Source organism: Ruditapes philippinarum, unplaced genomic scaffold, assembly GCF_026571515.1.
Source record: "Ruditapes philippinarum isolate M1 unplaced genomic scaffold, ASM2657151v2 ctg5129_1_1_1_1, whole genome shotgun sequence".
NCBI lineage: Eukaryota > Metazoa > Mollusca > Bivalvia > Venerida > Veneridae > Ruditapes > Ruditapes philippinarum.
Genome location: NW_026859179.1, coordinates 1 through 61,790, shown reverse-complemented (window position 1 = coordinate 61,790; position 61,790 = coordinate 1). Strand labels below are relative to the sequence as shown.

General features: G+C 33.2%; 4 protein-coding genes across 5 annotated transcripts; 1 reads left to right on the top strand and 3 right to left on the bottom strand.

Moving 5' to 3' along the window:
* Positions 1–18,730: 18,730 nt before the first annotated feature.
* On the bottom strand, positions 18,731–25,668 carry LOC132755538 (zinc finger protein 28-like). Its single transcript, XM_060746413.1, has one exon. It carries the CDS (start codon positions 21,626–21,628, stop codon positions 20,771–20,773), a length of 858 nt encoding a protein of 285 aa, XP_060602396.1. The 5' UTR covers positions 21,629–25,668; the 3' UTR covers positions 18,731–20,770.
* A 12-nt stretch (positions 25,669–25,680) lies between these two features.
* On the bottom strand, positions 25,681–33,263 carry LOC132755537 (zinc finger protein 678-like). 2 transcript variants are annotated; one of them, XM_060746410.1, is made up of 2 exons: positions 33,121–33,263; positions 25,681–27,381 (listed from the first exon to the last, which is right to left on the bottom strand). In XM_060746410.1, exon 2 carries the CDS (start codon positions 27,067–27,069, stop codon positions 25,981–25,983), a length of 1,089 nt encoding a protein of 362 aa, XP_060602393.1. In that variant the 5' UTR covers positions 27,070–27,381; positions 33,121–33,263; the 3' UTR covers positions 25,681–25,980. The 2 variants fall into 2 exon arrangements, with proteins under 2 accessions (XP_060602393.1, XP_060602394.1); XM_060746411.1 differs by having other exon boundaries at positions 33,207–33,263.
* Positions 33,264–36,378: 3,115 nt separating this feature from the next.
* On the top strand, positions 36,379–37,668 carry LOC132755540 (secreted protein C-like). Its single transcript, XM_060746415.1, has 2 exons — positions 36,379–36,485; positions 36,806–37,668. Exons 1-2 carry the CDS (start codon positions 36,425–36,427, stop codon positions 37,417–37,419), a joined length of 675 nt encoding a protein of 224 aa, XP_060602398.1. The 5' UTR covers positions 36,379–36,424; the 3' UTR covers positions 37,420–37,668.
* Positions 37,669–43,220: 5,552 nt separating this feature from the next.
* Positions 43,221–60,821, bottom strand: LOC132755539 (E3 ubiquitin-protein ligase UBR2-like; the record flags this gene model as incomplete). Its single annotated transcript, XM_060746414.1, is given in 21 exon segments — positions 43,221–43,912; positions 44,590–44,691; positions 45,315–45,485; positions 45,791–45,928; positions 46,767–46,887; positions 48,888–49,021; positions 51,271–51,343; positions 51,727–51,966; positions 52,496–52,648; positions 53,469–53,556; positions 54,287–54,450; positions 55,008–55,111; positions 56,033–56,197; positions 56,838–56,978; positions 57,261–57,416; positions 57,929–58,179; positions 58,617–58,711; positions 58,946–59,018; positions 59,324–59,381; positions 59,687–59,802; positions 60,704–60,821. Coding segments are annotated over 21 exon segments (2,803 nt in total), but the record flags the coding sequence as incomplete, so codon positions are not given.
* Positions 60,822–61,790: the final 969 nt, after the last annotated feature.

Sequence of the window (61,790 nt, the reverse complement as noted above, 5' to 3'; positions counted from 1 at the left end):
AAAGCAAGATGTAAAAGTCAGAATGCAAGATGTACAAGTCAGAATGCAAGATGTACAAGTTAGAAAGCACGATGTAACGTAAGAAAGCAAGATGTAATTTTTGCGTTAATACCCTTCCATAAGCTTGTAATATTATACCTTTCTTTCTTAAACGGACTTCGTAAACGGACTTCGTAATACGAAATAAATTGGGGATTTTCTCAAAACATAAATGATAAATAGATCAATAAAACTTTAATACATCGGGTTTACATGTATATGCTAGTTATAGCATTTCTATCAACCATCAACACATTAAAGATGGATACAATGTAACCATACTTTATATGAAGACCCAATAAATAAAATCAAACAAATAAACGAAAAAACAACAAGTTTTTTCATTTATATACTTTACTGTAGTGTTAATTTTTCAACCAATGACTAAGAAGCGATGTTTTCAAGATATACTTGTAATTGTTGGTACATGGTGTGGAAGCAGGACTAAACGTAAATGTCATCATACATTTGATATGTTGTAATTCACGCTTCAGTGGAAATTGCACGAAATATCGAGTGTTAGAATTAAACAAAGGTCGCCATCTGAATTCACACTTGTGTGTTGATAGCGTGGAAGTGACTGTATCAAGAATAGAATTGTTCTTGTGGCTCATCCGTTGGTTGTAATAATTCGTGTGATGTTCAATCTATTGCACCAACTGCGGGATACAATTTATCCCAGTCACCACGTTTACTAAACGATTGATCTATGGTAGGCTAAGTAATGTTATTCACAAATGCTGTGTAGAATGTAGGTATTGTAATATCCCAGGGTCACATCTCTTATACTTACCTTGATCTGTACTGTTGTAATGTAATATCCACACTTTGTTTAATTTCTTGTATTCAATGTTAATTCACAGTAATATGTTTTATGAGGATGATGAGAGTTTCTCATCATACATAATTCAACATACAGAGGCTGTCATAAATGCATAATGAATGTTTGTCTATTTAGATATCTGCTGTCTGTTTATTTTCATACTATAACTGATTTCTTGATATGGAACTTTAAATGTCAGCCTCGAATGTATACAGTTTTCGCGAAATATGTAAACATCTCTGTTTATCTTTCTCAGACAAGCTAGCGTTAAATTGTTGATTGTATTTGATAAAGAAATCCTAGAATTGTCTTACCACAGAGCGAAACCACTTTATTAATCATTTAATTCCTTTATTTTGTCATTGTTTTTAACAGCACTGTGAGTACACCTGTCCTCTTGCAGGCGGCCATTTTGTTACTATTTTTATATATTGTAAACACGACGAGCACTCGCATAGCAACCGTGGATGCTGTACTTTATATGATAAAGTTTAATCTCAACTTTTTACGATGTATCAACTTATTCCTAGCAGAAAACGTAAATTTGAGGTGTGTTATATTGTTTTATGTATTCTTAAATTATTTTTTTCTTTCTTCCACAAGGAAATCTGTGGAACCCACAAAAAAAGACTGTGGGATGACTTTCCCACGTAAAATACTGTGGAGCGTTCCTTCCACAAGAAATTCTGTGGGCCCCACAAGAAAGTCTGTGGAGCGTTCTTTCCACAAGCTTGTGGAATTTGTGGGGACTGTGGCATATAAATAGCCCGTCTGCCTTCAGTCGGGGTCTTCCAACTTCGAAATTTTCATGTACACCGTATTTTGATCGTTCACTGAAATTTAATAGCTTAAAATACTTGACTGAATTTTAAAAGGTGTGCATTATTTTTTTAACGTAAAATAAGTAAATTTCTTCTTTGAATTAAAGGAAATATAAATTTTTCTCTTTATTACATCTTCATATACTTAATATTTTTGCATTTTTATTTTATCTTGGGAATTGACAGATACGCGTCATTTTAGTGGTTACGCCGCGGCTGTCCACCGTGTTTTACGACCTATTTCTATTCTTAGAATATTTTTATTTAACGAAATTTTTCTTTCTTCTTGTTTTACGTACATGTTCATAAATTGTGAAATAATATTTATCTTGCAATAAATTTGTTGATTCTAGAAATATTGTTTTCCTTTTTGCTTAGTTAAGGTGTTTCCCAAGATTGTTTTTAAAATAATAATTAAATAGTTGGAAGTCCAAACGTCAAGAAGCGACCAACCGAGCAAGCATTCAAGTCGGCCCTAGTATTTACAGTCACGGTGAGCAGCTGAAACTGTGATCAGCCTACGTTAGAAAAAGTCAACTCACAGCTCACATTGATAGGTTGCTAAAAGTCTGCAGTCATATTGAAACAGATCCTGACAGCTCATTTAAAGAGAGATCCTACTAGATCACTGCTTAGGCTCACACCACCAAGCGCGGGGCGTAACAGTATTAATGTGCGAATTTCAACATTTACATACGCGGTGCACACATTGACTTTGTTGACAAGTGTTACAATTATTAAGGATTGGGTAACCACATATCCATATCACAAACAATAAAATTATATTTACTGAAGACAGTTTGTGGCGACTGTAATTTCTTAGTTTATGATATGTAACATATCTGTTAATGTTTCTGATGCTTGACAAGTTAGATTATAGATATTGTACATATTTGTTTTAGAAAATTTGGAAAAACACGTTTTTTTTTCGAAATATATAATCATAAACGGTTGCGAATATCTAGTACAGAGTCTAGAGTTGGCATCATACGGCAAATAAACATGACCATGCACGGCTGATATATTCTGAATCATATTGCGGGGATTGAACTAAATCAGGAAGTGATACTAAAAGTAGGCTTCGCCTGCTAGCGTTCATTCTGAAAATCTAAAAACAATGCAAACATTGATACCCCCACATCCCTAACATTGAGTCAGCAGTGACAGCAGTGATGACACATACCTATAGCCCTCCTTTCACAACACTCAAAACTTAATGGCATGTTGGTCTTTGGTTGAAAAAATCTATGATTTTTTTTATTTTTTTATCGTCTTTATATAAATTATGGTTAAATTGTCTCCATCTTTTATATGTTGATATGTTGAAATCGCTGTATCACAGGTTTAGCGTACTGCTCATTCTATCTTATTTTCGCGCATTTATGTTTTGAGAAAACCCCCAAATTATTCCGTATAAGGAAGTACGTTTACGAAGTCCGTTTAAGATAGAAAGGTCTAATTGGCGAATTACAAGGTGAACTACAATGTTCAATGTACAAGCCAACTTCACATACCTACGAAAATGTGATATAATTATGGAACGTCAGCGTGATGTTTATGATATGAATCTGTGATATATGGCAGGTAAAAGGTAGTCTTAAATTTCTTCTTGTTTTTATTTCGAAGATAATAATGTTTGATACTAACAGATTTAACTCTTTAAATTAAAACATATATAAAACATGTACGGTGAAATAGTCTGTTAATCATACAAAGTCAATCACAAGGTAAGATTTCAAAAAAATTAAAGCCCTCAAAATGATATCAGTTCCATTTTTTTAATGTTTTAAACAGGAGTTTAACGGGACACCAATTTAGATATATTTTTAATATCTTCTTTTTTTCAGGTCAAACACTTCATTGCTTGCTTGCCTCAGTAAATTTCGTTCTAAGCATTTACTTAAAAACGTCATGTAAGGGAACCCCTGTCTTATTTACATTTACATTCATGTACTTCGGAGTTTTTAAGAGATAATTACTAGTATATACCAAGGACCCTGTTTAAATGTATTTCTTCCATATTTACATATTACTCACCTAATAAACCTTGTGTAACAAAAGAATGCACGTTTTGACACTCTGTATAACATTAATGAACAGTTGTTCACATGTAATATATTTCATTCTTTTATTCTTAACCAATTCAAATTTAGGTGACGTCACATCTAGCTTGTGATCATTGACATATTTTATTGTTTTTGTCTTAAAGTTAACATAATTTTTCGAAAATATACTGGGATTGAAACTTTTTAAATCTATTTTCGAATGTTATAATTGTATACATGTATGTATATATGTTATACAACATTGTTGTACGTCTGCTTCTCTTGTGTATTGTATTTTACATATACCAATAAGGCCAACATATTTTTATTAGATGTTTTACGAGACATTTTTTTTAAAAATGGGGTCGGGGGTATAAATAAAAATAAAATTCAATTTTTTAATCAGTCGACCACAAAAAAAAATAAAATGACAAAAGAGGTTAAAAAAATTTATTTTCAAACTACAAAAACAGATTTTTTGTCCATAAAATCAATGATTTTATAGTTTTGAAGTATTTTGACATGATTTTAAACAAAATAATTGAAAAAAAAATGTTTTAAGTCACTTTTGCTTTTGTTTTTAGTAAATATTTAATGCTGATCTAGTTTTTATTAGTTTTGTCTTTTCGCATTTAGGGCAAACATGCCAAACAACTCCAAATTCATTCATTTAGTCCCTTCATTTCAAGAGTATCCAAACAAGGTCATATTGCCACTTTCAAGCTTTACTGACACAAGCTTGCAACCAGGTAGAACCACCAACCTATTATAAGGTTACTGATAGTTTCCACACGGGAATCCAAATTAAGTTCCAGACAGGATTCTAATCCACAACACCACACAGGGAGAGTAATTTGAGGTCAGAAACCTAAACCATTCACAGAGGTACAAACATATTAAATAGTGTATAATGTCAGTTTCACAAGGTAAATTGGATCAACAACTTAAAATTATCTTTAAGGGAGTGTGTTCTGTATGAGCAATAAAATGAAATTTCTGAAAATTATTCATATTTCAAATGATTAAGTTAAATGAATGCCACTGATAGCACATGTACTCGAAACAAACTATTTTTAATGTTCTATATATAGGCTATATACTATAATAAGATTAGTCTTACCAATATAGAACATTATAAATAGTTTGTTTCAAGTAACTGTGACTGATAGTTTATCAAACGACATACATTGTTACAAAATCAGGGTTTTCTGCAGAGAATTTATTAAAGGCATTTTTTTAAAGATGTCAAAGAGGACTTATGCTCATAATCTTATATTGAAAAGGCAAATTTTCATCAATATTGATCTAGTAAAAAACTTCTAAAAATACACATTACTACCTGTCATGATATAATATAAACTTAATAAATGTTATAGATGACTGTGTTCAATTATAAACAAGCCTTGTATTTCAACAAGAAACAACAACAACAAAAATCTGTCCACCAAAAAACTTTCAGGAATTTATTATTTTCGTATTATAAATTTATCAATTGTTTTCAAAGATTCATAATAAAAAATTTCACTATCAATTAACTAATAATAAATCTACAATGTAAGTAGAACACATATGAGTCGAATTTCGATTACTCAATTTTCTCGATATGTCGAAGTAAAATGTAAGTCCAGACGTTCCCCTTATATTTTTTATAAAAACCTATACATGAATGTTAATTTTAATGTGTCGAAGTTTTCTCGTGGTCCCTGGTAAATCGAGTACTAATATTTCATTTTGAGACCTTAGTCGATCAACGGCTTTGATCCCGTGCCCATTTAACTTTTTACAACTGTTCTGACAGCGAAGATAATTCAAATCAACTTATGCAATGGATGTTAATTACCAGTCGTGCTTTCTAACAGCTTTGCAGGCTATCATATGTGATAAAATGCTCTAATATTTATTGCTCAAAGTTTCATGAGTATTGAAGCATTTTTCATAGTTTCATAGCAGTTTGAACTTGTTACAGGAGGCTTTTCAATGAAAACGGCCATTTTTCGCTAAATGCTCATGGGGTAAAAGGTTAAAGAAAGTGCTTGCTTGACTCACAATCTATTGGATGTTGCATGTTGTCTCAACCAGCTGTTGTCTTTCTTGAATTTACTTAAATAAAACATATTCTTGTAATCACATTTAAACCAACGTTGAGGTTATTTTTTTAAATAAAACCACACATTGTGTTGAACTGGAACTGACTTACTTCAATGTCTTTTTTTAGTCAAGACTAGTTGACCTCAGGAAGACTGTTAATTATTACCAACCAAACTTAACATTGAATTTAACGTTTAATTAAACATTGAAATTAACATTGAATTTAAATGCTACTGTTGTTGTGGTGATGAAAAAATATATTCATAAGTGTTTCTAAAAATAGAAGTAGGCCTCTGTCCCACTTTGCACCATTGTTGTGGTGTTAAAAATTAAAAGCTTTTTTATTTTCTATAAAGAGAATTTAGTTATACTTATTACCTAATATTTACTTTTTGATGTTCTTAGTTTGTTCAGGAGTATTCTTTATTGGGATAAATCTAATGATACCATCCTTTGAATGCAAAGGGAAATAAAACACAAATGTTGAATAAATTTAAATCAACCAAATTTTTAATGAACGAAGTTTTTTATTTACACTTAACTTAAAGTTACTTATAGCTAAACTAGTTGACAATAATCACTTTAATATTAACTGTTCTTATTTAAACAAAAATATGAAAATTAGAATAAACTAGTTGAATAAAAGATTTTTGAAAACAAGTTGACAGTTGTTAAAAATGTAATAACTGAAAATATGAAAAAAATAACCTTAATGATTCTATGCTATTAAACTAATTAATCTAAAATAAATTAAATAATTAATTAAACTTAGAAAGCTTTTAGAGATGTTACTTCTTTAAAAATTGGCAGCAGAATGTCAACAAGGGCTGTCGGTAGGACAGCACGCTCGACTATTCTAAGTGCTTGATAGTAAAGGGGTCCTGATAATGTAAATTTCACAAAATGGCTATTATTTTACAAATCCATGTTACAGGCCTTGGAGAGAATCCAATCATGCTCACAAACAAGTGTATAAATGTCAACTTGTTTTAAAGCAAGATGTCAATGAAATATGAAAATATCTGAGGTGGTACGCGAACTTAAACGTAAATTATAAGTCGAAAAAGGGGAATAATTCTGTCAAAATGTTTGATAGAGTTACCTCCTTCTGTCTACAAGTTGGGAGCATGATGGTGAACAAGTATGCAAAGAGTTTCAAAGCGAAATGTCAATGGACTTTGATAATATTCAGGTATTACAAAACTTTAACACAGAGCCGGTTGAACCGGGTGATGCTGCCCGAATAGGTTTTGGACATAGGAAGGTATACCTCTTGTAGTGTCAGAGTTATGTCACAGACAAAGTTCAAAGTGTAAAAACAACCCAAATGTTGCGCGACACATTTTCTCAATATGGTGATCATTTCTGTGAAATAGTTGTAAAATTTGACTTCAAATAACAAAGTTATGGCCCGGAAACGATTTTCCTGCAAGGTCATGCTGTGACCTTGACCTTCAAGGTAGCCCCCCCAAATATTGCACGCGAAACGTCGTCTCAATATAATGATCATTTCTGTGAAATAGTTTTAAAATACGACTTCAAATAATGAAGTTATGGACCGGACACGATTTTGCTGCAAGGTCATGCCGTTACCTTGACCTTCAAGGTAGCGACCCAAATGTTACGCCCGACCATTCGTCTCAATATGGTGATCATTTCTGTCAAATAGTTTTAAAATCCGACTTCAAATAATGAAGTTATGGACCGGACACGATTTTGCTGCAAGGTCATGCTGTGACCTTGGCCTTCAAGGTAGCGACCCAAATGTTGTGCATGACACGTCGTCTCAATATGGTGATCATTTCTGTATAATTGTTTTAAAATCCGACATCAAATTACAAAGTTATGGACCGGACACAATTTTGATGCAAGGTCATGCTGTGACCTTGAACTTCAAGGTAGCGACCCAAATGTTGCGCGCGACACGTCGACTCAATACGGTGATTATTTTTGTGAAATAATTTTAAAATCCGACTCCAAATAAAAAAGATAGGGGCCGGACACAAATTCTGGACGTACGGACGGACGGACGGACGGACTGACGGATGGACGGACAACCCGACGACTATATGCTCCACCGAAATTTTTCGGGGAGCCTCAATATGGTGATCATTTCTGTGAAATAGTTGTAAAATTCGACTTCAAATAACAAAGTAATGGCCCGGACACGATTTTCCTATCAGGTCATGTTGTGACCTTGACCTTCAATGTAGCCCACCAAATATTGCACGCGAAACATCATCTCAATATAATGATAATTTCTGTGAAAAAGTTTTAAAATACGACTTCAAATAATGAAGTAATTGACCGGACACGATTTTGCTGCAAGGTCATGCTGTGACCTTGACCTTCAAGGTAGCGACCCAAATGTTGCGCGCGACACGTCGTCTCAATATGGTGATCATTTTTGTGAAATAGTTGTAAAATTCGACTTCAAATAACAAAGTTATGGCCCGGAAACGATTTTGCTGCAAGGTCATGCCGTGACCTTGACCTTCAAGGTAACCAAATGTTACGCCGGACAATTCGTCTCAATATGGTGATCATTTCTGTCAAATAGTTTTAAAATCCGACTTCAAATAATGAACTTATGGACCGGACATGATTTTGCTGCAAGGTCATGCTGTGACCTTGGCCTTCAAGGTAGCGACCCAAATGTTGTGCATGACACGTCGTCTCAATATGGTGATCATTTCTGTATAATAGTTTTAAAAAATCCGACTTCAAATAATGAAGGTATGGACCGGAAAAGATTTTGCTGCAAGGTCATGCTGTGACCTTGACCTTCAAGGTAGCGACCCAAATGTTGCGCGTGACACGTCGTCTCAATATGGTGATCATTTCTGTATAATAGTTTTAAAATCAAACTTCAAATAACAAAGTTATGGCCCGGACACGATTTTACTTCAAGGTCATGCTGTGACCTTGACCTTCAAGGTAGCGACCCAAATGTTGCACGCGACACGTCGTCTCAATATGTTGATCATTTCTGTGGAATAGTTTTAAAATCCGACTTCAAATATTGAAGTTATGGACCGGACACGATTTTGCTGCAAAGACATGCTGTCACCTTGACCTTCAAGGTAGCGACCCAAATGTTGCGCGCGACACGTCGTCTAAATATGGTGATCATTTCTGTGAAACAGTTTTAAAATCCGACTTCAAATATTGAAGTTATGGACCGGACACAATTTTGATGCAAGGTCATGCTGTGACATTGACCTTCAATGTAGCCCCCCAAATATTGCACGCGAAACATCATCTCAATATGGTGATCATTTCTGTGAAATAGTTTTAAAATACGACTTCAAATAATGAAGTTATGAACCGGACACGATTTTGCTGCAAGGTCATGCCGTGACGTTGACCTTCAAGGTAGCAACCCAAATGTTACGCCCGACAATTCGCCTCAATATGGTGATCATTTCTGTATAATAGTTTTAAAATCCGACTTCAAATAATGAAGTTATGGACCGGACACGATTTTGCTGCAAGGTCATGCTGTGACATTGACCTTCAAGGTAGCGACCCAAATGTTGCGCGTGACACGTCGTCGCAATATGGTGATCATTTCTATGAAATAGTTTTAAAATCCAACTTCAAATAACAAAGTTATAGACAGGACACGATTTTGCTGCAAGGTCATGCTGTGACCTTGAACTTCAAGGTAGCGACACCAATTTGCGCGCGACACGTCGTCTCAATATGGTGATTATTTCTGTGAAATAATTTTAAAATCCGACTCCAAATAAAAAAGTTAGGGGCCGGACACGAATTTGGGACGTACGTACGGACGGACGGACGGACAACCCGACGACTATATGCTCCCCCGAAATTTTTCGGAGAGCATAATAAGTGGTTACGCAGACTCGGGCGACTAGTATAGCTCTACTCCTTCTCGAAAAGTCGAGCTAAAATGTGTGAAGTGCCTGTATTTATGCACATTAAGTACTGGGCACCAGAATTTTAGCGGTAAAATGCAGAACCAAGGAATTTTAGCTAATCAGAGCTCATAAGGGCTTTACATAACTATCCTAAAATTAGATTATGATTCATGCTGGAAATTTTTTCAGCAGCATCTTTGACCATGATTTTAAACAAGGGTGCCATAGTCACAAAATACGCCCGTTTACGAAAGCTTTAGATGGAGATGGGGGCATTATAGATAAGTGTTATCTAGCAAGCAAGTTTTTATTCTTGGCACTGGGTTGTTAAATGAACCTTAAAACAAATCAGTAGGGAAGATATGCACAGGATGTGTGACCTTGACCTTGGTCGCAGGGACCTGAATTTTATGCACGGCACTCAGCCTCACAATGATGAACATTTGTGCCAAATTATATTGAAATCCCTCTATGCATGTAGAAGTTTTGCTCCAGACAAGCGTTTTTCTATGAGCTCTAACTGTGACCTTCACCTTTAACCTAGAGACTTGGTTCATGTGCAGGGCACTACGTCTCATGGTGGTGAACAATTCTATAAAGTAACATTAAAATTCCTCCATGCATGTAGAAAATATGCTCCGGACAACATCTAGATATTTAATCATCTCCAGTGACCTTGACCTTGCAAATATTAACCTAAATTAAATGTGTCACACCTGTAGTCATGATAGTTACCATTTGTGCTACAATCCATCAATAAATGATGACTAAATGGTCCCTATACACATCTTCAAATTTTTATCTGAACTTTGACCTCTATGTGTAACCTTGACTTTGGTCGCAGGGATCTGAATTTTGCGAGCGACACTCAGCCTCACAATAGTGAACATTTGTGCCAAGTTATATTGAAATCCCCCTATGAATGTAGAAGTTTTGCTCCGGACAAGCGTTTTTCAATGAGCTCTAAGTGTGACCTTGACATTTGACCTGGAGACCTGGATCATGCATGGAGCAATACATATCATGGTGGTGAACATTTCCATAAAGTATTATAAAAATTCTTCTATACATGTAGGAGATATGCTCCAGACAAAATCTGGATATTTCACCATCTTTAGTGACCTTGACCTTGCATATATTGACCTAAAGTACATGTGTCACAGCCGTAGTCATGATAATGACCATTTGTGTTACAATCCCTCAATAAATGATGATTAAATCGTCCGACTCCCTATACACATCTTCATATTTTTATCTAAACTTTGACCTCTATGTGTGACCTTGACCTTCGCTGCAGGGACCTGAATTTTGTGCGCGACACTCTGCCTCACAATGGTGAACATTTGTGCCAAGTTATATTGAAATCCCTCTATGCATGTGGAAGTTTTGCTCAAGACAAGCGTTTTTCAATGAGCTCTAAGTGTGACCTTGACCTTTGACCTAGAGACCTAGTTCATGTGCGTGACATGGCTTCTCATAATGGTGAACATTTATATGAAATTTCATTAAAATCCCTCCATGCGTGTAGGAGATATGCTCCGGACAAAATCTGGATATTTCATCATCTTTAGTGACCTTGACCTTGTATATATTGACCTAAATTATATGTATCACAGCCATATTCTTGATAATGACCATTTGTGTTACAACCCCTCAATAAATGATGACTAAATGGTCCATATACACATCTTCATATTTTTATCTGAACTTTGACCTCTATGTGTGACCTTGACCTTGGCCGCAAGGACCTGAATCTTGTGCGCGACACTCCGCCTCACAATGATGAACATTTGTGCCAAGTAATATTGAAATCCCTCTATACATGTGGAAGTTTTGCTCCGGACAAGCATTTTTCAATGAGCTCTAAGTGTGACCTTGACCTTTGACCTGGTTCATGTGCGCGACACTGCTCCTCATAGTGGTGAACATTTCTATGAAGTTTCATTAAAATCCCTCCATACATGTAGGAGATATGCTCCGGACAAAATTGGACGCCGCCCGCCTGCCCGCCAGGGGGGTTCCCATAATACGTCCCGTTTTTCAAATGGGCGTATAAAATAATAATGGTTCACAAAGTATTTGTCGCAATAAAACTAGTAACTAATATCAATTAACTAAACATATTACAGAGTAAGACTGGTAGACGAAATGGCTATCGAAAGTACAAGCTCATGTTTGGTATGTAGAGGTCAACACAGAAAGAAAATCTTCCTAAAAGCTTTTGTAAATGATCTTTTAATTTTCTTTTGATCTGAATCTTTTTCGAGACAATGACTACCTGGCTATCGTTTCGAAGATGACTGTTTCGCCATTATTTATTTATATAATAACGCATATTTTATGTTATTGCTTTGTTTATTTGATACGCCATTCAAATGATGTCATATGATACTAATGAGCAGATAAATGTGACTGGGACACTTTTCGAGAGGAAACGCCGATTTCATGAATGAAGCTGGCTACCTCATATTAAGTGTCTGTATCAGCTTACTTCCTTTAAGTATTAATGTGACACTAGTGGTTTCAGTAAATATTTCAGGTTTACCGAAAATAAAAGACAATAAAATTATATATGTGATATAGAACTTAATATTTATAACGACGAACCACAGTTGTCTCCCATTTGGAAGTCACCTTGTCAGTCTCAAACACTCTTGTTAATTTAGACTCAGTTCAAGAGTTGATATACCGGTTAGTAAAGCTGGTTAAAATGTTGTGTCTGTATTGATCTATTTCCATTTTGGTCAATTACCTAACCGATACATATATATTTGGACAAATCTGGTGTAACTATTGCACATTACCTGCGTTATTTCAAAAATTCTTGTGTTACTTGATAAACACATTAAAGGCCTTCAAAGGGTACCACTAAAATACGCAACGGAGATTTTTTGGCGCAACGGACGCAACGGGCGCAACGGAGATATTTTTTTAGAAAAACTGGCACAATTCCTTTTTTTTAAGGTCAATATGCTTTATTTAATTGTCTAAAAAGATTTTTTACCACTATTAAGTAAGTATGATTTAATTTTTTTTTAAAAATTGTACATGTTTAATTGCACTGAATGGTTATATGCCTGGCGAAATGGAAATATCATGGCGCAACGGAGATTTTTTTTTATAAAAAACCGGCACAATTCCTTTTTTAAGGTCAATATGCTTTATTTAATTGTCTAAAACGTTTTGTACCACTATTAAGTAAGTGTGCTTTAATATTTTTTAAAAATTGTACATGTTTAATTGCACTGAATGGTTATATGCCTGGCGAAATGGAAATATCATGGCGCAACGGAGATTAGTTTTTATGAAAAACCGGCAAAACGCCTTATTTAAAGTCAATATGCTATATTTTAGCATCAAAAATGATGGTTTAAGACTATTAAGTAAGTATGTTTTAAGATGTTTCATGAATTGTATATGTTTAATTGCACTGAAGAGTTAAACATGCCTTGCGAAATGGAAATTTCATGGCGCAACGGAGATAATTTTGGAAAATGGGCACAGCGTATGTACTAATATATGAAATTGATTAACACCAATGTTATTTGAATAAATAAATTTATAAAAAAATGATATAAAAACCTTAATCATATATCAAATAGCTGCAATTTTAATGTTGTAAAGGATTGTGTGCCGGCGAAATGGACATTTTGTCTGCGCAACGGAGATTTGTTTTTTGGCGCAACGGAATTTATAAAGAAAACAACATTTGTCATGAATAGTAGTTTGAAATAGTAAATCATTAAAGATATTAACTGAATTACTGAAGTGGTGTAATAAAAGTCTGTTATATGAATTAAAAAAGAATTTGAATTAAATATTGTTTTGAAAGATTATACGAGTGAAAATGAACTTATCCACGGCGCAACGGAGATATATTACAGCGCAATGTCGTTGCGCAACGGAGTTTTTTTCTTCATATAAATAACACAGTGGGCCTTATATAGCCAAGGTATATAAACGAAATCAGGTAGATCAAATAATGGATACGGTGCCACAATTGGGGGAAAACTATTAGTGACTTAGTGGTTTAGGTATTTTCCTCTCAACCAATGCTCACGGCCATTCTTCGACAGTACGTTATTATCAAGGATCGGACATGAGAGAGTGTGGTTCTAATAAGTCCATATGTAGAATAACTGGCCACTTTCATAACCATATAAGGTAGGGAAAAGGACTTTGTTATATTAAATAAAATCAAAGAAACAACATATTTCTCAATAAAATATATTTAACATTATTTGTGTCATAACATGAAATTATATTTCCAGTACACAAACCAATAAATAATTATTAACTTATTATGTCAGGGATTATGAAAAACTTACATAAATATATATAATCTGCTTGAATTCAAAACAAAAATTTATGGAGAAAATGGCAAATTTGATGGAAGAAAATGAATGCATATATAAAAAAATCTATTGCATTTATTTTGCACCTATTTAAGTTAATTTGAAGAGATTATTCTGCATGAATGTATAGATATCTTAAGAATTTGTACATTATATACAATATATATTTAAACCTTTAGAAATAAACATAACTATGAAAAGCTGAATTAAGTAATATATGATAATGAGAAAAATATTTTTTATTTGGATGAAAATAATTCATTTACATGAAAGAAAATATATAACTTATTTGAATAATTTAAGCAATGCAAACAAAATGAAGTATATACACAAACATTAAAATATCGTATGATAGCATAATAAGCACAAAGTATATTATTTCTTTAACAAATACATTAGTTGAAATTATATATACATATTATACATGACATGAAATATGTTGTTCGCTTTATATACAGTATTCACATAACTAATCACAAAGGACACGCCGTTTACAAGACGGTGTCCTCGACCTTTCAGCCCTTTTTCGTTTTTGTTGATTAGGCTTTTTGCCAGCTGATGGGGTTTTAATGACCGTTCGTTGTCCGTTTGAGGACCTGATTTCATTTACGTGAGATCGCCCTTTATCATTTCGAAATCGTTTTATGCGATTTTTCTGCTGGTCACCAGTCTTCATAGACCACGTTGAAACGTCGACTAAATGATGCTCGAATGGTCGAGCCACTTTAAAGTTTCCCATCCCTCTTATTGCCCTTAGTCTCTCTTTACTTTCATTGTCTACTATTTCCTGCCAACTCTCTATGAATTTTGGTAAGTCACAAATCTTCCAATTCACAGCTGCCTTAAGTACATGATTTGCGCTTTCCGAATTGTTACTTGTCCAATTAGACTCAATTTTCCCTTGTCTGAAAGGCGTAATGATATGTTCTTTCAACAAAGGTAGTAATCTATCTTCAAAATATCTCAAGAACCTTTGGTTTTCTGCCTTAACAAGTAAGGAACGCGCATTATCTACGCGAACATTTAATGTATCATCGTCCATCGATTCAGTTATTCCATTTTGTCATAAATCAAACCACAAATATTTTGTCTTTCTTTGAGTGTACACCCGGAATGTTCTTCCATGTATTTCAAAGTATTATTCTTTAAATGGAAATTTGTCATAAAAGATGCCGCCGTGACACTTGGTTCTCAAAACAGGTGCAAATTTCCAGGTAGTAATTATGACGGTCAAGTTTTCTATTACAAGTGTTATAAACATTAAACACCCGTGCCATACACGTGCACGATACTTGGCTAATTGCTAACAATTCCCGCGTAATTGATTACCTTAATATCATAATTGATTACCTTAATATCATAATTATGAAATATTTGGATTGCTTTTGATGAAATGTATACAATGTATACACAATAATTTAAAAAGTACACAATGATTAATGAAGAAATAACTTAATATATAATTAAATATAATAAAACTATTATGATAGTTGAAGAACTTGATAAAGATTTTACTGTAGATGAAATTATAAAAGCAATATCAGCACTTAAAGTAGGTAAAAGTGGAGGAGAAGATAATTTGATTGCAGAAATGTTTATAGAATGTAAATATATTCTTGCACCTTCTTTATGTAAGCTTTTCAATTTTATTTTCTCTTCCGGTGAATATCCGGAGACCTGGACTAAAGGTATTATTATCCTGTTCCCAAAAAAGGTAATTTGAATGATGTAAACAATTATCGGGCAATAACTCTGACAAGTATTTTTTTCTAAAGCTTTTTTCAAATTTTACTTGACTCACGTATACGTAAGTGGGCTGACTGCAATAATATATTTACTGATAATCAATTTGGATTTAGAACCGGTAAATCAACTGTAGATTGTGTCTTTGTATTGACATCCATCATTAATAAAATAATTAAACATGAAAAAAGAAAGGTTTATTCAGCATTTGTTGATTTTCAAAAGGCATTTGACCTTGTCTACAGAAAATGGTATTTGGTATAAAATGATAACTTATGGAATTTCTTGTAAGATTATCAAAATATTACAAAGTATGTATAATAGTGTTAAATTATGTGTTCGAGCTTCTGGGTCACTAACTGATTATTTTGATAGCTATATGGGCGTTAAACAGGGAGAACCCCTTTCTCCTCTTCTATTTATATTTTTCGTCAATGATATGAATGATTTTTATGGAGAATGAAGCAATTGATGTTTTTACTCTAGATGAATTGCAGATATTTTTGTTATTATTTGCCGATGATACTGTTTTATTTTCTTATACACAGGAAGGTTTACAATTACTTCTTAACAAATTAAACCAATACTGTACTGAATGGGGACTTACTGTTAATGTTGATAAGACTGCCACAATGGTTTTTAAAACCGGTAATAGGAATGATAATGTCGAGTTCTTTTATAATAATGAAAAAATTAAGGTTGTACAAAAATTTACATATTTAGGTGTCACATTATCAGCAAATGGAAGCTACTATCAAACTCAAAAGGTATTGTCCTATCAAGCGACAAAGGCATTGTATTCACTGAATTCTCTTTTTGATGTAGTTAATCTTGATGTTACTGAAAAAAATTAAACTTTTTGAATCAATGGTTTTACCAATATTGACATACGGATGTGAAATCTGGGGTTTTCATAATAGCCCAGACATAGAGCGCGTTTATCTTAAGTTCCTAAAACAGATTTTAGGAGTTCGTCAACAAACAACAAATATTGCCGTTTATGGAGAATTGGGTAAATTTCCATTATCAGTCATTCGTAATATCAGAATATGTATAAAATTATGTATTTAAAAGACCAGAATGATAATTTAGTCAATGCCTGGACATTAAATGTAAAACGTTTGTTAAATCCGCTTGGTTTACAATATTTGTGGGATCCAAACTTAGTATTAAATAATTCTCAATTAAATAGTATTATACAACGTATTAAAGATCAAAATATGCAAAATTGGTATGCTGAATTGCGTGTATCTAGAAAATTAGAAGTTTATAAAGAAATTAAAACTGATTTTGGTTATGAAAAATATCTTAGTATTATAACAAATGATAAACATAGAAAATCCCTTTCAAGATTTAGATGTTCGGCTCATAGATTAGCTATAGAGGAAGGTCGCTTCAGAAATATAGATAGAAACAATAGATTTATGTGTGAAATGTAATATGAAAGTGGTTGAAAATGAGTATCATCTGTTATTGATATGTCCATATTATTCTGATTTAAGAGCACTTTATTTTACCTAGGTACTATTATACTTGGCCAAATATTAACAATTTAAAAGTATAATGACTGCTTCTTCTAAAAACGTTATAATAAAATTAGCTAAATATATTCACTTATCATTTGAAAAAAGAAATACTGTCTAGTTTTCTGTTAATATTTTTTTCTTTATTTACAAACAATATTAATTTGAAAATCAATGTTGTTCTTTGTGTTTCACTGTTATTTGCCTGTAATTACTAGTATATAGCTATGTTAAATCCATCACCATACTTTTCTGTACTTAAATATTATGTATGTTTTGTACATGTATTTATTACAAAATTTGTAATTGTATATGCAATGTTTTATGTTAAATTATAAACCGCCATTCATATAACTTGGCGATGAACGTGTAAAATGTTTATGCCAATAAACTATTTGATAATCCCCGTTGCGCCGAAATGTGTCCATTTCGCCGTTAGATAAATATTTTTTATCTTATATCCTATTTTCAACATATAGGAAAGTATTCATTTTTAAAATTAATTATTATTATTCTAAAATTCTTTATGTTATAAGATTTACCAGTTATGCAAATCTTTATTTTCCGTTGCGCCGAAATTATATCCATTTCGCCGTCCATTTAGAATCTGATATAATCAATATTCATTAAATATTTTTATCTTATATCATATTTTCAACATATAGGAAAGTATTCATTTTTAAAATTAATTATTATTATTCTAAAATTCGTAAGTTATGTTCAAACATAAGATCTACCCGTTATGCAAATCTTCATTTTCCGTTGCGCCGAAATTATGTCCATTTCGACGTCCATTTAGAATCTGATATATTCAGTATGCTACCTAATAAAATCAAACTTATACAGTCTATGTTAAAAATATGTATAAAATATCTACAATACCAACTTATATGATTATTTTATGTTTTAGACATAAAAAACAGTACACAGTTTTGAAAATAAAATCTCCGTTTCGCAAAAATCCATCGGCGCAACGGAGTTTATGAAAGATATAACAACAATACAATGAATGTTTAAAATAAATAAAATACACAACATTGATTTTGTAATATCAATATATGACTTTATTTAGTATATACTAATGCAAATTCAATTAAAAGTACTTTGTTTGCTAGTTTTGAAAAAATTAAATCTCCGTTGCGCCAATGAATTTTTGCGCAACGGAGATATGATCGGTATTACAACAATACAATGCTTATAATATAGATAATTCAAAACATTATTTTATTCACCACATACTAATATAAATTTAAAAAATGCATTGCTAATCGTATTTTATTGCCACATTTTAAATTTTGCACCCCGTTGCGCCCGTTGCGTCCGTTGCGCCAAAAAATCTCCGTTGCATATTTTAGTGGTACCGGCCTTCAAAAGGGGCGTGAGTTGCAGCGAAATAACAACACATCCAAGACGGCAACATTTCTTTATTAGTGTAATATAATTTCAAGTGACAAACTTTCAAGATCAGCATACAATAAACAAATTAAGAAAGAGCTATACACTGTATCGACAAATATGATAAACAAGATCAACAAACAAGGAAAGGTGGCGTCCAATGAACGCAACCCCCACACGACCCAGCAACAAGAACCAGTGGCAATTCAGGAGCCCAGGTAGACCCCAAACAAAAACAGCTAGGACAGGGCATATGCCCATCGCGTGAGTCTAGGACTAAGGAGGTTAACATGTACACGGCTGCTGTTGTAAATACTACAATTTACTATGGAGAATTAAAGAAAACACACATCTTTACCACAATTATAACTAATAAGCTCAAGTATCTGATAAATGACAAGTATATTTCCAGGTTGTAATTATCCATTTATAATTTTCATTGTGTTAATTAATAATTTGTAAATTCAATTTTACTTCTGTTATTATTTACGATTTCAAGTGTTCATAGCACAAACAATGTGAATCAAAAATATTAAAGTTACAAAAAAGGGGTTATGATAAAGGCCTCAGCACTTGCTTGTAAATTTTAGGTGTGGAGCAAAGCATAAGAACATTACGGCTAAGACATGAATGGAATGTAGGAAAAATGAACCTAATCCAATTTTAGAAAAAAGAGTCAAAGTAAACCAAATCAAACATATAGGAAGTATTTTTCTTCCACAAAAGATCTATCATAATTCATTGTAAAAGGTAGAGTTTGTAAAGCTCTACCTTGCCAATATAAAATATTGCAAGGCATATAGTAGTATGTACAAAACATGTTAATTAAATGATAAATCCTTTTTGTGGTTATTTATTATAGGAGTAAATACATAATATTATTTGTCAGTAAAACACCATATATTTGTTGACTAGCAATATTTAAATGTTCATAAACGCTGGGCAGTGTGAATGTTTACCTCCTACAGGTTACAAGACTGCCTTTGTCGATACAGTGTATGAGAAGCAGAAAAGGAGGGAAAGCATACAATAAACAAATTGAGAAAGGGCTATATTGTAGTTACTACTTAGAAAGGATATTTCCCCCCTCAACACTTTACCAGAACACCTTTCCAGTTAGCTACACTTTATATCGTTGCTCATATTTGTCTATTACTTTTTCCTGTTTTACAAAATGTGATATCAACAAGGTTACTGATACAACTTTGCAAGAATGTCTTTTTTTAATCTCTATATATGTGTTTTTCTTCTATATTTTACTTAGAATTGATAGACAAATATACAATGCATATTCTACAATGTATTAACAAAAGATCCTCATGGTGGACAATACTAATATTTCAATTCTTAAATATGAAATTTAAAAAAAAATTAAGTCAATTAAAAGATTCCTGTACATTGATATGATTATCCTTCAAGTAATCGTTTGCAAACTATTTGTCTATGGACAGACGAACAGACATTCAAATGCAATACTATCATTACTATGTTAAGTCCTGAAGTACCATCAGGCCCTAAAAATCAGTATGTATTCTCAAATGTCAAGATTGAAAATTCCATCACTTAAATTACATATAATTTTTTTCTCCGGCTAATATATATTCCCATGTGTGCATTGATACAACATAACTTCATGTACCATCATTTTAACACCTTACATCTCAAGAATTTATTGTATATGTCATGAAATTACTCTGTCGAATTTATCACAAATCATATGCAAATGGGTTTTCTCCAGTATGTATTCTTATATGCTTCTTTAATGTACTCACTAACTTAAATGCATCTTCGCACAAGTCACATTTAAAGGGACAATTGGACTTTATGTATCTAAGACTGAATTTAATGTTTCATAGTTGTATCACATTACATGTCTTTCTCTATTATTATGTATACTCATGAATTGTGTAATTTTGCTCATTGGACAGAAAGACCCATTGCAAAGAATTTCTAAAAATGTTTTTTTCTGTTGTATGTATTCTCATGTCTTTTGTCAGATGACTTTTTTGACCAAATGTACTAACCTAACATTCATCACATTTAAATGGTTTTTGTCAGAAATGTTTCCTCATGTGTCGCTTCAGGTTACTCTTTGAAGTGAAAGAATAATTACATACATCACATTTATATGGTTTTTCTCCTGTATGTATTCTCATGTGTTCTGTCAGATGACTTTTTTGACCGAATGTACTAGAACATTCACAACATTTAAATGGTCTTTCTCCGGTACATACTCTAAGGTGTCGCCTAAGGTTATTATTATGGCTAAATTCTGAGTCACATACATCACACTTATATGGTTTTTCCCCAGTATGTATTCTCATGTGTTTCTTTTGATAACACTTAAAGCTGAATGTACTATCGCACACATCACATTTATATGGTTTTTCTCCAGTATGTATTTGCATGTGTACTTTAAGATTACTCTTTGAAATGGAACTATAATTACATACATCACATTTATATGCTTTTTCTCCTGTATGTATTCTCATGTGTTCTGTCAGTTGAATTTTTTGAATGAATGAACTATAACATTCATCACATTTAAATGGTTTTTCTCCTGTATGTATTTGCATGTGTACTTTAAGATTACTCCTTGAAATGGAACTATAATTACATACATCACATTTATACGTTTTTTCTCTAGTATGTATTCTCATGTGTCTCTTTAGAGAAAATTTCAGCCTGAATGTAATATCACAAACATCACATTTAAATGGTTTTTCTCCAATATGTATACACATGTGTCGCTTCAGACTACTCTTTGAAATGGAACTATAATTACATACATCACATTTATATGGTTTTTCTCCTGTATGTATTCTCATGTGTACTGTCAGATTACTTTTTTGACGGAATGTACTATAACATGCAACACACTTATATGGTTTTTCTCCAGTATGTATTCTCATGTGTTTTTTTTGATAACTCTTTAGGCTGAAAGTACTACTACACACATTACATTTAAAAGGTTTTTCTCCAGTATGTATTCTCAGGTGTCGCCTAAGTGCACAAGTTTGCCGAAATCAAGCAGTCAAGTTTATCTAAACAACGGGATCAAGAACGTATGACAACTTTTATCAGACGTAAGACAGCAGAAAACATGTTACCATTCTATAACGAAGACGATGCCTTCTTTAAGTATATTTTAACAAACAACTCTGTTAGTAACGTTTCTAAAGCAGAATTTCAGAAGATACAATCTTTAAATGATTCAATGAATAAAACAATTCACGGTTTAAAATCAGAAAATGTGGCTCTAATTTTGAAAAATCAAAGACTTAAAAACTTTAATAAAAACCTGCAGAATGAGATTTCCCTCAAGAAATCACAAATATGTAATTTTCAAGAAGCATTGTTGCAAGAAAACAACTTGCTAAAAGAAAAATTAAGTGCTGACTCGTCAAAACTAGAGAAAATGGACAAACTTATTTTAGAATATAAGAAATTGAGTGATGATTATGTAGAATTGAGACTCCAATACAAACAGAAAGCTTATGACGAAGCATTGATGACAGAATCATTGAATGACCAAATAGATGACCTCAAAAATAAAAACCAAACCTTGACAGATGAGATTACTCAGCTTAGAGACAGAACAAAATATCTTTGTCGTAAAAGAGGAAATAGTAATCAGGACCTTTCAACAGCATGTGAAACCGGGTTCCCACACGAGTATAGATCAGGAAGCAAATTTCATCATGGAAGACAGCAAGGACAGAGGGGGCAGTATAACAGAAGTAGACGTTATTGAAAGTTTATTGTTTACAATAAATCAGTGACATACATGTATGATATATTATAAGTGGATGGTATTTATGCTTTTCAGCAAAATCGGTGCTTTATGTTCACAATATATTTCTGTAACTGAATATCTTACGTAAACAGTATTCTAATTTAATGATATTTATTTTTGTTATATACATATTTATACTTCATTTCACAGGAGTGAAATAATCTTAAAGGAGGGAGAAGTGTTGTGCAGCAGAAAAATGATAAAATTCTTTTAAAAAAATAAATGAATAAATATGCATGATGATTTTCTTTTAAACAAAAATATTTATAAATAAAATGGGTCAAAGACAGAAAAGGCCGGGTTGCATTTGTACACCAAATATCATGAGGCTGTGATGTTACGAAAAAAAAATTCCATTGACCCATTAATGTCGAAAATTTAATTCAGTAGGGTATACAGGAAGTGGATGAGCTACACACACCTAAAATGGAATCCCACAGTATGGGACCATGTGTCAATGCTGTATGCCAAAATCAAGAGGCTGTGATTAGTAGTTTCTGAGAAAAATGTTACGAAAATTTCCTACCAGTGACCATAAATGTGAACAGGAAGTGGATGAGCTGCAGACTTGAAATCAAATCCCACAGTATGGGACCATGTGTCAATGCTGTATGCCAAATATCAAGAGGCTGTGATAAGTAGTTGCTGAGAAAACTGTTACGAAAATTTCCTACCATTGACCATTAATGTCGAAAAATCTAACTAATTTAACTAAGTGGATAAACAGGAAGTGGATGAGCGACAGACCTGAAATCAAATCCCACAGTATGGGACCATGTGTCAATGCTGTATGCCAAATATCAAGAGGCTGTGATAAGTAGTTGCTGAGAAAACTGTTACGAAAATTTCCTACCATTGACCATTAATGTCGAAAAATCTAACTAATTTAACTAAGTGGATAAACAGGAAGTGGATGAGCGACAGACCTGAAATCAAATCCCACGGTATGGGACCATGTGTCAATGCTGTATGCGAAATATCAAGAGGCTGTGATAAGTAGTTGCTGAGAAAACTGTTACGAAAATTTCCTACCCTTGACCATTTATGTCGAAAAATCTAACTAATTTAACTAAGTGGATAAACAGGAAGTGGATGAGCGACAGACCTGAAATCAAATCCCACGGTATGGGACTATGTGTCAATGCTGTATGCTAAATATCAAGAGGCTGTGATAAGTAGTTGCTGAGAAAACTGTTACGAAAATTTCCTACCATTGACCATTAATGTCGAAAAATCTAACTAATTCAACTAAGTGGATTAACAGGAAGTGGATGAGCGACAGACCTGAAATCCAATTCCACGGTATGGGACCATGTGTCAATGCTGTATGCCAAATATCAAGAGGCTGTGATTAGTAGTTGCTGAGAAAACTGTTACGAAAATTTCCTACCATTGACCATCAATGTCGAAAAATCTAACTAATTTAACTAAGTGGATAAACAGGAAGTGGATGAGCGACAGACCTGAAATCAAATCCCACAGTATGGGACCATGTGTCAATGCTGTATGCCAAATATCAAGAGGCTGTGATAAGTAGTTGCTGAGAAAACTGTTACGAAAATTTCCTACCATTGACCATTAATGTCGAAAAATCTAACTAATTTAACTAAGTGGATAAACAGGAAGTGGATGAGCGATAGACCTGAAATCAAATCCCACGGTATGGGACCATGTGTCAATGCTGTATGCTAAATATCAAGAGGCTGTGATAAGTAGTTGCTGAGAAAACTGTTACGAAAATTTCCTACCATTGACCATTAATGTCGAAAAATCTAACTAATTTAACTAAGTGGATAAACAGGAAGTGGATGAGCGACAGACCTGAAATCAAATCCCACGGTATGGGACCATGTGTCAATGCTGTATGCTAAATATCAAGAGGCTGTGATAAGTAGTTGCTGAGAAAACTGTTACGAAAATTTCCTACCATTGACCATTAATGCTGAAAATTTAAGTAGGTCAGCAAACAGGAAGTAGATGAGCGACAGACCTGAAATCAAATCCCACAGTATGGGACCATGAATTGATGCTGTATACCAAATATCAAAAGGCTGTGATAAGTAGTTGCTGAGAAAACTGTTACGAAAGTTTTTTCCCCGCCCGCCCGCCGCCCGCCCGGACGCCCGCCGCCCAACATTCACCATACTATAACCAGGGTTTGCACCAGTGCAACCCGGCCAATAATCATTTTCTAAAAGGTCAAATTTTCAGAACAATGTGTGAAATTTCAAATATGTTAAGTTACAAATATTATATGTTTTAATAACAGATGTCAAATTAATATTTATGTAACCAGAAGATTAAATATGGCTTTTCCTCTTTGTCCAATCAACAGTGCTAAAAGTTTTATTATATTTAGGTGATAATGTCAATTTAGTCGTCTGTACTTTATAAGTTGTTAAACCTTATGACTGATAAAATGTCCAGGTGATGATTGTTGTTATAAATTCTATGTTGCTATGTTACCATATTTTGTAGTAAAACCTGATTGGTCATTTTGTTATTTAAGACACAAAAATGTTAAAATTCTATTGGTCAGTTTAAAACGAAATCCTATTTAGAAATGTTGTAAAGATACATGTAAAAAAATTTTTTTTAGATAGTTAGATTTTGGATTTCCAAGTGATAACATTGTGGCTTTCCACTAGAAATATTTGTTACTGTTTTTCAATATCTATTTGTTAACATAAGGATAACCTGTGTATATGTTATATATTATTTGTGGTATTCCACTAAGAAAGATTAACATTAAAATATAAAACGGAACATTGTGTTGAGATTCAATCCACCTTCAGTAGACCTATAAATGCAGCGCATAATACTTTTTGTAGCTAAATGCCGTCTCGCATACATTACACTGAAATGGCTTTTCTCCAGTTTGTATTCTCACATGAGCACTAAGACTACCTTTTTGACTAAAAGCACTATTATATTTATCACATTTATATGGTTTTTCTCATGTTTTTCTTTTTGATAACACTTTAGGCTGATAGAACTAAAACACACTTCACATTTAAAAGGTTTTTCTCCAGTATGTATTCTCAGGTGTCGCCTAAGGCTAGTATTGTCGCTAAATGCCGAGTCACATACATTACACTGAAAATGCCTTAATCCAGGATGTATTCCCGCATGAGTACTAAGACTGCCCTTTCGGCTAAAAGTACTATTTATATTCATCACATTTATAAGGTTTTTCTCCAGTATGTTTTCTCATGTGTTTCTTTTGATTACACTTAAGGCTGAATGTACAATCACACATATCACATTTATATGGTTTTTCTCTGGTATGTTTTCTCAGGTGTTGCCTAAGGCTACTTTTGTCGCTAAATGAAGAGTCACATATATTATTCTGAAATGGTTACTTCCAGTACGTATTCTCATATTAGTACTTAGACTACCTTTTAGACTAATAGAACTATTACATTCATCACACTTATATAGTTTTTCTCCAGTATGTTTTCTCATGTGTTATGTCAGACGACTTTTTTTACCTAATGTAGTATAACAATCATCATAATAAAAAGGGTTTTCTCCACTATGTATTCTCAGGTGTACCCTAAAGCTACTTTTGTTTCTAAATGCGGAGTCACACACATAACACTGAAATGGCTTTTCTCCAGAATGTATTCTCAAATGATAACTTAGACTACTTGTTTGACTAAAACTTCTATCACATTCATCACATTTATAAGGTTTTTCACCAGTATGTATTCTTAGGTGTTGCCTAAGGCCATTATTGTCACTAAATGCTAATTCACATACATAACACTGAAATGGCTTTTCTCCAGTATGTATTCTCAAATGAGTACTTAGATTACATTTATGACTAAAAGTACTATAACATTCATCACACTTATATGGTTTTTCTCCAGTATGTGTTCTAATATGTACTGTCAGTTGACCTTTTCGACTGAAAGTACTACTACATTCATCACACTTATATGGTTTTTCACCAGTATGTATTTTCATGTGTTCTTTCAGATGATTTTTTTTTCTAAAACTACTATAACATTCATCACACTTATATGGTCTTTCTCCAGTATGTTTTCTTATGTGTTCTGTCAGATGACTTTTTTTACCAAAAGTACTATTACATTCTTCACACTTATATGGTTTTTCTCCAGTATGTATTCTCATGTGTTTTTTCAGATGACTTTTTTGACCGAAAATACTACTACATTCATCACACTTATATGGTCTTTCTCCAGTATGTATTCTCATGTGTTTTTTCAGATGACTTTTTCGACTGAAAGTACTACTACATTCATCACACTTATATGGTTTTTCTCCAGTATGTGTTCTTATGTGTTCTGTCAGATGACTTTTTTTACGGAAAGCACTACTACATTCATCACACTTATATGGTCTTTCTCCAGTATGTGTTCTCATGTGTTCTTTCAGATGACTTTTTTTACCGAAAGTACTATTACATTCATCACACTTATATGGTTTTTCTCCAGTATGTGTTCTTATGTGTTCTGTCAGATGACTTTTTTTACCGAAAGTACTACTACATTCATCACACTTATATGGTCTTTCTCCAGTATGTGTTCTCATGTGTTCTTTCAGATGACTTTTTTACTGAATGTTCTATCAGACACATCACATTTATATAGTTTTTCTCCAGTATGTTTTCTCAAATGATGTTATAGACAACTCTTTCTGGTGAATATTATATAAACATCACAAAAGTTACACTGAAATTGTATTTCTCGGGTGTGTTGTTTTCTCATGTGTGTCTTAAGGTTACTCATTCTGCTGAATTTGATATCACACAACTTGCACATAAATAATTTTTTTCTGCATGCATGCTCATGTGCTGCATTTTTAAGTTATTTTGAGATATATATCAAACTCCCATCAAAAGACCTGAAAAAAAGATAAACATTTAATACACTGAAGGCATAACTGGATTAAGATAATGAAAAACTTAACAAGAGACAAAGCTAGGTCGGGCAATGCATGACTTTTCTCTTTTTTTTACAAACAAATAAATGATTTGAAAGAATGTTAAAGAAAAAAAAGTTGTTTTCCCCCTTTTTTTAATAAGTCTGTCAAGTCACACTTGTTGTTTTGTATGAATTATTTCCCTAAATATTATAAAATGAAAAAGTCAAGAGGATTGCATTTGTAAACTATAAATGTGTCCATAGAACACGGGTGCCCCCACACTCCACTGTTTTGTCAATCTTATGACTATAGGTCAAATTTTTTTTTGGGCTGAATGTGCCACAAGCTGAAAACTAAAAATATTTTACTAAGTAAAGGGCAAGAACTTTACAAATACTGAATAAATCCACAAGCCAACCCCAATCTGCATAAGAACACATGTTAACCAACATTCTTGTAAACTTTCAAGCTAATAGGTCAAATACTTTCTGAGCTATGCATGAACAATGAAAATAATTTAAACTAGTCAAGGGGAATAACTCTACAAAACTGAATAAAAATACACATGCAAAAAATCCCAGGTGCATAGCTTCATAGTGATGTTGATCATTATTCCTGTAAAGTTGGTTGATTCTAACTTTAGCACTCAAGGAACAAATAACACAACATAATGAAACAGTTTTAACTAAGTCAAGGGCAATAACTCTACAAATACTGGAAAAATCCACAAGCGAAAACCCAAGCTGCAAAACTACCAATGCTGACTAACATTCCTATTAAGTTTCATGACTCTAGGTTAAATACATTTTGAGCTTAACATGACACAATTCCTCCTCCATTGTCGAGGGGTTATAGACGATGACTTCTAATCCAGTTACCTCTCTGGCGTGGATTCGATCCCCAGGAGATGCTTTGGTAGTTTAGCGCGCAGGAAGGTAGTCTAGTACTGGTGTTACTCTCCAGGAATGATGGTTAGGAAACTACCAACCTATATGACTGAAATACTGTTGGAAAAAGGCGTAAATTGTAACAAACAAACAATGAAACCAATTGAAAATTGAAAATTTTCAGTAAGTCAAGGGCAATTACTCTGAAAAAACATATGAATTCCCAAGTGAAACCCCGGGCGCACAACTTCCCATGATGATAAACACTCCTGTAAAGTTTCATGACCCTATGTAAAATACTTTTTGAGCTACGAATGACAAAAGTTGAAAATTGCAAATTTTTACTAAGTCAAGGACAAGTAGTCTACAAACACTAAATGAATCCATATGAAAATACCCAGGTGCACAACATCACATGCTGATCAACATTCCTATAAAGTTTCATGACTCTAGGTCAAATACATTGTGAGTTTCATGCAACACAAGTTGAAAATTGCAAATTTTTACTAAGTCAAGGGCAATAACTCTGACTTAAAAAAATAAATCAACAAGCAAAACCCCAGGTGCAAAACTCCACATGCTGATCAACATTCCTGTAAAGTTTCATGACTCTATATCTAATACATTGTGAGTTTCATGCGACACAAGTTGAAAATTGTAAATTTTTAATAACTTAATGACAATAACTCTAAAAATACTAAATATATCCATACCAAGATACCCAGGTGCACAACTTCACATGCAGATCAACATTCCTGTAAAGTTTTTTGACCCTAGGTCAAACATGCGACAAAAGTTGAAAATTGCAAATTTTTACTAAGTCAAGGACAGTAACTCTAACAAAACTGAATAAATCCACAAGCCAAAGCCCAGGTGCACAACTTCACATGCTGAGCAATATTCCTGTAAGGTTTCATGACTCAAGGTCAAATACTTTTTTAGTTACTTGCGACACAAGTTGAAAAATGCAAATTTTACAAGGGCAATAACTTTTAAAAATACTATATAAATCTCCACGAAAATACCCATGTGCACAACTAACCAAGTTGATTAACATTCCTGTAAAGTTTCATGACTCTAGGTCAAACACTTTTTGCGCTATGTGCAACACAACATGAGAAAGGACAGACAGAAGGAGGGACGAACAAGGGTTAATCTGAAGGAGGGACGAACAAGGGTTAATATAAATGCCAACACCCTAAAGTGGGGGCACAAAAAAAAACTGCTCTGCCAACACAATAATGCAACACAAAATAGTAGGCACAGAAGTATTTTTTTCTACACAATTGAACTTGAATTGGGGGTCAAGGTCATATCTCAGCATGCCAAATGAATGACAAAGTGCTGATGTGTTTAATGTTCAGATACAAAGACCGTAATACAATAATTGATTCAAAATAAAAGTATTCTAACAAATACTCAGCTACATGTATTTACTATATAACATAGATGTATAAATTTTGAAATAAAGTTAAAGTTATTTTTCATAAACAATATCTTTTCAATAAAGCATTACCTATTTCTGAAAATATGATTATACATGTAACAACATTTACAATTAAAACAAGAGCTGTCGGTAGGACAGCAATGCTCGACTATTCTTAGTGCTTGATAGTAAAAAAAAATGCATGATACAGTTACCTGCTCCTGTTAAATATTTGAGGTATTACAAAAACTTTAACATAAATTTTAAGTACAAAAAGGGGCATAATTCTGTCAAAATGCTTGATACAGTTATCTCCTCCTGTCTACAGGTTGGGGTCATGATGGTAAACAAGTGTGAAAAGTTTCAAAGCCATATGTCAATGGACTTTGAAAATATTTGAGGTATTACAAAAACTTTAACATAAATTCTAAGTCGAAAAAGGGGCATAATTCTGTTAAAATGCTTGATACAGTTAAAGGTCAAGGTCACATACAAATTGTCCAATATGTTTTTGGAAGCATTGTTTTGTCCAAGTATAAATCAAATCTGTTCAAGTATCTAAATAATGAATTTAACCAAAATTCTATAATTTGACCTATGGTCAAGGTCTTTTTAAGCTCAAGGTCAGTCAAACTTATACATGTTAACTTTTTTCGATGAACAAGTGGGAGATTTTTCTTCAAAAAGAGAAAGATTTTAGAATTTACAATTAACAAAGAAGAAAGTTCTGATGTATGCACTCTGAATGTGTTTCTGCTGTCACTGTCATGCCAGTGACTTAAATTTTATGGGAACCTTGCTGCCCAACTTAACCATGCAAATTTTATAGTTACTGAGCTGAAAGCTTTTTTAATGATTACTGAATGTAAATCATATTAAGTTAAATGTTTTAATGTGATAGAAATGTAGCTTCCAAAATAAAGTTGGATATAGATTATGTTTTTCTAAATATCTCATGCTGTACCATTGCCTTCTTTGAAAATAAAATACAGACAGGCAATTTTCGCCGCGAAAAAATTGGCTCAAGAAAAAATTTGCCAGTGCTAGCCCTGGTGCTGGATACTCATTTTGTTTTTGATGATCAAGGGGTGATTATTTTATGATGATTTGACCATTACTGGCATCGCTAATGTGCCAAATGCCTTGGTAAAGGGTCAACCCTATTCCAACTCGGCACGGGTCAACTCAGCCCTCTATTAAAAAACCTATTAGGATATAGGTTGTTTAGTTAATTTTTAATAAAAAAACCTGTTTACCTAAGTATCTTTTTTGTTTATTATACATTTGCTGTTTCTCACACTTTAAAAGTAAAAAAATAATCAATTTAAGTATGAATTATGCGATGTTTATCTAAATACAAATCACCAATTAAAGACATGAAGTCAACAAACATGTACCATGATGCTGAGCTAGGAAGTAATTACATGTATATTCATTCGAAAAAGGAATCACTTTATTTTTATTGAGCACTATGTTTTTACATGAAAATAAATCAATATTTTTAGTCACTATGTATAGATTTATAATAATGTGACATGTACCGAAGACGATTTTATTTTTAATAATCCAAAATTAGCTAATACTTGTCTTTTCATATGATAAGTTCTTGTACAACTGGAATAAGTCATTTCGCCGTGGCATGTTTTACAAACTGCTTTTTTCTCATGTTCAATTGAAATACCAAAGTATTTCCAAACATTGAAAGTGAATTTTGCTGGTGAAATTTTATATTGGCGTGACTCATTTTCAACCTTTACTGGTCAAGGACCATCAACCAGACACTTTTTTAACATTTTTCCGTACAGATTTCATAATTTTTAACCTAGAGACCTAAAAATTTGACACAGTTCAGCTAGGTTCTTCTCCTAACTAACAAACTAGTTTGTTTATTTCTGATTGTATTGAAACTTATGTCTGAGGCTCGACAAGGAGGGTATAAAAATTACCTAAATTGTCTACACTACAGTACCATGTGTCCGGACAGATATGTACATGATGTGATTTAATTCAGAAAAAAGCTTGGGTATTTTAATTTTTGATTTTTAACATGCTTTACAATATTTCAGCAACAAATGCTGAAGTTTTTGATATTTTCTATTGTTTAATCTGCAAATAACTATAGCTGGTGTATGAGGTCAGGCATTGCTTTCTTGACCCCCAAATTTCTACGTCAACATTCTTGAAATAAATATTAAAATATTACCATTTACGGAGGTTGAAATAAATTTATTTACTTAATTCTAGAAGAAACATGCATTTATTGTTGATAAAAAAGTGACTGACAACCACTGAACAAAGAAAATAATAAATTAAGCATTTTCGGCGCCGTCCGGGTTTGGTGGTTGTCCGGTTTTGGTGATCCCAAACCAGTAACCTAGTTTATATTTGTATAGTATGTTTAATCAAATTAATCTTTAGTATTATTTAAAGAAAAATAAACATGTTTTCAAAATTGATGTTCATGTTTTTATGGGTGTCTTGATAACAAAAGATCTTTAACTACAGTTGACCCTGATTCGAACGGTTTTTGGACTTTACACCTCCTGGATGTTTCTGAGTCTTAGTCTTTACAACTCGTGGACATTTCAGCCTTGCTCTTTACACCTTCTAGGCGGTTCCGGCTACCCTTTTTTTATATTGTATTGTATCTGGGACGAAAGATACACTTCTGTCCCAGATAATATTTTTATACTGTAGGGATTAAACAGTAAACTTGTTTGACATACCTTAGTTATTACATCTGGATTGGAAAATATTGAGGGTTAATTGAGATAAACTCAATATCATATTTGCATGATAGACTTTGATAGAATTCACGAATTCGAAAACCTAGCTAAATGCCGTTTTCCAGTATTTACTGTACATAGCTCTGGGGAATTCACCTAGTGGAGCGAATATATAGCGAGCTTGATGTTTTCGGCCTTTTCTTAAAATCAAATTGAAATAAAACAGTTTTTTCTTTATAAGAAAATAATTAAATATCATTGTATGAATAATTCCATACAAACAATAATGTAGATACACAAGTTTACGCAGAAAATAACCTTATTTATTATGGAAGATTCCACAAGATCTATAGTCTGTTTTAATTTTACTGATTTCCATTATAAACAATTTCTTTTTTTTTAAAAAGTTGCAATAGATATTAAAGGAATATTGATAATTTTCAAATACATCATTTTTTTCACATTAAAAGGTAAAATAATGATAGAAAAATAGAAATATCATGTAACTGTGTTATGTACTTCATTTGGTGTAATTCCCCAAATCCGTAACGTACCGGAAAACGGTGTTTAGCTAGGTATTCGAAAAAAGGTCATATTTGTTGAAAGCATATTTTTGAAAATCATAATTAACTTAAGAAATTTTATTAAAAAATGGCATTCAAGTTCAAATAAAACTTACCAAATATATGTATCAATGTGAGGCATTTGCATGTTAATCATTCGTTAAAATTATCACATAAAGTAATCAGTAAAAAGTTTCCTTACCACACTCAACTTTGATGGCGGGTTACTTTCAAAGGGCAATCACTCATTCATGAATGACAATTCGTTCCCTTGCCAACTCGCTTTTTGATACTTCACAGCGTCTCTCCCATTTTTTTCAATAAAACGAGCTTAACCCTTTACCTCATATATACGCGAAACAACGCACTTTCGACCCCCCCCCCTTTTTTAGGCCTGAAATAGTGAAAAATCTGTCCTATTTGGGCCCGAAACACATGTTTTTGTTTGAGAAATGTTGCTAAAAAAAACTGAGCACTTTTTTGGCGCCGCCCCCTATCCAAGAGATACATCAGGGGGTTGCCAGAAGGGGGATGCCCCCCTTCTGTTTGGAGGTTTGAAGGGGGGGCGGAGTCCCCCTCATCGCCAAGAAAATTTTGGACTTGTGAGCGGCTTAAAATGACCCCAGGTCGATCATAAGGTAACGTGTAACCAACGCTGAAAAGCCTTTGACTCTATCTCAATCCCTAGAGAAGTTGCAGCACTTTGAAATAAATTTTGATGGAAAAAATCGAGGCAAAATAGTGATTTTTGGCAATTTTGAGATGTCCCCTCGTTGCCATGGTAACAGGAAATTTAAGACTGAGCATGTCGTTACAAAGGCAATGGTCCAGTCAACATCTGTGCCAAGTTTGATTAGTATTGAAGCATTTTTCATGGTTTTATAGCAGTTTGAACTTGTAAGAGGAGGCTTTTCAGTAAAAATGGCCATTTTTCACAATATGCTCATGGGGGAAAGGGTTAAGGTCTTCAGCGTAGGGGCCTACCCGTTTATATACTATATATATGATATGATGTGAACGCTGAAGACAAAACTTTCATGCCGCATCAGATGAAAAACAAAATTGTTATATAGCGGTTTAGCCAGAACTACAATAAAACGGAAGAAAAACACGGCGCCCCCTTTTAACTTTTTTAAAATTCTTAATAAATTTTGATAGTTTTAGTATCAAGTAAAATATTACTTAATAAGCTTTCTGCGGATGCCTTATAAATAAAAATAACTTAAGAAGAAGTATGTAAATTTTTAGTCTCAAAGTTTTATCATTTTTCTTCTGAAAACAAACTCATATTCGGTAAGAAAAACACGGCTACCCATACTTACATTTTTATTTCTTAATCAATTTCAATGATTTTGGTATCAAATAAAAGACTACTTGATAGACTTTCTAGAGGTGGCTTAAAAATAAAAATGACTGAAGGTGAAGTATTAAAATTTATGTCTCAAAGTTCACCATATTTTCTTCTGAAAACCATGCTCTTAAATGAAAAAAAAATAATATAATTGTATGTTGCTTTATGTATTTTCGATAATTTAATTTTCTCGGAGGGGGAGGGGCGTATTCAGGGCCGGATCTAAAAATTTTTGGCTGGAAGGGCTTATGTTTGAAAGTTAAATGTGTCCCCTTTAATAAGGGGGGGGGGGGTCTGGGGTCCTCCCCAGGAAAAAATGAATTCTACATGTTAAACGGTGGCTTTTGATGCATTTTACGTATGGAAGTGTCTTCATGTTTTTCACTAAGTTTCAGACTACATTTATTTCGATCTACTTATTTACTTATTTAAGAGTTCTAATGCTAGCTAATTTAATGAGTGTATGACAACCCCCCCCCCCTCGCGGACGAAAGCCACCCCATTTAAAAAAAAGCCCCCCCCCCCGATAGGATAAAAGCCCCTATCAAAAATACAGGTAGGACAAAAGCCCCCCCCCCCCCCTCAGTCCATCAAACAAAAGCCCCCCTAAGTTTATAGACCAGACTGATTACTATCTGTTTTTCACATGCCTACAGTGTTTCGGGAACTTGGGTTATACTTCAAATAAATCTAAACAAGTATGCGCCTTTAACTTTTATTTCCTTAATAACCGTTGATAAGCTATTCTCTGAAAATATTTATTTACATTTGTACTGTATAATATATATTATAATTAACATAAAGGCATTCCGTAGCCCGTACTTGCAGCATATTTATCAGACTCCCTCAAACAAGCTTTCATTTTCTGTACGTGTACTCAAAACAGACGACAAATAAAAACATGGACCTACAAGCTTCTATTCTGCATATACTAGTATATGAGACGCATAGAGCAAATCAAGCTGGGTCCAAGGTTGTAAAGATATTCCCTATGCTCAAACTCATTGAAATATCGTGTGTTTGATTGGTCAGAAACTGCCACAGAATGTACACTGACCAATGAAAATCTTGAGATTTGAGACAGAACTAATTAAGAAAGAAAAGATTTATAACCCCGAAGCAAGTATAATCCTTGGTTAAGAAAACAAACAAAACAGGCAGTAATATCCATCTCACATATTCTCTCATTCGGTTATTTAATTAATGCTTCGATAAGAGAATCTGGTAAATATATTGAAACTGTAAGTAGTTCAGGTGTATGACTTAAAATTTAGACACATTCCGTATAGTAAATACTACATTGAATTCTTGATTGCCTGTGTTACCAAAAAACATAGTTGCCATGGAATGATTGACAAATTGGCGTCGCTGTCATAATTGCGTAATATAGCACGATTATTTAAGTCTCAAGAAGATAAGACGTTCAAACATAAAGACAAGTTTAAACATTAAATTCACAGAATAACACAGTTTCGGCGTTCCATAGACTATGGCTTTACTTTCGGTCAACTTTATTGTCTAAAATGAGTTGACCTTTGAGTCTAAAAGGGTCAATATGCCAGATAAGGTTAGATAAGACGTGAAATATGGCAAATGTTACAGGCCAGTTTTACATGTATGATCAGGCCATATTCCTGGGGTCTTTTGTGTTTTGTTTTGTTTTTTTATTTTTCGTCCGGCTCCTGTTGGCCATTTTCTTGCTGTTGAATGTATTTATTTCTTTGTCATTATTTTTAGCGTAGTTATTAATTTTATTTTATTCTTTTTTTTGTCCAAAATTTGATACAAAGATATTTTATACACATTTTAAACGAAAGATTGTTGTCAAAAAATGTTTTTCCTTGTGCGTTCAAATTATCAACAGCTGAGAAAAATTTGCATAAAATGAGAACTAACAAGTATCTAACAGTAACACTGCAATACTACAATATCATTTTTTGGAACCTGTCGAATATGACACACAAAAAGTAATAATAATTCCACTTGGCCTAAAGTCCTTCTGAGGAACATCATGTATATATATATAAGTCGATTTGAGGGGTCATCTATACCTATATGAAACCTACATAATGTTGCTACGGATTTTGTGTGCCTGTTTAATAATCCAGCAAACGTTTAGTTTTGCGATCGGTGAGTTACAGGATGTTTTTTCAAATGTAAAATCAATTTAATGAATATGTATCATTTGTTCAGTTTTTTATCATTTAATTGCTTATTTCTAGATTGATACATATCATTCGATAAAGGGTTTCAGGAGTATACTTATTTAATCTTTTTTTTTCACAAGAAATCTATGATCATTAGCTGTGCCCGTAAAGATTCTTTGGAATACCAAACAAACCAGCTGGTCGCAACTTTTCTGTTAAAAATCATTTTATTTAATTACGCATCATACAGATAATTTTAAACTTTTAGGATTATTTAAAAAAAATATCTGTAACATTTCACAGATGGTAGGCAACGTCGCCAAACTCAAACAGGAGGGAGTGGAGGAGCTAGTCCAAGCAGCAGTGGAAGCAGTAGCAGCGGTGGAAGCAGTAGCAGCGGTGGAAGCAGTAGCAGTAGTGGAAGCAGTAGCAGTGGCGGGAGTAGCAGCAGTAGTGGAAGCAGTAGCAGTGGCGGGAGTAGCAGCAGTGGCGGTAGTAGCAGCGGAAGTGGGGCTCAGGCTCCAAATTTCGATCCAAACAGCGTCAACCAACTGCAGGCCAACATGCTTGACCCATCATCATCGAAACTTGGTACAAGTAATGGTGCCGGTTCAGTGAATGGTGCCTCATTCGACCCAGATAAGTTCAACACTATGCAATTCAACTTTTTCAACCCGCAAGCTCAGATGGGAGGTGGCGGTGGAAGTGGCGGAAGTAGTGGTGGAAGCAGCGGAAGTGCCCCAAAGTTTGATCCAAATAGTGTGAACCAGATGCAAGCCAACATGCTCGATCCCTCCTCCTCCAAGTTAGGTGCCAGTAATGGTGGTGGCAGTGTGGGTGGAGCTGCTTTTGATCCAGACAAGTTCAACACCCAGCAATTCAACTTTTTCAATCCACAGGCACAAGTTGGGCGATAAACCTCAAATGTGTGTATTTAAAGTTGTACAGCAATTATGCCAAACATTTCAAACTCAAAACATTTTCTGTAAGATACTGACTAGTAGATCTTTTCGAAAGGAATATGATGAACTATTATAAAAAAAATTATACTTTGCAAGACAAAAACGTTGAAGTGATTTTTACTTTAATCAATTTTGATAATTGCACAAATAGGTAATATATTAATTTATAAACTGATTTGATGTAAAATTCACAAAGTAAATATACATGGCTAGCCTAAATCAATGAGTTTAATTATTTTCAAACAAGCTAAGGGAGTATTAAAAAAATGAATTAATATTAGAGTACAATCTTACTGATTTTGTGATTTCCAGTTTTGAAAATATACAATAATCAGATTCCTTGTTTTTTCCCGTTTCATAGGTAATATTTTGGACTAAGACAGTTTTGTTAGCTTGTTGTTTTGAACAAGGGCTTAAATGAAGTGGGGCGTGGCCGAGTGGTTAACGCGACAGACTAATAATCTATGGATTGCTGACCGCGTGGGTTCAAACCCTGTCAGGGGCAAGCCGTTGTTTCCTCGAGCAAGAAACTTTACATTCATTGCTTGTATCATAGTTTGGGGACCTTTCTTTTGAAAATGTGTACATGCACAGTGTTTACTGGAGTGCAGGTATTAGTTACTCGCACTCCGGAGCATGCCCATTGATTTGCTCATTTTTGCTCGGGTTTACATATTGTGACGGTAGAGAAGGGGACAGCGACAGAAATATCACTTTCAGATATTCGTTCATTGGTTCCTTTTTGCCGAGGTTTCATATTGTGACACCAGGGAACATGTTTTTATGTTTGACTATGATACAAAAGAGAAAAAACATCAAAACACTCGGCAATCTGATTAATAATCGGGAGCTACGCCCCCTCGTACAAATCAGATAGCCACTGTTTCCACGCTCTTTCTATTACTTAGTACTGGTTGGTTCCAGGAACGGATTCGAGTGTTTCAATAAGCTTATCTCATTAATTCCACTTTTATTTGAATTCCCGCGGATTAAATTGATATGGTTAGACATCAACGATAATTTCTCAATGAATTCGTGTGAAACTCAGACAACGAAATTGGAGATCTGTCCTAGGTCGGTCAAAATGTAGGACCGCAATTTTTTTATTTAGCCTTTCGTTAGTAACATTCATTTCTCACAGACAGTGGCTTGTATTTCAAATAAAGGCGGTAATCAGGTTTTCACGAAATAAATATATTTAAACTAGTGTTAATAACTGGTCAGGCAACTTTCACCACTGTCAACGCTCCAAGTATAAAGAATGGGTTTATTAAAACCTAAGACCAAGTTTGCAAGCATTTTTTTAATCAATCATTTCATTACGACTATACATAGATCATATAACAAATAATATAGTCAGGGTAATAAAACAGTACAAGAATATAACCAATTCACATAGCATCGTAAATATACAATTAAATAATATAACAAAAAAGAACTGAACCAATTCATTCACTGATATTGTGGTTATGTGTTATATAAAAACGTGCGGCATCAGATGAAAAACAAAGTGGAATTTAAAATCAAAGCAACTTGATCTCGTCAAAAGTGATGTGATAGATACAAATTTTCCATTTTTCCTTAATGAAAATTCAATCCTATCTGTGTTCAGAGTATGGTCACTATAGAAATATTTCCATTTTTTCCTACACAAAAATCATGCCTTCTAAAATTCTTTTGTAACGGAAAATGCGTTACTCAATAAAAAGAATAGTGGCTGTAAACAAAATGTCCATTTTTTCCTAAATGAAAAATTCAGTAATTAAAAAAAATGTCTGGTGATCGTAAATGTATTTCCATTTTTCCTAAAAGAAAAATCAATAATTTTTAAGTGAATATGAATATAAATATAACATAAAAACAACAGCTGTTTTCACACCTTAAACAAAACCAAGACTCCTACTATATAATAATATAGAATTGTTCAATTCCGTAATATCAGCACACAATTCATTTCAAACAAAACAAAATCTTTTTCATAACTCTCGTTAATTATTACAATGTACCCTGCTCAATGAACTGTTCCTTCTGTCTATTGTGTGTTCCGGTAATTTTCAAATTAAAAAGATAAGAAGTTCACAGAATACAGTCTAGTCAGAGTGCATTGATCATCCCTAAAACCGACTTGCATACATATTTAGTAACATTCAGCAAAATTACTGAATTTAAAATTTATAGATGACCTTTTTGGTATATAATAAACTTTTAAAGACATGAATGGTGACATGCCAGAGGTCCGTACTCCCAGTGCCTGAGAGGGCAGATGGACCCTCATTAAGCCTAGAATACAGACATGGATCATCCCTAGTAGACTGGCCTGGCTCTAAAATGGCAACATAAGTTATTGGGTTAATTTCACTGCATTATAATTTCCATATTTTTGCTATATTTCCATTTCGAAAAGTAACATCAAAATGCTAAACTTGAATTAAATTCATCATTTTCATTAAAAACAACATATATAGAGAATTAAAACAACAAGAAATGTAATTATGTTTTCAATTATATGTAAATTGTCAAAGTATGAAAGGTTTTTTGGACTATACTGTACTTGAAGATGTAGTGATAAGAATAAAGTTCAGCACAGGCAGATATATTAAAAGTAAAAGTGAAAATAATATACTTATTGCCCAAGTACAAAATGAAAAATATTGTTAATTTTGTACATATACATTCTGTAACTTAAATTTTAGTAAATATGGAACAATAAGATAATTTACTGAAAGAGTATTAACGTCTTTTTCTAAGTGAATCTATAGACTTTATACATTGTTTTATTCCCATTCCAAGTTTCATCTTATGCAGCTTACAGAATATGTATTGTATTATACTTAAGACTTTACCTCCATTTAGGATATGAAAAATCAGTTTTTGAGTTTAGATTATTTATCCATTCCTTGCCTTGAAATGATAAACTATGTTACTGAGCTATTCTCAAATCTAAGAATTTTCATTGGTCAGTTTGTACATTCTGTGATGGTTTCTGACCAATCAGATTCCTGAGATTTAATCATTGCTACCCTTTCTCATTTAATATCATGAACCTTTTTAATATCAATGCCATTATTAAGTTTGAGCACATGTAGTAAGTAACAACTCTTGTACAACAAATGCCACTATATCTTATCATTATAATATTACTAGTATACATTTATTATCTGCAGAAAAAATCCTTTGACAAGTGTCTAAATAAACATGTATTTCCATATCAACAAACTATGCCTTAAGCTCATTATCGTCATCATTATCAGCTTCATTATCATTATATTCATTACAGACAATCCCAATGATATAAGACTGATTCTGTTTCTATAACATTGACCAGTTTCAAGTTACTTAGTAACAGTTGTTTATAAATCAAAATGGTCTATACAGCAAAATGTGTCTCTAAAATACATGCATAAAATCTGACACTTATATCATAAATATAGCACTTAAAAATTATATAAATTCACAGGTACATATTGAAAAAACTAGCACATAAGACTCTCTGTTATTTTCAGTAATTGATATAAATATTACTGTTAACAGAGAACTTTGATTAAATTTTCACAGAAAATATTTCACTATAATAACTGAATGCCTTGAAATTTCATGCCATAAAAAGTAATCAACTTCAATGCCTATATTGTTCACAAGATTATCCTTACAGGGTGAATAAAATCACTGAATTTCATTAAACTGAATTCAATACAAGCAATAATGCTATTACAAAATGATGAAAGTCTTATATCAAAGAATACCTTTAGAACAATATATTTAGGCCCAAAAAATAAATCTTTTACTGCTTGCCTCTATAAAATATAAATTTTCATAGTCAGACAACTAACTTTTCACTAATCTATTATTTCTGTTTATCCTTACCATCCTAAATATCTTAAACTGGCATGCCCGTCTTTCAATATTGACAAAAATCATTCATCTTTTTATAAGGAAAATTTCTAAATAAGTACTGAGTGAATTACCAACAGTGCATATCATGATCAGATGGCACAGGTGAGCGAACTTTCCCGAATAGTTTCCTAACATGAATGAATCCAAGTCCCTGTGAGGTCATCAGGATTCCAACCCATAATAACCTTAACCACTTGGTCATGGATGCCCTGTGACATGCTTTCTTATATATGTATATAATATATATAAGCAAGGAAACACTGATGGCAAAAGTAATGATTTTAGATGTTACAACTTGAAACAGAAACATTTCTTTACATTATTAATTCATATTTAACATAAACATTTCTATGTGTGTCAACCACAATGAGTATTACAATGAGAAAAATAGCACAAAGATAAATACATTAACAATCCTATACTCATATGGAACATGGTAAATTGAGTGAATTATTACACTGTAGTATATGCACAGAGAATATACATTCTAAATGTTTGAAAAACAATCCAGTAAGGTAAGTCAATGCAAATTCAGGGTAAAAAAAAAACACATGAAAAAATAACATTTTACCCAATGAATTTATGTTATGCACTGGTATTATGTTGAATTTGGTACAGTCCATTGCTACTGTAAGGGGTTTCAGTATAGTCTATATAGGTCTGCCTTTCACTGCCTCAAGTGTCCAACAGGTTAAAATTATTCAAGACAATCCACCATTTACCTCAATTACAAATACTATTATTAATAGTTTATTAGGCACAACATCTGAAAAGACCCTGCATCATAGTATTGTTATATAATATACTATGCACATTTTAAGAAAATATGTATTTCCAACTCCTTTGCCTTCATTTCTAACATCAAACAATATTTTAGGTCACTTGGCATACATTTTATTGTGATAAGTAATAAATTATTTAAACAACGTTATAGAAACACATACTACAACATTAAATTCCTTTTGTTTCCTAACATATAACCAAGGTTGGATTGAGTACACAGTAAAAGTACTCAACTAGCACTCAATGTTTTCATGAATCAGTATTTACTCACATAGGTACAGATTTCTTGTACAACATAACATGTATAATAGTTTTCTCCAGAACAAAAATGTGATAACTTTGAAGCTAAATCATGGGTACCTGTCTTAAAATATCTGGCAGTATAAAATATATCTGGTAGTACATGTAGTAAATATCAATCTAATTCCTTGTCAACGCTAGGATTTCATTATTTTCATACATAACAAAAGCACTAGTATTTTGTGTATGTTTGTTTTTTTCAAAAGATAAATTACTATTGATTCTAAGTTTTTAAACCACTGCCTTTCTTGTATACTTGGCTTATATCTATTGACCCCAGTGGAAACTGATAGGCGCAAAAAATAGGATTGGAAAACAAAAAAATATAAAGTTCAATTTTCTACATCATTCTATTATTGCTTAATGAGTTTCAAGAAAAGTTAATATCAATGCTGCTAGCGGACTTAAAGATTTGTTTATCTTTGCTAGGGGACTTAAAGATTTGTTTAACTTCAAAACTGTATCTTATTTGCTACAAATTATTTCTCCCAAACATCATGTTCTTTTGTTTTGTTTGAGGCTGTTAGGTAATTTACAAGACTAATATCTAATTTATTCTAACTCACTGTGAAGAATGTCCTACATGCAAAATAATGTCATTAGAAGAAATTTTCACAGAATTTTAATAAATATTTATAAAGATATCAAAATATTATGCAAATAAAAACCATGGCAGTCTACTTTGAATTTAGTAAGTTAACTTACTGACTCAACAGACAAAGTTCTAAATATTCCAAAAAGTGTCATAAATAAAATACAGACCAGTGTTCTATATATATCTATTAATCAGTAGACATTCTTATAGATAAGTTAATCAACAGTGTTCCAAGTAAGTAAGATAAATGGACAGTGTTCTTAGTAAGTTAGATAAATAGTGTTCTAGATAAGATAAAAATTGGACAGTGTTCTAGAAAATTTAAACAATGGATAGTGTTCTGCTAGATAAGATACGGTCAGTGTACTAGGCAACTCAGCCTATGTATAGTGTTCTAAATAAGTCAAGGACAGTATTCTAGATATCAAATCAATGGGAAATGTTCTTTCTATAAAAGTTTCTCAATAGACATTGTTCTAGGCAACTCAACCAAAGCAAAGTGCTTTAAATAAATCAAAACAGTGGTCTAAGTAGGTAAATCAATGGACAGTGTTCTTTCTAGATAAGTTACTCAATGGACAGTGGTCTAAGCAACTCGGCTGAAGCACAGTGTTCTAAATAAGTCAAGGACAGTGTTCTGGATAAAGTACATGTAGTCTATGGACAGTGTTCTTCATTAATTAGCCTGGAAACAGTGCTCTAGACCAATTGGCCGATGTAAAATAATGCATCAATTAAAGGTGTTGCCAGTCAATGGTGAGAAGGGTTGCATTAGATTCTAGATTATGAGCAATAGTCTCTGGTATAGCGTGTGACATCCATAACTTCTGTAGATGGTCGTAACTCTCTCTACACAAATGTAGTGGATTACCACGTCTGGAAATATATATAACATATACCTGTCAGATGATAAAATATATATACATGTAATATGTTAAACATGCCATGATAACAAGAGATTTGTGTGTAGAATTTATTGTGTGTACATTGATATTAGATCTATTGCAGAAATTTAATGTTAAGTAATTTAAAGTAAGAAGAAAAAATATCAATTATAGATAAACGCATATATACTTTAACAGTACATAAATTCATGTATGGTGTTTGTATTCAAGGTATTACAGAATGAGCTTAACAATTCCATCTGTTACTATGAAGCTGTAATGATTTTTCTTTTCTTGGATGGGTGTTACATCGAACCAACACAGTATAGGTCATATGGCCACTTTCACTAGGTGCACTAGTGGAGGAATACCAAGGTGCTCTTCTGTGCATCATTTTTAGCAAAAATAGAAACCAAAGTAGAACTGATGATGTTTTATAAGCTAGATGGATAGCTTCCTCATATGAAAGAATCCAAAGTTCCTGTCCAGATCCAAACCCAGCAGTGAAGGGCAAGTGGTTTGAATTTAACAACCATAACCACTCAGCCACAGATGCCCTAGCTATAATGATAATTTGGCTGTCATAATTTCTGTTATCTGCATTAATCAAGTGATGTATACTTATTTTACTACAGGTGAAAGTTTATATGTATTGTAAGTTTATCATACCTGAGACCCTGATCTGTTTCACCGTAAGCATCTATATAAGGTGGAGGTACAAAACAGCCCTTTGTTCTTCCTGCTAACAACAATATCTGACATTCACGTACCCTGTCAACATAAAATTTATAAATAAATTAAACCCAAGTGATCAAGCCTGATTGATTTTAAGGATGTCTTCAGGAGTTTTCATATAGACATACAGGCAAAATTAATATTGAAATTAAAATTGAAGAAATTCTATTGAACAGTTTTAGTTTTGCCTATATGTCTATTTGAAAACTCTCGAAACATCCTTAACATATATTGCTGATGAGCGAGTTCTTTATCAGTGACATTAGTTTTGTTTGTAATAATGAAAGCCTATAGTTGAAATGGCATTATATGCATTCAAGGGTATATAGCCATTGAAGAAGTGCAAGTCAAAATAAGTTTACATTACGCCATAATTCCTTTCAATTTTATAATTTAATTTCAATGAACTGAAGGATAAATATTTTACTCACTAGTCCAAGAAAATTTTAATAAATATCCACTGGAACTTACCTGCAGCATTTAATTTAAAAAAGAGTCAGATTTATATCTTATCCTAAACATTTTTTCAATATAAACTGTTGAACAATCATCTTTATCAAAACCAATATTTTAAAATATATGTTTAATTCAGCTCAACTTGACAATGAGTTTTTTTTAGCATCATGTCACTTTAGGTAATAATGTTACAAAGAACATACCTGAGGAAAATCCCAGCACCTGCACCACATCTATATGCATGTTCTGTAGCAGCCCCTACAGTGACCCCCTCAAACTCTGTTTGACAGCAGTAACTCTGTGAGCACAACATCTTTCCACATACCAGACACATGGTTGGTGCACGACTGTCATCACCAACTGATTTGGGGCATCTGAAAATATACGAAAATTGTCTGTGGTATATTAAAAGTAACTTGAAATCATTTGCTATATATAGAAATCACCTGAAACTATGCAGAACTCAAATAGACAATAAAAAAGTTATCTAAGCTATTATACAGGAATAACCTGCAATAAACTGTACTTAATAAAGGTGAAATAAATCCTTGCAGCCTTGATCATGCAGGGATAAACAGTGGCTGCAATTCTGATGCCTCAACCTTATAAAAACAACCTCTCAGCCACAAGGAGGAATATAAATTAAACAAATCAGGATATGAGGAGATTCACTACTTACGTAAAAGCAGACACTTTGTTGATAAGTTCACTGTAGTCATCTGGTAGAGATATTAACTTGTTGATCTTCAACGGGTATTGAACTAAAGGCTGACTGGACGCAGATAATGTTTCCTTCAAAACAGAATTCTTACACCACCTGAAACAGAGAAAATTTAATTGAGGGGAATACACAAAAATGAGGGCTATTCTAAATGCTTATTCTGAAACTCTGATATACAAAATGGCTCCCGTCCTTTGTTTGTTTGTTTTGGGTTTTACGTCACACCGACACAGTATAGGTCATTTGGCGACGTTCCAGCTTTACTGGTGGAGGAAGACCTCAGGTGCCCTTCCGTGCATTATTTCAGGCACGAACGGGCACCTGAGTAGAACCACCGATGTTCCGTAAGCTAGCTGGATAGCTTCCTCACATGAAAGAATCCAAAGTCCCTGTCGGGATTAGAACCCACAGCGGTGAGGGGCAAGTGGTTTGAAGTCAACGACCTTAACCACTCGGCCACGGACGCCCCCTCCCGTCCTTTAAACTCAAACGAAGGACGAAAAGATTTAAGGACATTATGACAGACAGATAGCAGAAAGGTTCTTTTTGTCATACGAGTTACAGCCATGTCACACAAAGTCCCTGATAATCTCAGTATGGTCCTTTATTTACATACCATGTACCATCAACCAAGCTTTGTAGGATCAAGATTTCTTCAGAGGAATGTTATGAAGAACACATTAAATATTAAAACAATGTGAATGATCACGATCCACTACCAAGTAACATTAATTGAGCATTTTTACTTTTTGAATAATGGCAGGATCCAGATTTCTTTGCACGGACAGAAGAAAGGAATAGAATAAACATGTAATTTCCTTCAGGAAAACTGGTAGAAAACTAATAAGAGTGATATCAAAAGAATATGCTTCATAAAAAAATTCAATTAGAATACAAATAACTTGTAACATGTAAGAGATAAACTCTAACATACCTTGTAACAAGGGTATCCATGAGCTCCCCATGGTTATCTACTAATCTTGACATGTGTAAATTAATACCTAGATATCTACATAGACTGTCAAACTCCTGTTTTGAACTTTCTTCACTTGATTCTGCAATAGTACAAAACATTTTTATAATATGTCCCATTATAATATTACATTAAATAACTTTTATTTAAAATAAACAATATTAAAATCAAATAATCAATCCAATAAATTGGTTCTGGACCTTACATTTCATATCTTACATATCCAAAGTATTACAAAAACTGGAAATGTGTCCATAGGACACAGATGCCCCCACACGCCACTGTTCTGTCAATCTTATGACTCTAGATCAAATATTTTTTGGACTACGTCATGTGCCACAAGTTGAAAACTAAAAATCAACAAAGGGCCATAATTCTGTTAAATTTGGTCGCAGAAAAAATTCCTTCCTTTACTGCCATCTACACATTAAGATTGTTAATCCCTGCAAGTTTAAGCAAAATCTGCCATCCGGTTTGAGAGGAGTTGCGTTCACAAAATTTCTACATAGTATATAGTGAAAAAATCAACAAAGGGCCATAATTCTGTTAAATTTGGTGGCAGCCAAAATTCTTTCCTTTACTACCATCTACACATTAAGGTTGTTCATCCCTGGAAGCTTAAGCAAAATCTGCCATCCGGTTTAAGAGGAGTTGCGTTCATAAAATTTCTACATAGTATATAGTGAAAAAATCAACAAAGGGCCATAATTCTGTTAAATTTGGTCGCAGCGAAAATTCCTTCCTTAACTACCATCTACACATTAAGGTTTTTCATCCCTGGAAGTTTAAGCAAAATCTGCCATCCAGTTTAGGAGGAGTTGCGTTCACAAAATTTCTATATGGTATATAGTGAAAAAATCATCAAAGGGCCATAATTCTGTTAGATTTGGTCGCAGCGAAAATTCCTTCCTTTACTACCATCTACACATTAAGGTTGTTCATCCCTGTAAGTTTAAGCAAAGTCTGCCATCCGGTTTAAGAGGAGATGCGTTTACAAGATTTCGGGACGGACGGACAGACGGACAAGTGCAACGCTACCCATTTTGTGGGGGCATAATTATAACTGAAGACGAATTCCCCAGCAAATTCTTATACTCCTTTTGTATGTTTGTTTGATTGGGATTTACATGACACTGACACAATATAGGTCATATGAGCATGTTCCAGCTTAACTGGTGGAGGAAGACCTCAGGTGCCATTCTGTGCATTATTTCAGGCACAAAGGCACCTGAGTAGAACCACCGACGTTCCGTAAGCTAGCTAGATACCAAGATCAGTCCACCTGCTAAGCTCAAAAGGGAGAGCACAGATGCTAGTTTTATTCTTGGATAAGGCATAATTTCCGTGAGTTTAATGGTCATTTGTCTCTCTCACATGATACAGATGATTTAGAAATCATGTTGGATTAATAGTATGTCAATGAGGAGAAATTGGTAATAAGGTTAGCTTTTACTGATTAATTTTAGTCTGATAGTTTTGGAAGCTATTATATAAGCTTATAAGACTCTTAAATCCCTTCCTGGAACCAACCAGTATTGAGCAATGAGTGTAAACAAGGGCTTGCCCCTGACAGGGTTTAAACCCACATTGCTTGCTATTCTTAGATAACTAGTTTGATGTGTTAACCACTCGATCACACCGCCACAAATTGGTGGTAATTACTAATTAGTCATCAAGGAAAGCGGTTATGTGGCTAGACTGCTGACCATAAACATGCATTAAAATCAGTATAAAAGTCGGCAAAACAAATAAAGCAAATTGTATAACATCAAATGTCAATTCATACCAGAGAAGAGAAGAACTGCAAAACATAAAATAAAAAAAGTTTACTTAAATCCTGCAAAAGAATGCATGAAACAAGAGAACAATAGGAGCCATGTATCAACTGCACTATGTTATAATGTAGAAAATTTTGTTAGATATCATTCTCATCTTAGAAATATATGAAAACCTCAACAAGCGATTATCAAACTCTTAGTTTTATTAAAATTTGCAATGAATATCAATAGTTCCTTCTCAGTATTTGTGTAGTTCAAAATGTCATTCCAACATACACAGTAAACTCATAACAAAACCGCATACCAGATAATTCAGCAGGGGCAGTAACTCCTGTGAGATAATGGAACAATATGGCAGTACAACGCAAAAATGGCAGCATAGTTTTCCTCACATGTACTGACAGTTGCCATGGTAATGGTGGATTTTCCTTTTGAATGCTTCAAAAACAGAGAAAAGTACATTAAATAATATGCATAAAGTAAGAAAAACTAGAACTGCCACTGTCATGGCGTGAATACCCCCCCATAGCACTTTGTCAGAATCAACAGTGGCCATTTAGAGCTCAAGGACAACGTCCCTGCCAAATCTGAGGTTACTAAGCCAGTGCTATGTATTCTACATGCTTCAAATGTGAAAATGTCAAAATCAATAAACTGCGGACAGGCATTCTTAAGCAACTGAGGGGAAAAGCTTTTTTTAGTTGACCTTTGACCCAGTGACCCTCAAAATCAATAGGGGTCACCTTATAGTCATAATCAACCTCCATGCCAAATATGAAGACTGTGGGTCAAAGGAATATTAAGATAATGGGTGGACAATCTTTTTGAAGTTAAAGTCCATGTGACCTTGACCCAGTGACCTCAAAATATATAGGGATCATCTACTAATCATGACTAACCTCCATGCGAAATATGAAGACTGTGGGTCAAAAGAATTTTAAGTTATTCGGCAGACAAGCTTTCTATAGTCAAGGCCCCTGTGACCTTGACCTTTGACCCAGTCAACTTAAAATCAAAAGGGGTTATCTACTAATCATAACTAACCTCAATGCCAAATATAAAGACTGTGGATCAAAGGTTTCTTAATTTATTGGGTGGACAAACTTTTTAAAGTCAAAGTCCCTGTGACCTTGACCTTTGACCTGGCAACCTCAAAATCAATAGGGGCCATCTACTTATCATGACTAACCTCCATGCAAAATATGAAGACTGTGGGTCCAAGGAATTTTAAGTTATTGGGCGGACAAGCTTTTTGCAGTCAAGGCCGCTGTGACCTTTGACCCAGTGACCTCAAAATCTATAGGGGTCATCTACTCGTCATGACCAACCTCCATGCCAAATATGAAGACTGTGGGTCAAAGGAATCATAAGTTATTGGGCGGACAAGCTTTTTGAAGTCAAGGCCCCTGTGACCTTGACCTTTGACCTCAAAATCAAAAGGGGTCATCTAGTCGTCATGACTAACCTCCATGCCAAATATGAAGACTGTGGGTCAAAGGAATCTTAAGTTATTGGGCGGACAAGCTTTTTTGAAGTCAAGGCCCCTGTGACCTTGACCTTTGACCTGGTGACCTCAAATCAATAGGGGTCATCTAGACTTCATGACTAACCTCCATGCCAAATATGAAGACTGTGGGTCATAGGAATCTTAAGTTATTGGGCGGACAAGTTTTTTGAAGTCAAGGCCCCTGTGACCTTGACCTTTGACCTGGTGACCTCAAAATCAACAGGGGTCATCTACTCCTCATGACCAACCTCCATGCCAAATATGAAGACTGTGGGTCAAAGGAATCTTAAGTTATTGGGCGGATAAGCTTTTTGAAGTCAAGGACCCTGTGACCTTTGACCTGGTGACCTCAAAATCTATAGGGGTCATCTACTCGTCATGACTAACCTCAATGCTAAATATGAAGACTGTGGGTCAAAGGAATCTTAAGTTATTGGGCGGATAAGCTTTTTGAAGTCAAGGACCCTGTGACCTTTGACCTGGTGACCTCAAAATCAATAGGGGTCATCTACTCGTCATGACTAACCTCCATGCCAAATATGAAGACTGTGGGTCAAAGGAATCTTAAGTTATTGGGCAGACAAGAAAAAACCGACAGATGCCCGACGGCCGGACGGACAAGCTGATTCCAGTATACCCCCCTTATAACTTTGTTGTGCGGGGGTATAAAAATTGCAAAACCTTTAATTACTAACTTTTCTCATCTCTAGACAAAAAGAATGACCTTTTCTCATCTCCAGACAATATGCTAATGACATCCTTTAATCTCAGTATAAAGCAGGTAAGATCAAGCAGTCATCGAGTTTAGAACTGGCTCGGTGGCCCATGACCAGTGGAAATTAGTTCGGGCCAGTGAAAATTTTAAGAAAATTTAGTTAAATATATAGTAGAATAAATTCAAAACTTGAATTCGGGCTAGTAAATTCAAAATCTTAAATTCATTGACTGTCAAGAAATGACAAATGTAAGTTTCAGTTTGGAATAGAACACAATATTCTTTTAAACTTCATTCGCACCACACCTCCTTCATTAATTATTTACTTCAATTATGATCAAGATTGCAGTAACTTGCCGTTAAATATTAATACAGGTATATAAACTGAGAACACTCACATAGTAATAAAATATCACTGAAGAAATATTTTACTATTCAAAACAATACAAATTTGAAATGTCTTACTTTGCGAGTGAATGTATTTTATTATAGATGATCAGTAAAGCTTCACCCTCATAGTCGCCATCCACTTCCATACCTGAAATATAACCAAATCATTGCATACCTTTACAAACTGAGAAATCTCCAATACCCTATACTAGACAAAATATTTTTTATCAGCCATGAACAGGCCTGTTGCTTAGTGGAAAAAAATAGCTCAATTTTAACAAAATATTTTTTTGTTCACTTCCCTGTCTGATTAGAATGAGAAAAGCACTTTCATTACATTAGTAAAACACAGACCTATAATGGTAGGTTTGGAATAGTAACTAACTCACTATATTCTTAAGTAAGTTTTAAAATAAGTTTAAGAGTTTGAAGAAAATAAATGGTCATCTGAATTACAAGATAACAATTATTGGACAGTCATGCGAAAAAAAATATCATTAGAATCATGGCAAAAAAAAAAAATAGACATACCACAATCTCCCTGGTCATAAAGCAGCAGTATCTGTATAAGGTGTACAGCCAACACAAGATGTAATGCATGGAGCTCATTATCACCACCAGAGGGCAGTTGTAGATAGTTTGAGGGCGCCACTGATGTATCTAGATGCAGGCTGGGTAATGACATCACCAAGGCAACCAGGTAATGGAACATGTCAACATCCAAGACACACAGATCAAATTTCTTATTCTTACATGCATCTGGGAACAGGACTGAAACAAAATATAAAATTTCATAAATATTAGTGATATCATAACACCATTTACTTGATCACAAATTTTTCTTTTGATTTTTTTTGTTGTGTAATCACATAACAAAATCTTTTCAAGTACAGTCATATTCTATTATTGTTGGTAAGCAAGCTATTTGCCATGGAAAAAAAAAAAAAAAAAAAAAAACACAAAAAAAAAAAAAAATACCCTGGGCTAGGCCGCTAATAACATTCATACCAACCTTTATATAAGCAATCAAATGTTTTAATCTATTAACTAAGAGTGTGGAGAAATTTAAAAAATGACTTTTGATCATTTGACCTGGAGTAAGAAGTATGCATAGAAACCGGTAATCAAACCCTGGGCTTCACATTTTGATGCTATGTCAACTTATCCTTTCCTGGAGTGTGGAAGAAAGCATCAAAACAAGAAACCAAACATAAAAACTTGATGCCCATTTACCTTACCCTTACTGTCTTACTGTATTGTATTTTCTAAAAATTAAATTGCTTTTGAATATTATACTCACATGAAAGAAGTTTTATACAATGTTGTTTGACAATGTCGGTATTAATGGCTGGGCTGTATGTAGCAGCTACTCTGACCAGTGACCGCAGGCAATCACTCTGTCTACTGGACATTTGACCAAATAATGGTTTACCCTCATCTCGCAGAATTTGTTCTACAGTACAAAAAAAAATGTTGTTAAAGTAACATATAACTTTACAACATATTATGGTATTAGGATTTAATTTATCAAAATGATATGCAAAACTGTGAAAACCATAAAAGAAGACAAATACTGTACCCACAACCTAGCTACAAAAAGCTGTAAATAAATTGTACAGTTCTCTAGGTTTCTGATCAACTCTTAATATTTGACATCTGAACTATCGTAAGCAATTTGAATACATAGGAAACAGAATTTTTGTTGTTGTGAATACAAATGTTGAAATAAGACAAAAGTTGTAAGCATGTGTTTCTATATATGAAAGGTACAAAATCATAAAAAGAATAAATAAATTGTTCCATGAAAAGTATGTTGAATTTATTTATGGTCTGTAACTTGAACCACTCTTACACAAAGACCCACTTTTTACTATTTAAATGGTAAGTAACTTGGTTGGGCTTATTAGTAAAGGTCATATTGCAACTTTCCAGCTGTATTGGTGGTGGATGACCTCAGGTGACCCTAAATGCATTATTTCAGGCACAAACAGGCACCTGAGAAGAATGGACCGTTCCGGTTTTTCATAGCGGAACATTTAGCCACACCTTTTCCATTCATTGCTAGGTCAACTGCTCACAAACAGTATCACAAACATAAGCACGTGTTCTTTTGTGCAAACCAGATCAACCAGTGACTATGTATTATCTCAGTGTAGCGATTGGATAACAAGTTAGCCAATTTACATTAAACTGTAAACACTGGAAAGGTCCATTATCGACCATCCGTAAACTATTAATGAAGAATAACAGAAAATGATAATATTATACATTACCAATGCTCTGTATAGAAAAGGCACAGGTATTCCATACCATGATAGGAACACGAGCGTTATCATCATCAGGATCTACACCTAGACCAAACTGTAAATAATATAACATTAACACATCATTTGCCAATCTAATAGCTTAATCCTTACAACATTATCTTAAATTGACTTGTCCGTCTTTAAAAATTAGGAAAAGTTCAAACAAGTACTGACTGAATAGCAAACAGTGCAGACCACAACCAATCAGCCTGGTATAGAATGTACCTGCTGATCTTGGTCTTTACTGGTTGCGTTAAAAGAATCAGTAGCTGCCAGCAGGCTAAGAGTCAATATAAAGTGTCCATAAGTATCAGTTTCAGTCCCAAAAATATGTAACCATTTACATAATTAGGAATCTTGGATCCTGTACCAAGACAAATTAAAATTCAAAATGTGGGTTATGTCAACAAAATCAGCAGCTGGTACCCAACAGGTTAAATAGTCCTAAAAAAAACAACATTTAGTTGATAAGCTCATGTCATTTGTCAACAAAAAATATTTGTAAAATAAACATAAAACACCTAAACATTTATCTATGAAGTCAAGATATTTATGACAACATGTTCAGTAAAATTAAGTGCTAAAATAAATGACACAAAAAAGCATAGCTTGGTCATGTTTTATCAATGTTTATGATATCCAAGGTACCCTGGATATAGTTGTCACCTGCCTATAACAGCCATTTAAGGGTCATTCCACTAGACAGGTTAGACTGTATACATCTTAATATCTGTACAATACTTATTTAGTTAATATGCAAGGGAAAAGAAATAAAATAAACTTACCGAGTATGCATCCCTTGAATATTTTCTCAGCATTTCTCTATGTTCCAATGAAAGCCCTGCACTTGCCATAGGGTCTTGTATACAAGACCACAGTGAATGGAATTTCTGAGCTACATTTTCTGCCATCTGTTTAGTTACAGTTGTCAATGGACAGGTCTGATACTCTGTTCAATAGTATACATCTTCATTAACAAACTATTCTTAGTAAAATTAACTGGGTGTGAAATATGTAAATTATACACAATCTGAAAGGTATCAAAGAAGAAACTGAAAACAATTTTTTGGTTTTTGTTTAAAATAGGAATATCATTTAACATTATAAATTCACTTTTTGCCTCACCTTGACAACGATTATTCCTTGAATAGCCGAAACGTAGGTCTAAAATTATAGAAACCTGACCCACTTTGTTTCGTGTGTTTCACTTCCCTTATTTTTTTATTATTATTGAATAGTTTTTATCAATCATATGCCATTTCTTTCATATATTCCATAACTAAACTCATTTTCATGTGAAAAAAACTTTTTGTTTTAATATAAAATATACATATCGCTGAGAATTTCAGTTTGCCTCCATTAATATAAATTGCATATATAACAAAAACAAACTCTGTAGCATATGAATACTGATCTTGATTTTGCCTATGTGGACACATTATGTGACATAATAAACTTTTAAATATAAAAGGTTTAGAGATTATATTGTGTTACAATCAAGCATACCTGCATCATCAAAGTCTTCAGATTCCTTGACGCTGTTGAGAACTGTTTTATGTATGCCATCTAACCAGTCATGGAAATGTAGATGAGTACAGCTGTCTGAGTTACTATAAATAAACACAAGTTACTATAAATAAACACAGGTTATTATTAATAAACACAAGTTACTATAATTAAACACAAGTTACTATAAATAAACACAAGTGACTATAAATAAACACAAGTTACTATTAATAATCACAAGTTACTATAAATAAACACACAAGAATTTCACAATCTGCATATTGCATTACGATATGTGATCAGTCATTAGTTATTTTTTATATATATGAAATAATAATGAGTATATCAGTTCAACTTTACAACAGGAATCAATTATTCAAGTGAAAACAAAAATTCACAGAAATGACACACACTGTTCATGATACATAATCGGTTCCTATGATATCAAGGGTTCTATGATATCAAGGTATTTAAATTTTCTGTGACTGCTAGTAAAAGCAACACATGATGATGCTAATATTTGTAAAACTTGCACACTAGATTCATTTTCATCTGCCAATAAGTTTAATTTGGTGAATAATGAATGTATTTGTGGCAAGAAAACTATTTTATAAAACCTTCATATTTGACTACCATTTTCCTTGATGTTTTTTACACAGTCAATTAAAATATGTTATAAACACATATACTGACATATAGTCTGTTCATATAGTTTTAATTTTATAGCAAGTTAAGTGTTGGAAGTTTTTCTCAACTTAACTTGAAAGTTTTGACCCATTTTTGGGGATTGCCTTGATACCGTAGTAACCTCCTCTGAAATTACTCAAAATGGCAGACATTGAAAATATTCTAAAAAATGTCATTTTTATTGGTTCTTCTGAAAATTTTTTTTGACAAACAGTTCAGAAAAAGGTTCAATTATAAGATGGAAGAAAAGTCTCATTAATTTATGATATTTATATTTAAACATTTTCTGATAAACGTTAAGTACCGTGATATCATAGAACCCCGGGCTAAATAGTTACCTTGCTTGAGTTGTCGGGAATATTGCAGGAAGAACTGGTATCACAGAATTGCTTATACATTCACATAGCGGACATAGAAACTCCATCTTCTCTATATCGTAACTAAAATTATGCCGAAATCTCAATGGACGTCTCCTTTCTCTTTCTAATATGCCATCAAAAAATCTGAAATAAACATATTCATTTATGAACCATTTACAAATTATTTAGACTTGTAAAATACAGATTTCATTACCATTTAATGTAGGCCTATACCAATACTTGTATGCAAAATTTCAGATTATTTGGTCACTCTGTTTTTCAACAATAATCAGTTATTGTGTAAAAATATTTATAAACAAGAGGGCCATGATGGCCCTCTATCTCACCTGACCCATCGAACTCATCCGAAAAATTACCTAGACAAGCATTCTGTCCAAGTTTCATGACAGGTGAGTCAAAAAAGTGAGCTAATAAAAAACATTTAAGTGCCTTTAATCCAAATTGGGCTAAGAATTGCACTTAATATCCATTTTCGTCTAATTTCAAGTGTATTTCTATACTATCCTTGTCATGTACATACATTGTACATGTATATTTCGATTTAAAGTGTCTAAGTTGATCTATGTAACATTTTCAAATTTTATGTTTTTATGGTTTTATACTTAAACTCCTTTCTAAAACTTAACATGTTCTACAAGAATATACAAGTAATTCTAAGGCATGATCATAAATACTATGGTATTGGCAAAATCTGAATTACTCCTACTTTTAATTTTCAAATTTAAATTTTTATTACACTGACACAATGTTCATTATGACTTACCTTTGCCAACAGTCTGCGTGCATCATGTGACCACATGAACTAGTATGTGACCCTGTGCTCAAATCTGACCTCATTAAAAGTGGGTCATATTCATCACCATGTGACAATGCATTGCCACGAGTTAATGCAAGTACAGTTGACCTGTAAATAATAATATGTATTTCATGAAGTCAATCATTTAAAAAATAATGATTATTATCATTCTGTTTTTTTTGGTTGGTATTCATGTTTCCAAAACACTATAAAGTCATATGGTAACTTCTATGTTTGGAGGGTGAGGTTTTACATCACACCAACACAGTGTATGTCATATTGCGACTTTCCAGCTTTACTGGTGGAGGAACACTAGTTCCAACGTCTATACTAATGTATAATAAAGAAGATTGATCACTTCAATTGAATAAAGTATAGAAAAAATCTTACTTTTGAATGAAAGCAGTGAGGACCATAGCTTTGTTAGAGAGTGTAATTTCTTGTTCTTCCTGACACAGTATACACATGCCACACATAGGTGATGATTGTCCAGGTAAAGTTCTATGAGGACCTACAGCTATAGGTAATGAACTAGTATCTGTCTCACTGTAAAAGTATGAATTATATACCTATGAATCTCCTGAATAAAATATCTCCCATGTGCATACATGATAATGTATTGCCTGAAAACTATGACAGATATTAATAGCATAACATTAACTAATCCTTCATTAACGTGTATATACAAATGTATTTGAGTTTTGCACACAAATGGTCAATTTATTAAGACTTTAATCCCAATAATCTCTTTGAATTGCTATTTGGCTGTGGGTTTGGTTCACATTTGGTAATGTAACATATTAAAGTAATCCATTGATGATAAGCTGAATACAACACATCCTAGAAAAAGTTACAACAATGTTTTAAGTAAACTTCCAATTTCAGAGTCTTTTTAATCTTATATACACTATTCAACCTTATATACAATATCAGTGTATTCCTTGATAAAATTACTTAAGGATACTAAACTTGCACTCAAGAGAAATGACTTTCCATCTTTAAATCAACACATTTAAGAAGACAGTGATGATTGACCAAAGAAAAACATTCAAACTAGCCTAAGATCCATATCCGAGTCAATTCTTGGAAATAGCTCAGTACTGGTGTTCTCAAACAGTTCAGAATTATCTTTTATAAAGTTTTTTTGCATTTGAGACATCTGAGCCATAATTTTCTGACGTCTTTTCTCCGCAGCTATTCTCTTCTTTTCTCTCGCTGCCTTTGCTTTCTCGTCCCTGGGTGACGACACTTTCTCTACGGTATCCATGGAAACAGGTTCATTCTTCATCTGTCTGACCTCTGATAATGTCTGAAATGTTTGTACTGCATTGTTATACATTGTTGCAAGTCATTTATAACTTCAATAATCAAATAAATGCAATTTGAATAATTATAATCAAATTTTCAAAACCATTTCAGCACAATTCTCATGGAAACAAAATAAAAATAAAATTTTAGGACCATATCTTTAGTGCTTCTTGCATGCACACACAAATTCATGGCATATGCTGATACCGGATCATGACCCAAGGAATGCTAGTTCTGACTGGATCAAGTTAAACTGAGTTTGACACCTTGACCACTAGGACCAGCTCGTAATTTTCAATGACTTTTTCAATAATCAGGTTCAGTATTATTTGATACAATCTATCAAAACATTTCAATCCTTGAATTTTAAAAATCTCAAATATCAGTCAATATGAACAATGTGCCTTTGTTAGGCTTTGAAAAACATGATAAACATACCTTTAATGTCCAGGTGACTAAATCTCTAATGCTGTCATGTGTGAAGTTATGACTATTCACAATACTTTCTAATAGTGTCTGTATACATTTGCCATCTGAAATAGGCATAAATTAAACATATCTATACCAATTTCATTAAACTTTTGACTGATGGCTGTAATAAAGACAAGCTTATGCCCCCAAGTTTCTTTCATATCTTTTGTTTACACAGGTGCTAGGAAACCTGTCTTGCACAACATAAGCCCCAAAGTTTCTTGCATATCTATTGTTTACACAGGTGCTAGAAAAACCTGTTTCACAACACATAAAATAAACAATGAACATTATACCTTTTTTAGCTTTTGACAGGAAATCAAATTCTGTGTTTCCATCAGTGATTGCACGTCTCTGTTCAGGGAAGGGCTATCCCCAATTATGGCCAGAATCGGGTTTAAACAAGAAAAGAAAGGAATCATAAACAGTTTTAATATTTTTCAAAATTTAAAATAATCTGCAGTAATTCTGATATTTTTTCATTAATCTTTAGATCTCAGTTTTTAAAAAGTACAACTATTTTAAACTAAAAATTTTACTTTTTAAATTATGATAATTAACATAAATCAAATCTTCAAAAAACATTTTTTTAAACAAAAAATCTTTTATTTTTCAATTTATATTAATATACCAATAAATTTTGGGCCAACAAAATTTGGCCTTAACCGGAAAACCATATGAAATTTACCCCTTTTTAAACCCCGCAAAGGAGCCGGGAAACTAGTTTCTATTCTATTAATAGATCAATCTTTGTATTTTGAAATTTAAATCTCTTTAACTAGACTTTGAGTGCACTCTTCCATATTCAAAGCCGGCAAATCCATAATTTAAGGAGAGCAGGTAACAGTTAAAGTTAAATTGTTAAGTAAGCATATTCTTATAAATAAATAAAACACAAATTATTCCCCCATGAAAAATAATACCTCAAAACGTACTCCCCCTCTTTTAGCGGGCTCTGACAATAAACCTTAAACCTTGTAGCTGCTGCTTCTTTTTTAAAAATTATTTTCCATGAGGTAGATCAGGGGAAAATTCACATGTAGAAAAGGGTCATTATGGGGGCAAACTGAGGCTTAAACTTTGGAGGCACTGGAGGGGGAAGAGCCTGACTCTCATTGTTCTCTTTCTTTCTCTTCACCTGAGCTTCCTCCGACTGTAAAGTTATAAATGATTGTTAAAGCTGCAAGCCTCCAGATGAACAAAAAAAATATTTCAAGAAAATCAAACTTGTGAAAATGCACTGAGATTTTAAGAAAAGTGAAAAGATTCAAAATCAAAGTTATTTGTTAAAATGACCTATTTTGCAGTATTTTTTACCATATTTCTACTGTGTTACTAATGCAGTTAGGGCTATTTGTGCATATTTTGACCTCTTTTTGGTAATTTAAATGGATTGTAAGTGCCATTTGCAATGTGTAAATTATTTACTTTGTTCCCTTCACAATATTTTTCTTCTTTAAAACATTTTTAAAAAAATTTCATGGAAATTAGCGGAATCTGGGGGGGGGGGGTGTGCGTTAAATGTAACCCCAAAACCACAGAAAAGGGTAAAGGGAGCCCAAGGTTTTACGGGTTTGAGGAAGCCCTGGGCACTCTAGCATTATTCAGGCACAAGAATCTTCCAAGTATAATCACCAACCTAAAGCTACTGGAAATCTTTACACAAGAGTCCAATTTTCATATCAATTAAAATCCAAAATTTTGGGGATAATGAAAAACGGAAAAAAAAGGGTTAAAAGTAGAATCAGTTTCCCTTTTTTTTAAATGTATCAAGCTTACAACGGCAGAACCCTATTCAAAATGGCAGCATAATTATTTAGTTCTGAAACATTTCATTCCATTTACATTCAATATTCAAGTGTGTGAAATAACAGACATTTTAAGTAAAGTCCTTTGAAAATCTACTATAAGATTACGGAAACAACATTATTTAACCGTTTATAACGTTTACTAAAAAATCCCATGAGATATAGATTTATACAGTTTAAAAATCAGAAATACAGTTTATAATTATCCCAGTTCCATATATGATACATATATATAATTATATTTACCTTTGATTTATCTGTCTTCGTATAATGGTAGAAGTAAGGATTGTAGCTGGAGAGAAATTCTGGTTTTAACTCATACTTTCCTTTCCCTCCTTGTGCACCTTTCCCCACAGTAGCTTTCCTGTATCAACAAAAAATAACAATGAAAAGTTGGTAACTATCATATCATTTTTCTTCTTTTTTTTCAGTTTGTTTTGGTAGTGTTGCTAAGGGAGGTAATCAACATTGTTAAGATTATCCAACAAACTTTAAGCATTTCATATGGACTTAAGCCTCATATGCTTATCTCTTCAATGTCAACTTTTAACACACAAAATATCTAAATTAACTTGTCTATTTTTTATTCTGGACAAAACCATTCATCACTTTCAGGGGAAATTTTAAAATATGTACTGACTGAAAAGCAAACAATGTAGACTATGATCAGATGGCTGTTCTTGGTCTGCACTGGTTGCATGGGTATAATCAACTACTGCTAGCAGGTTAAGGTTAAATGCCCACCTAAAGCACTACATTGGATTTTGATTCCAGCTTAGTTTTCCATTGGACTTTGCTAACATCACAAACTTTTAGAAAATATTTAAACATAAGAAAATATCAATACACCAAATTTATAAAAGGTTATAGAGCAACGTTCAAGCTATGAGGTTGAGGGGGACCCCAAAACATGAGTGAAAATTCCAAAAAAAACTTCCAAAAGTTTTTTAGACAAAAAGGGATACTTACTTTCTAAAAAAACTAAAACAAATAAGAATAGACTCACTTAAATTTGCCACACTTTCACCCATCTTCTAACCAGTCTCAAAATTGTCTAGAAATAAAAAACAAAAGTAAAAACATATCAATTATAAAATTATTTATATCTAACTACAGGTAACCTACAGGCAAAATTTTTAAGCAACATCCATGAGAACAAAAATTTTTATGTTTGCTTAAAAATGTTTTTTTAAAAAAGGTTTAAATTTTTAATTTTTATACTATTCATTTTGAAGTATTCATTTGGGAAAAACTATACATGTTTTAAAGAGGTTACTGATTTTTAAAAGGGTTTCCTGGTGATTTTCCAAAACTGGAGAAGAATCAAAGGATT

What these genes read in the sequence shown, in the direction of transcription:
- LOC132755538 (XM_060746413.1), bottom strand. Translation starts at nt 21,628, where the DNA reads ATGAGAATACATACTGGAGAAAAACCATATAAGTGTGTTGCATGTTAT.
- LOC132755537 (XM_060746410.1), bottom strand. Translation starts at nt 27,069, where the DNA reads ATGAGAACACATACTGGAGAAAGACCATATAAGTGTGATGAATGTAGT.
- LOC132755540 (XM_060746415.1), top strand. Translation starts at nt 36,425, where the DNA reads ATGTTGCTACGGATTTTGTGTGCCTGTTTAATAATCCAGCAAACGTTT. An exon ending in AACGTTTAGTTTTGCGATCG is followed by an intron (nt 36,486 to 36,805) that starts GTGAGTTACAGG and finishes AACATTTCACAG; the next exon opens with ATGGTAGGCAACGTCGCCAA.